This window comes from Morus notabilis, unplaced genomic scaffold (genome assembly GCF_000414095.1).
Source record: "Morus notabilis unplaced genomic scaffold, ASM41409v2 Scaffold436, whole genome shotgun sequence".
Taxonomy (NCBI): domain Eukaryota; kingdom Viridiplantae; phylum Streptophyta; class Magnoliopsida; order Rosales; family Moraceae; genus Morus; species Morus notabilis.
Window position 1 is genome coordinate 463,465 of NW_010362623.1, and position 68,612 is coordinate 532,076.

The 68,612-nt window shown below is 39.0% G+C and overlaps 1 protein-coding gene across 2 annotated transcripts; it reads right to left on the reverse strand.

The window, feature by feature from the left end:
• Positions 1-16,214: 16,214 nt before the first annotated feature.
• Positions 16,215-58,589, reverse strand: LOC21406440 (beta-glucosidase 11). Of its 2 annotated transcripts, none has more exons than XM_024168502.1 (13): positions 58,371-58,589; positions 58,157-58,220; positions 57,434-57,486; positions 56,709-56,784; positions 56,537-56,608; positions 56,351-56,438; positions 56,007-56,259; positions 55,641-55,756; positions 55,239-55,459; positions 45,559-45,587; positions 45,389-45,476; positions 39,792-39,882; positions 16,215-16,616 (listed from the first exon to the last, which is right to left on the reverse strand). In XM_024168502.1, the coding sequence occupies exons 1-13, from the start codon at positions 58,500-58,502 to the stop codon at positions 16,394-16,396; spliced, it is 1,506 nt and encodes a 501-aa protein (XP_024024270.1). In that variant the 5' UTR covers positions 58,503-58,589; the 3' UTR covers positions 16,215-16,393. The 2 variants fall into 2 exon arrangements, with proteins under 2 accessions (XP_024024270.1, XP_024024269.1); XM_024168501.1 differs by having other exon boundaries at positions 55,641-55,777.
• Positions 58,590-68,612: the final 10,023 nt, after the last annotated feature.

Sequence of the window (68,612 nt, forward strand, 5' to 3'; positions counted from 1 at the left end):
ACATCTCCACCCAGGTAAGTTGAGGTCGTGGTGGACTGGTCCATTTTTGGTGAAACAAGTTTTTCCCAACGGTGCTGTCGAGGTCGAGGACCCGAGCGATGGGAGAGTATTCCGAGTCAATGGCTAGAGACTGAAGCATTATATTGAGCGTGTGAGCCAAGCTGAAGAGATCATTTTCGAGGCTCCAGTTTACCAACCTTGAGGAGTTTGTTTCCAACACTTTTGTATCATATTTTTGTTTCTTTGTTTCGTTTGGTGTGTTTTGTGTGCTTTTATTTTCAGTTTGTTTTTGTGTGATTTTATATTTGTTTATGTGTTTTGGAGAATCAGTTCAGGAGGCTCGGCTTAGTTCCAATGTTCATCATCCAGGTGTTCTCTTTCCATGTCTTCTTCATATTACATATCTTTTTAGTCCCTGTCTTCTTCATATTGCATATATTTTTAGACATTAAGGACACTGTTTGATTTTGGGTTGGGGGTGATGAGCATATTCATGCGTGAGATTAATTTGTCTTGTTGTTATTTTGGGTCAAAATTTTTGCAAGATTATCTGAGTATGATTTCAAAATGTTCGGTTTGAGTCAGTTTTTGCTAGCCAAACCTTGTGGTAAGATGGTTGTTAACACATTTAGTTGAGAAAGATTCCTGAGTTTAAGTTTTTCATTTTTGGTGAGTTATGAGAGTTGAGAAAACAGCTTTTTAAACTTTCATTGGTCTTTTGAGTTGGTTGATTCATTAACGAAGCACCATTGCTTGACCTGCAACATTTGCTTGAGGGATGATTTCTGGGTAGGAATAATTTTTAGAATTGAGCCATGTGTTGTAAATATTTATCATTTTTCTTTTAATTTTCTTCCAAAAAATAAAAAAAAGAAAAAAAAGAAAAGAGCAAGAGCATCATTTTATCATTAATGTTTACGTAGTTTGGTTGCACTCACGTCTTGTGTTGCATAGCTGTTAGTCAAAAGAATGCCTTACTACATCAGCTTCGTCAAATATATGTTGTCTATTGCCTAAAAAAAACAAAAAAAAAAGAAAGAAAAGGAAAAAAAAAATTTGTGTATATTTGTTTGTATTTTTTCGGCTCTTTGTTTGTTTATGAGATCTTCCTCTTGACCAGAATGAAATCCTGAAAGCTTGTTTATGGTTTGAGTGGTGGATTGCTCCAAATATTTGATTTTCCTATCATTTGATCAATGTTTGTTTATTAGCTTGTCCTCAAATTGCCTTTTCTCACTTGAGCGTTGATTGATTGACTTCCAACTCCAAGAGTGAAAACCCTTTGCATTAAAATATTTCCGACACCCGTGAGGTAAATGGAGTTGAGACTTTTTCTTGGTGAATTTTTTGATGCTATTTGTGTTATGGACTGTGGTAAGAGGGATACAGTTTGGTGCACACACACACGACTCTAGAGTTATGACTGAAGTAGTTTTGATAGCATTTTCTGATGACTTACTAATGTTTTGTTTGATTGCTTAGGTGATTTTGCTAGTTTTTATTTGAATTTTCGGCTTGACATGACTTTTCTTTCGCTTGAATTGCTAGAGACTAGCAATAAGCTGGTTGGGGGTTGTGATAAGTGCATGAAAATGCACTTAAATTGTTTATAATTGTTAAATAAATTAGGTTTTAATTAAATATTTTTATGGAATTAATTTTATGTGAAAGTATTTAATTTTAATTTAATTTAATTTGTTTTTGTAGGGAAACAAGATGTTGGGGCCGAATCTAAAAAGAAAAGGAAAAAAAAGAAAGAAAGCCCACTAAGAAGCCCACCAGAAAGCCCATCAGTCCATAAGCCATTCAGCCCGCAAAGCCAAGCTGATTGGAGCCGAGCCACACGAGCCTCACCAGCGCGCACCACGTGTCGAAGTCTGGCGTGCTGCAGACGTATGGGGCCCAGCACTTCTCTCGCGCACACGCGCTTAGCACGCATGATTTCTTCCCTAGGTGAGTTAATTCCACGCGCGCGTCTGCAATTTCCTATCAACTTCTGCGTGGGTCCCGTAGTCTAAAAGCTCACCAACCAGCATACGCCACGTGTCCGGTGGGATCTAGCTGTCGGCCAAATTACTTCTCTCCATGAATCTCCATGCGCCACATGTCCTAGCCTTTTGCTCTTCCTTTTTGTTGCCGTTTGTGTCCGTTGTTTTGACTGAGGAGTGCAATGCCTGAGTTTCTTCTTCAGCCGCAAACCGTTTCTGATGGTTTCCTTCCTTATTAAGTTCTAGTTTTTATCATCCTAATTAATCATTTGTAAATTTCAATTAATTTTAGAATGTTTGTCTGTTTTCTAGTTGCTGATTGTAACCTTTGGCATGGCCCAGAAACTTTATAAATAGGGCCATGCCAAGGTGTTTAGGTTGTTGATTTTTAGCTTAAGTTTAGACACATTTTCTCTTATTTTCTTGCTCTTTTTCTCATACTTTCTTTTCTGAATTTTATGGGAATTATGTGCAAGTTAGGCTAGAGTTCTTTGGTGAGGTTAGAGAGAAACCTATATGTGAAGTGATCTTGAGTGGATTTTGATTCTCCATTTGTTCTTCAAAGTTTATATATTTGAGTGCTTAATCTTCTTCTATCTTCTTCTAATTTCTCATATTGATATATTTTATTGTCAACTTTTATATAAATCTAGTCAAGCTCTTTTTATGTGATTGTTGCATGATATTATATATTCGTAAGTATTGTTTTGTGAGTAGTCTTTTACTGCAATATTGCCAACGGTATATTGTCGCTTTTAGATTTCTCATAAGATAACTTTTCCTAATACTAAACGTAAGAATTTTACTCACTCGAATACATTTTAATTCACATGTTCTTCAAATATATATTTTCCGATTGTTAGTTTGGGATGTAAAACTTTCAATTGAGTAATCTCAAAGATCAAAATCCATTCGGGTGAACGAAGCATATAGGGGAATCTCGACGCCTTACCGGTTTTAACTATACTTTCTCATACATTTTTCTTACACTTGAACTTCTCAACTATACTTTCATTCTCTTTTATTTTTACTTTATTATTTATCTCCTAAAGCTTTTTATTTGCTAATCGTTTCTTATTTATTTATCGTCTTCTCGTGGGATCGACCGTCCTAATTGTGCTACAATTGACCGCTTATTTTGTACACGTTTAGGCGTAACCAGGTCTCAACAAGAAACATGTGGGGAACATAGAACCACTTAAATTAAGTGCTAAACTTAAGTAGAATTAGTAAAATTAAATTATGGGAATTAAAGTAATTTTCCTTAATTTATAAAGTAATGTTAGATTTATTAGAAATATTATTATAATATTCATATTAGTCTAAAAAGGGGCCTACGTGGGATATTGAAGCCAAAGGTGGTTTATTTGCCTAAGTGTGGCCAACCAAAAAGAAAGAGAGAAAATCAAGGAAAAATCAAGAAATCAACCCTTTTCGCTGAAATTTCTTCCGTTCAGTCCGGTAGAAACATAACCCGAGGCATTCTAGCGGAGAATCTCAACTTTTCAAGGTAAGATTTCAAATTTTTCATGAGAAACTGCATGATTTTTCATTTTGATGAATAGTAACTCATCCCGGAAAAAATCCATAAAACTGAAAAACGAAACTAAGGTTTTGTCGGGGACTATGATAGGAGTTCAACGTATAAGTATTGAAACGATTGAACAAATTTTTTTCGATTTGCACTAAAAATCCAAAAAACCCTAGAAATGGAGGAAATGTGTTTTTGTTCAATTTATGTTGGAATCTGTGTTCAGGAATGTGAATCTTGACTCTAGGTACCGAAATCAGAAATAGAACGAGTTATTGAAAACTCGGGAAACGAGAAAAATAAGGCGAAATTTTGTCAAAATTTCCTAAAATCTAGTTAGTAAGCCATGAGTTAGTAATCCGATTCTAGAGAATGGATAACGGTTTTAAAGCTCGGAAATGAATAGATTAAGATTCAGAAACTGAGATACACAAATATGTGTAAATTGCCTCTTGAGCTAGAATTCGACCTTAAGGGCAAAAACTTCATAAACGAGTTTGAAATTAGATTTAAGAATCTATGTATGAGGAATTGTGATTTGGAATAGGGAATTGATACCTATTTCCATGAAACAGGTTTTGGCTCGAGAGCCGAAGCAACGAGAAAGAACTTCAAGCAAGCGGGAATCCTAGCAGATTATTTGTAAGTATAGACATATATGTTTGTCTGGACTCGAGTAAGCGGTAGTTAGACTTAGAACTATGAATTTACTTATGTTCCTAAGTCTATGTGATTATATGTGATTATACATGTTTGTAAGGCTCAGTGCTCTAGATTGCAGAAGGGCGACATATGGTTACCCCTATGCACAGTTAAAGTATGCAAGAAGTATTATGCATTTTATGTTAGCATGTGCACGTAGAGAAACGTTGCATATCATTTAGTTAAGTTTACGACACTTTGAAATGAAAAACCCAAAGTTCATAAATGTAAAAGGACTGACGGGTCGTCGGCCTCCCAAGGGAGGAAAATCTCAAAGACTAGAGATTCTGACTAGACCAGACAATAAGCAGGGACTCAGGCCCACAGAAGTAAGAACAGAAAGAAAGAAAGCAGTTTAAAGCATGTTTCACACGAGCATATTTGCATCATAACTCTTAATGTAATTTTAACTAGCTTATTATGTATGCATGTTTATACTTGCTGAGCGTTAGCTCATCAGTTTACTCGTGTGCAGGTAACAAAGGTAAGCAACCAGCCATATAGTGGTTTTGCTTGATGGACCGGCGAAGGCAAGGTGGCGGAAATGTCATGGGTACACGGGAGTGGTCTCCACTATGCTCGCTTAGAAAATAAATTTAGTTGCAGATTAATGTAACATAGAACACTAGTATGTATGTTCAGTTTTAAGAAAAAAAGATATTGCAACCATTGTCTTAGTAAAGAACAACGGACTGTAATAAGTTAAGACAAGTTTTTGGGGAATAGTTGATATCCGAATCCTTAAAGTAATAGCAAAATATGTTATTAGCATAATGGCATAACATGTTAAGAATCTGAGGGTTAAAGTAAAGAAAAAAAAGTTACCCGAATATGAACGTAATTTTAAAGAGACTGTAGTCTAGAAATGCATAATGGACTAGACCATAACTTAGCCTATTAGTAGTAGTCTAAGGTTGACGACCGTGCCGCGAAGGCGTGAGTCGCCACAAAAGCAGATAGGGAGTCGACTAAACAAGTTTCAGCAAGTTGTTGGAAAAGTGGCTGAGGCCGTAAATGTCGATGCCAAGATATACACGTCCCACGACCACCCATTCATAGAGAACATCATTCAGGTCCCGTTGCCCGATAAGTAAAAGCCACCCCTATTCTGCTATACGATGGAAGGGTGATCCGGACGACCACCTAGAAGTCTACACGGGGCACATGGTCCTTCATGGGTACCCTGAAAGGGTCATGTTTCAGGCAGTTAGAACCATCTTTCTGACTCCGTAAGAAAGTGGTTCAGATCCTTGAAACCAAATTCCATTACCAGTTGGGATGACTTGAAGAACTCCTTTCTGACTCAATTCATAGGTGTCAAAAAGTACATCCCACCCAAACAAAACCTTTCGAGGGTTTACCAAGGACCAAATGAGTCCCTAAAAGATTGGATAGCCCGATCCAGAGAGTAGGTGGCTACCACCGAGGGCATCCCCAATGAGGTGGCTTTGATGGGGGCCCTGTCGAGCATGAAGAAAGACATCCCATACAGTAGAGACCTCGACCGGAGGCCGCCATAAACCTATTAAGAGTTCCTGACAAGAGCACAGGGGTTCATTAATGCAGAGAAGGCCAAAAAGCCTTGAAAAGTAAGGTGGTGGTCCCCGTAAAAGAGGAAGCCGGGGCAGCCGAGTAGCCAGAACAACGACAAGAAGCACCGAGGTAATCTTCAGGTGCAAGCCGAGCAAGGGTATAATCCAGTACTGAAAAACAACAGGAACAACAACGCCTCGATAGGCCAGGGGGATACAAAGCGGTTTAAGCCGCAGAAATATGACGCCTAGACCCCGTTAACCATAGGGATTGAGGATGTTTATCATGAGATAAGTCACCTTCAGGTACTGTGTCAGCCACCACCGCTCAAATCTAACCTGACGAGAAGAAATTAGGGCAAGTATTATAGATTTCACAGTGAGAGTGGACATACGACCGCCGAATGCTTTGATATGAAAGACGAGGTCAAAAGATTGATCCGTGAGGGAAGGCTCAACGAATACAGGGCCGACCGACAGAGCAATAACAATCAGCAAAACAACGACTGACGGTAAGATCAGAGGCAGGACAATCCGCCTGAACCTGTCAGCGGGATAAGAACAATCTTTAGAGGGCCCATATATCGGCGGTACTTCTCACCGCGCCCAAAAGGAGTACGCCAGAAAAGTGAAGGAAAAGTTTAATTGGAGAGTCGTGAGTGTGTCCAATCGAGAGGCGAAGGCCACGAGCTATGAAAAGGCCGAAATAATGTTTTCAGAGGCAGATGCTAACGGCGTGCATTTCCCCTAGAACAATGCTCTTGTTGTTGAAGCCCTAATCAGTAATCACATGGTTTGCCGCATCTTGGTTGACAACGATAGTTCGGTAGACATTCTGTACACTGATTGCCTCGACAAGATGGGGATCTTCCGAATGAGGCTGCAGAGCAATACACAACCCTTGTACAGCTTCATTGGGGATTGTGTCATCCTCGATTGCATTCGGAGGACCTCACGTCAATAATTTCTCCCTAGCCTTTTGCCAAACAGGGAATTGATATAATTGGCCATTACATAGAACCCCTAGGGGGTATAAATTCACCATTATAGCAGTTGACTACTTTACGAAGTGGGTTGAGGGAGAGCCACTAATGATTATATCAGAGGAAAATTGTACAAACTTCATATGGAACAACATAGTCTGCCGATTTGGTGTACCACATTCTCTCGTGTCAGATAACGGGAGACAGTTCAATAATGACAACATCAATCAGTTCTGTGAATTGTTGGGAATTCATAAGAACTTTTTCTCTATCATATACCCTCAGTCCAACGGATAGGTCCAGGCATTCAATAAGATTATAAAGGTTACGCTGAAGCGACGACTCAACAGTTAAAAAGGAAAATGGGCCGATGAGTTGCCAAAGGTCTTATGGGCGTATAGGACGACCAATAGAACTACCACATAGGAAACTCATTTCTCAATGGCCTACGGGATTGAAGCGGTCCTTCCGGTTGAGATATCTGTTCCTACCAGCCGAGTGACACGGTATGAAGAGGATAAGAACACCGAGTGAATGGGCTTAGAGCTCAACCTATTGAAAGAAAGGCACACAGACACACAGTTAAGACTCGTCGCGTATTACACCAGGACGGCTAGATATTATAACCAGAAGGTCAAGCAAAAGCGATTCAGAGTGGGAGACCTTATCCTGTAGTAGTAACCCTAAACACTAAGCCCAAGAATTCTGGCGCCCTAGGACCAACTTAGGAAGGTCCTTACAGAATAAAGGAGGTCGTAGCCAATGGGTCCTATCGACTCACAGAACTAAATGGTTGAGACATCAAGCACACATGGAATGCAGACCAACTGAAGACCTACTACTAATGAAGGGGAAAAAGGTTGACCATAGAGTTAGTTTTAACATTTTTCTTTTCTGTTTTGCTTTTTGCTTTTTTGCAGGCTGAAAAGTCGACTTGTAAATTCTACATAAATATAAGTCCGATTCAATTCTCTACTCATTTGATTTTTGTAAAATAATACACAACCAATTACTACATCGCATTCGACTTGATTCTACATATTTAAGATCTACGATTCTGTTCACATGATTATCTACGTCAATCAATAAAACATCGACCAATGTTACGTCAAAGACAAGTTAAAAGCTTTATCTTTCATGAGGGGGCAACAAGGCTATGGCCACCCCAAAGTCTACAAAGGTGGTAAGCCCTAGCTTAACCGTACTTTAACCATACTTAGCAAAAAAAATATATACATCACGTATCTACGACATTCATGTGCAAAATAAGGCATATATATATGAGGAAAAAATATGTTTCCGCCTTATGGCCATTACAAACTGGTAACTTCAAATGTCTCGGCCTTACGACCTTACATCACAAAAAAAGAGAGAAATGCTCCCAAAGCATCGCCCCATCTCCCAGTGCTTGCTCGGTGCCCCCAGCTCCTAGCAGTGGCTCGACCTCCCCGGATGGACCAGCCTCTGTCTCATCTACCTCATCTTTGTCGGACTCGTCGAGGAAAGATAAGTCAACCTCAAGACGTTTCCTTCAAATATGGTCGAGAATCTGGTCCCCAGCAGACCTCATCAGGGACAATTGAAGGTCCTCAAACTCAACAGAGGCTTTGGAAGCCTTAAGTCTCTGAGAGAGAAGGCCCTCAAAAGCAGTTGAGGATTTGAACGACTCCACCTGTTTGCCGACTAAGTTCTTAAACTCCAGGGAGGACTTAAAAGTCTCCAAGTGAGCATCGATCGCTCAGCGAAACTCCTCAGAAGCCAAAAATTCCTCGACTGCTTCCCTCTTCTTCTGCTACAAGTTGGTAGAGGAAATATATGCCTCGACCACCTTTGAGCTCCCTTCACTGACGCCCTTTTGGAAGCTCTCATTTTTCACCTCGACGATCCTCTCCTCAAGGGATTGGACCTTGGCCTTCTCGACCTGTAGATCCACGAAGAGTTCAGTCCGAGCGGCACGGAGAGCTGTAACCTCCTCCTTAGAAGCCTTAGATGAGGCATCTTGCTTCAGCAGAGTCTCGAGCTCTATATAATTTTAGAGTGTAACCTCGAAAGCCTGGACAACATAAAAAAAAGGGGCATGTTAATGCATGAAGTCCAAATATTTAAAGATAGAGGTCGAAGGGTGAATAGGCAAAACATACCAAGATTTGGCGCATCACAGCTATGTGCTGGCACTCCAGAAGGCCTATCCCAGTAAACTTGTTCTAGGAGTCCTGATGGAAGTGCGTGTAGATGGCCTGGATGGGAAGGCTGAAGCTCAGGAGGGAGTCAGAGAGCCTCGTTGAGGTAGTGGTTGATCACATCACACACCTAAAACTGGGGATCGTTAATCTTCAACCCCGGCATCACAAGGGGCTCCTCAGGTGAAGGAGGAACCTCCAGGTTAGCGGCTACCTCCAGGTTAGTGGCTACCTCCAGGTTAACGGCTACCTCGGCGCCTTTCCCCTTGTCCAGGCGTCGAGAGCTCCGTGATGATGCTTCAATTGCTAGAGGGTCTTGGTGCTTGTCCACCCTCTGTCTCTTAGAGGGTGGAGTTATGACAATCCTCAACCGGTAGAGGACTTCAGGGACATCACGGGCAGGGGTAGTTTGGGTTATCGGCTAACCCGATGACTTGGAGGAGGCCTCTCCCTTATTCTTCTTCGACTTGCTTGGAAGAATGTACCTCATGGTGGATGGCATGACTGTGAAATAAGAAAGGAATCAGATCCTAAATAGGTCAACTATAGCAAGTCAAATTGCACTTCCAGGTTACCTTGGAAAAGATCTACATAGGGGACGACTAGTTGGCGCGAAGGGTCAAGAGTGACAATCAGGCCGTACAACCGACCGTTCTCTGGTGTATTAAGAATAGTAGAGCTGCGACTGGAGTCCAAGAGAGACAGGACTTACTCGACCCTGGCTAGAGCAGTCGAAGAAAGCTTTAGTCGAGAAGGAACTTCACCTGTATTCAAGAGCAAAATGTGAAAGGTACCTCGACGAACGGAAAAGATTCTATGAAGATCGAACAAAGTGAAGACCTACAGTATTTGCTGAATACTGTCTGAGACCCTAAGGGACGCTCACCGTCGAGCGGGTGGGAGTTGAAGTTCCCACCAAGGAAAAAGAATTGGGCCTTCCACCCATGGGAACTGGAAGTCTTCTCGATAACGATGGCAAGACTGGAGGTTTAGGTTTAGAGTAGGAGCATAAATAAAATAATCCCCTATGGCCCAGGGATCCCCTAAGGACATTACCATATAAAAACTCATCAACGGTTATATCGAGGTTCAAAACTTTTCTCCACAAAATAATCATGGAGTTTATTATCACCCAACAATTGGGTGAAAACTGTGCAGGAGAGATCCTTTGAAGGCTACAGAGGGCCTTCATGAATGGGTGAAAAGGAACAGATTGTTCGAAGGAAAGGGATCTAGTATATACAGTCATATGGTTGGCAGGGAGGTTATGGGCTCTATCGTTAAAGGTAGGTATAATTAAGTAAAAGTTGTTAGTGTCGATCCCCGCATCATAAAACGCTCTCATGGCAACCCGGGGCTTTATTTTTGATGGGTTAACGTCAGTCACCATGCCTGAAATACCACTCATCGATGCTACCCCATAGCCACAACCTTCAGGGGTGCCGACTCGTAAACTGTCGTCCTCATCGTCGAGGAGAATGAGCTTGTATGGCCGAAAGGTTAAGAGCGACCCCTCGGCGTATTCCTCCACTTGGCAGAGCAGAGAATACCCACTGTTGATCGATGCCGTGCTCGACGTCGTAGCTTCCTCAGAGTCGTCTCTAACCCTGGATGTGGAGACCTCTCGACCTCTAACCTATTTTGGTAGCATGTTCTGGAAATAAACAAAAAGGGGTCAAGTTAGGGCCTAATGGTCGAGAGGTCAGAAAAAGAGTTTGAGAAGAGACAGAAGTATGTTTGGATCAAAATGACCCAAGAGCCTGGGACTGACACTACCAGATCCACATAAACCCAGAAATGAAGAGAAACTCGAATAAGGGTCTCCAAAACCCAGAAATGAGTATGAGAACCCCCAACGAGGGTGACTAAACCCAAGTGGGTACTAACACAAAGGGATTCAGCCAGATTCATGAGCAACAACATTGTTCGGACAAGTTCATTTTTATAATTATATTATTCTCTTCATAATGTCATTTTTTGCAGGAATTAGTTTCGGAATCACATACGAGGTGTAAACGGCCAAAACAACTTACTACTCTTGAGATGGTATGAAAGCTTCTAGATGGAGGAGAACAATGTACGGAGAACGTACACGAAAGTCGAAGTCAGATAAGGGAAGGTTCTAAAGGGAATCCGGCAGAGTAACAGCGTTATTTACAAATAAACGACCATGAACTATTCGAGGGGTATATATACTCGAGGAATGGAAACCTAGAAGTCTCAGGGAAATCCAAAGGACTTCAGATCTCGACCATTGAATCTGAACTGACCCCATCCAACGGTGAATCTGAAGAGACGCGATCTAACGGCTGAGAAAAGAGTGGGAGAGATGAATCTAATCTAACGGTTACAGCTTTCCCCTCGACTACCACGTGTCATTAGGGTACGGGAGACGCGACTGTTGACATGATCGACAAGACTGCTCCACTTCCTGAAAAACTCACTGTAATGATGGTACTATACTAACAAGCAGTCGCCATAACCTGCAGGGGAAGAAATTGCCACGTAATACTCTCGATGCTTTATAGCCTGAAACATCGCAACGCGATATTCCAGGCTGGGGGTAATTGTTGCACCACGGTCGAGCAATCAACCGCTCCTTTGACTGCCATGGGCCGAGACGTTCTCAGTCGAGAGTTGGTCGCTGACGTCGAGGAAATGGATGTACGTAGAATGCCCTCAAGACGATGAGAGTTCATGCAGGAGGAGGATATGGGTCGAGAACTCCGCCTAAGCCGTGAAGTTTACGATGCTGAGAGAGTAGCCCGGTCAAATTTAAATTAAATCCCGCCATCTCAGGAAGAGATAAGCTGCAATAACTGTCAAGATTCGAATAGGGAAATCAGATAACCGATAAGGGTGATTGCCCCGATTCGGTCGCTCAAACGTGGAAATACAACTGTCAGGTCCCGAGATATTAGGGATAAGGGGATGATCCCCTCGCAAAGTGGAGATGAGGTCTCTGATCTGTAAAAGGCCTATAAATAGAGCCTGCAACCTCCATTCAGTTTTTTACGCACTGTTCTACTACTCAAAGAGATTGTAATCTTGATTATACTAGTGCATCCACAAGTGGACATAGGCAAAGAATTTCTGTCGAACCACTATAAACTTATGTGTTCTTTATCTTTCAGCAACTATTTTTCTTGATTAATTCCTGAGAGACATCTGCGAGTGTTCCTGGAGTTAATTTTGAGTTGACTAAATTTCACTGTCAACATTGATGAATAAAAATGTTCATTTACGTTTGTAAGATTTATGTGTCTTACTAAGCCCTTACTTATATAAGTTATTTCATGTTGCAAACGAACTAAAAGGTAAGTTATAGTCATGGAGAGTCTTGGAGCGGATACGACCTATGCGTGGCAGGAAAACGGGAGAAACGATCATGGAATAAAAGTGCTTAATTTTAAATAAAGTTTTCAATTTTTTTTATTGTTTTGGAACTTTAGTTTATGGTGGTTTTGATTTGAAGAATACTTTAGATATTGCTTTAAGTTTATTTCACGGTATGAATTTTTATAATTAAGTTGAACCTAAAAGTTATTTTTCTTTGAGGAAGTTTAAAATTTTTAAAGTTATAATATTAAAAAAAAAATCTAGGTTTTCTTTAAGTCATTCAAAGTAAAGTGGTTCAAGCTTAACTATTTTTCGCATTCTTTAAGAGGTAAATGTTTAAAAGTTAACATAACTGTGACACAGTCCGTGAGGGATCGTTAAAGAAATGGTATCAGAGCGGTTTCTTATTTCCTATCTTGTATTGCCACACATTTAGTCTAAAATTCTCCAAGTAAGTAGTTATTTAATTTCTTTAGATGAAATGTATGTTTTTATGAGGTGAAGTTTTTAAACCATAGAAGTGTGAATCCTTATTCGATGTCCTGAAATAGGGAGTTTCCTTATTAGTTAAAATTTAATTACTAGCAGACGATTACGATAAGATGGCAAGTGGATGAGGACACGGAGCTCGTGGACAGAGAGTTTCCTCATTCAATGTAAAGTGTTTTTAGCTTAACTATTTTCTACATTCCTTAAGAGGTAAATGCTTAAAAGTTAAGATAATTGTGACGGCCCATCAGAGGTCGTTACATTTCGGACACAAGCCTTCGTTTATACATATAAAACATTCTTCAGTTTTTCGTAATTTTAAAAAATCATTTGAATGTAAAACTGTCGCTCGCAGGAATTGCATAAACAGTTTTTAGTGAAAAACTTTGAGCCAAATTAATGAGATATTTTTTGCTAGGTACTTAAACATCAAATACAAGACTAAAGTTGTAAAAATAAACCTGTGTGAGCAAGTCTTGTACATTATTTCTTCGAGCTCTAAATTCAATCTTCAAGCTTCATTTTTCTAATTCCAAGCTTTGAATTTGAGAGCACTTTTTAACATATTTCAATCTTTCTTGTGTAATCTACTTACTTGAACAATTCAAGCATAAAGCAAACTCAAGAAAAATGTTAGTAGATAATCAATCAATTTATTTGTTATCATCAAAATCATTATTAATTAATTTAATGAAACCTTGGAGGCAATGATTGGTATCATGGGTTTCGAGCCGGCTGATAGCATTTTCTGGGGTGGGTGTGCTGCCCCTCATGTCTGCCCACCGCTTAGTGTGGGGCTTTGCGTTGCCATGAGGTTTAAGTAAATAAAGTTGTGCCTTGGCTAAAAGCTATAGCTTTTGGTCTAGTGGTAAGCGCTTGAATAAATCTTTAGTTTACCCGTCAAATTATAATTCTCTAAAGTTGAGGGATGAATTTGTGATTTTCTAAAAATTGAGGGGTAAATGCCCATTTATTAAAATTTTTTTAGAGAGATTTTTTAGTACGTATGGCGTGCTGATAGATTAGATTTTTTTAATTATCAAATCTACATAATTTTTGACTTTTACGTGATTTTATGCAGATTTGATGAATAAAAAACTTAACCGACCGATATATTGGTGTACCAAAGAAAGTCCCATTATATTATTTACTTCTTATCTTTAAACTTTATGCTATTTGTTTTTATTGAAACTCATATTATGCTATTTGCTTCCTTTTATTTTTTGCATGTCAATCATTGTCTTCACTACAAAGATTGCAAGGGATGACATTTTGAATTCATGGACTTCATTTTTGAACTTTAGATGGCCAAAAGCTGTAGCTGCACATGATCCTTTGCAAACATCACCTTGACAAAAATTAAATAGAAGAAAATAATAATAATAATAATTTATAACAAGATATAGAAAGCGCAATATGCGCCTCCCCCTTCAACCAAAATATCGTCCTTTTAGTAAAAAAATTTCAACCAAAACAGTTGTTTTGGAGCCCACTATTCTCTTCTTCTTTTTTTTTTTTTTTTTTTTTTTTTTTTTTTTTTTCTTTTTTGCTGTCCTATTATTTTTTAGTTCTTCACTGCCTTTCATTTTTATCTTTGAGTCCCTTTTTTTCCTCTTTAGTTTTTGCCCTTCCTTTTTTTTCCCTTTTTACAGTTTAGTTCTCCCTCTTTTTTTTTCTTATTCTTTTGTTGCCTTTGCCTTAGAACTTATTATTTTTTTTATTTTAATATTTTCTTTTACTTTTTGTCTTAAAACTTTTTTTTTTCTTTTACTGTAAGAGATTGTATTTTTCATTTTAATCCTTTTTTGACCCTTCTTCTTTTTTTTGGCTTTCCTTAAAACTTTCTTTATTAATTTATTTTGCATTTCGGTTTCTTTTGGAAAAATTTTATATTCAAACTTCTTTATTTTGGAAAACTTATTAGTGATGCGCATTTTTTTTCTTCTACACCTTATTTAATTGCAACTATTATTTATTTGGAGTAAATTGCAGAATTTACTCTTAAGACTGAATGAATCTGGAATTTTATCTTTCATTCTTGATTAATACTCTTTTGTTAGTATAGTTATTTGACTAATTAAGTTATTAATCAAGAATAGCGAGTAAAAATTATTAACCATGCACTTTAAGAGGTATTTGTCATCATGACCCATACATTTTTAAGAGAAATATATCTCCTTCTCCTATTTTTTAGTACATGCATTCTCTCTAATTTGATTTGTTGGGTGATTTAAAAATGCTATTTTTCTCTTACGTTGCTCCTATTAATAAATTTATTTCATGTGCCCTTGCTTAGTTTTTTTTTTTTTTTCCGTTTTGCTAAAAAGTTCTTTACAATGTAATCCTTTTTTAATGTACTTCTTTCAAATAATTTTTCCACCGTGTTCTCATTAAAATATTTTTTTTTTCATGTGTCTGTATGTAACTTTTTCTTTTATAATCTTTTCTATTTTTATGATGATATTTATAAAGATATTTATGTCAATTGTGTATTAATTAATTATTATCTTTATCATTAAATTAATTAAAAAATAATAATACGGCAACCAAAACTTAACATTCGGATTATTCCCCACGTGGATGTATGTACAATTCAACTAGTACTAATAAAAATAATAATAGCAACATTAAGTTGATAGAAGGCGAATTGACATCATTTTTTCTTCCATTGGTCTAGTTGAACAATTTTGAAAGTGCGTTTCACAAGACAAATTAGAGTTCATCATATTTGAAGAAAAGACGTAGCTGCTCTAATTTTTATTGTCAATTAGCAATTCCTTAAAATTTAGAGGATATTAGTACCTATTTGTTCTTAATATCCTACAAATGCATCAAACAAGAGCATAATAAAATCTGATTTATATTATAAAGAAGGATTAATTACAAAAATATCCCCTAAATTATACCCCTTATATCACTTTACTCATGATATTTAAAACGTAACATTTATTCTCCATCAATAATAATATGTTAACAAAATTAAAGCCCCCTCTATTATTTTTTTAACATAAATTGACATTTAATTTATTATTTTAAGGGTATTTTTATAGCTCTATAATTAAAATTTATTTTGAATTTAAACTAATTTAAATTTAAACTTTTAAGTATGATACATCAATTAATAATTGAAAGTAGGTTAAAAATTCTACAAAGTAAAATAAAAAATTTATTAAGTTTTTTTTAATGTTTAAATTAGTTTAAATTCAAATTAAATTTTAAACCATAAAATTACTAAAATACCTTTAAATAGTAAATTAAATGTCAATTTCTGTTAAAAAAACTAACATTAGAGGCTTTTTGTTAATAATTTATTGTTCTGGAAGAACAGTTATTACGTTTTAAAAATTAAGAAATAAAGTATTACAATGAATATAATTTAGAGGGAGTTTTTATAATTAATCCTAAATATAAACAACAGTCACTTCCTATGGTTTCTTTCACTTGCAAGTGGAGAAAATACAAACCATAAATAAAGTACGAACCATAAGTAGAGGAACGTGAAGAACACACAAGTTACATACGTTTTAAAATGGAATTATCTAAAGTAATACCCAATATTATGTTTTCTGGGATTATTTCTAATAAAAAGCATGTATATTCGTTATAGAATACCTAAGACGGTGTCCACATATCATTGATTTACAATGATTTATATATAATCACGGGATGGAGATAGAACAATGCTATCTAAAGTGATATTGTTTCTCTTCAAGAAATGGGAATACCAATGGGCAGAGAGCTTAGGGAGTCTCTTCAATTCTGAATCGTCAAAATCAACGTAGTACAAGCCAAAGCGGGATTCATAGCCGTCCATCAACTCAAAAGAATCCATGAAGGACCACACGAAATACCCTTTCACGTTCGTCCCGTCCCTTGGTTTTAAGGAAAAAATAAATGTTAAACACAACTTATAAAACTTAAAAGATACATACATACATAGTATTCATATAACAAAGAAACTTAAACAAGTACCCCAATTAGAAACTTTAGGTTTTATTTATTTTTTTGGTTACTAATAGAAACTCTAGTCTACTACATTGGTTTAGTGCAGTGAATGAGTATAGATGGACAAGTACTAACTGTATAAGTCTATTACAATTCTAATTTTCATGTTAACTAAATTAAATAAGATGAATTTCAAACTGTTGAGAAAAGTAAGATGTCAATTCTCTTTTTGGCTGTTCTAGTTACCTATGGTACATCTCCATATCATATCCCCTAATTTTTGGAGTCCGTTAAGCCCTGTACTAATTAGTCCCTAGCCGACAAATTGAGGATTATTTTTTAATGGAGATAATAACATGCCCATTACATGATAAATAAAAATTTATATAGACAATCATATTAGAAGTGCACCTCCTTAAAACCTTACTACGTTCCGTAGAACAGATAGATGGAGGGATGGAGAGGGGTTGAGGGAGTGGACGAGGGAGAGAGTGAATCCTTGGTTGGAGGGAGTAAGACTCTTTGGTCCCACAAATTTGGATCATTCTATTGAGGAAAAATGAGACACCCTTTAAAATGTGTGAATCTAAATTTTTCACAACAACAACAATAATAACAAGTCTTAATCCCAACTTAATTGGGATCGGCTATATGGATTTCACTTTTTCACACAGTTCTGTTCGAAATTATACTTTCCTAAAGGCCTAGATCTAAAATATCTTTCTTAACGACTTCGGTCCACGTAATTCTTGGTCTACCCCTCCCTCTCCTAGTATTAGGTATAAGAATGTCCTCCCAAGCACGAACTAGTGCTTCTAGCGGTCTACGTTGGACATGTCCGAACCACCTCAAGCGGCCTTTGCGTACCTTATCTTCTATTGGTGCTACACCTACTTTACTACAAATAACTCCATTCCTTATGCGATCCATTCTCATATGGCCACTCATCCATCACATGCGCATTTATGCCACACTCATCTTAGATAGTTAGGCGGATTACAGTCCTATAGAACTTTCCTTTCAACTTTATAGGCATCTTGCCATCACATAAAACTCCCGTAGCATTCTTCCACTTAACCCACCATGCCTTAATCCTATTTGAATATCCTCTTTTATCTCTCTTTCATACTGTACTATAGACCCAAGGTACCTAAACTTCCTAGAAGCCTCAATCTCCACACCATCTAAAGAAATTTCATCACTCTGATTACTTGAATTACTAAACCTACAATGCATGTATTCAGTTTTCGCCCTACTTAACTTAAATCTCTTCATTTCGAGAGTATGTCTCCACAGTTCTAACTTACGGTTAACTCCTTCCTTATGTTCATCAACTAAAACTATATCATCCGCAAAAAACATACACCAAGGAACTCAATCTTGAATCTCACTTGTCAGCTCATCCATCACGATGGTGAAAAGATAAGGTCTAAGAGCAGATCCTTGATGAAGGCCGATTCGAATGTGAAACTCTATCGTGTAGCCTCCAGCAGTTCTCACACTCGTGACCACCCCATCATACATGTCCTTAATTACCTTAATATACCTCATATGCACTCCTCTCTTTTCTAGCACCCACCATAAAACTTCACTCGGCACCCTATCATATGTTTTTTTCTAAATCTATAAAGACCATATGTAAGTCCGTCTTGACTTCTCTGTACCTTTTCATCAGCATCCTAAGAAGAAAAATGGCTTCCGTGGTTTGATCTGCCTTGCATGAAGCCAAATTGGTTATGTGAGATGGTAGTTGTGGCCCTTAATCTCCTTTCGATAACTCTCTCCCAAAGTTTTATAGTGTGGCTTATTAACTTTATGCCCCTATAATTGTTACAATTCATCACATCTCCTTTATTCTTGAAGATGGGGACAAGAATACTTTTTCTCCATGCATCAGGCATATGCTTCTTCTTTAGTATCTCATTAAAAAGTTTAGTGAGCCACACAATTCTAACATCTCCTAATGCCATCCAAACCTCTATTGGAATATCATATGACCCACATGCCTTTCCCTTTTTCATCTTCTGTAGTGTAATTTTAACTTCCGAGACTCTGATTCCTCTTGTATACATCACATTAGGTTCTCCTTGTGACCTAAGGTTGTCAAACTCTATCGCATGATCATCATTATAAAGCTTCTCAAAGTAACTCCTCTACCTTTCCCTAATGTCTTTATCTCTAGTCAGAACTTGATCCGTATCATCCTTAACATACCTCACTTGATTTAAGTCCTGACACTTCCTTTCTCTTATCTTAGCTAGTTTATATATATCCTTTTCTCCTTCTCTAGTCCCAAGTTTCCTATATACTGAAACAAGGGAAACAGAGAGAAGAATAATTCTTGCTACATTATTCTCATTAACCTTGTCAGAAATATATACACTTAGTAAGCCATTGGTCACGGCAATTAAGAGAGAAAGTTAAGGAAAAAATCCCTAAATTATGCTAGACAATCCTACAATATCTTCCTAATTTATACTTTCCTATTTTGACTAAATCATACAATAAACAGAAAGAATAAATATTTACACATAATTGACAAAATCTCCAACACTCCCCCTCAAGCTTAGGAATAGATATTTCTCATTCCAAGCTTGCAGAGAAAACTTTCCTGACTAGGCTTCGGTAGACTCTTGGTTAGGATATCTGCTTCTTGTGCATGGGTTGAGATGTAGGACAACTCAATACCTCCTTCTTCGATTTCGTTCTTGATGAAGCTTTGATCAGTCCTGACATGTTTCATCCGATCATGTTGAATCGGATTGTTCACAATGCTAATTGCAGATTTGCTATCACTATATACCTTGGTGGGAGAGCAAACTGTGATTTGCAAGTCTTGCATTAATCTTTCCAGCCATATAACCTCACAAATTCCCTGTGCGATTGCCCGAAATTCTGCCTCAGCACTACTCCTTGCCACAACCGTCTGTTTCTTACTTCTCCATGTAACCAAATTACCCCATAGCTTGGTGCAATATCCCGAAGTTGACTTACAATCTTCACTTCCAGCCCAGTCCGCATCAACATACCCTTCGATATTTCTGTTCTCATTTTTCAGAAACATCAATCCTCTTCCTGGAGTACCCTTGAGATATCTCAAGATATGATTCACAGCCTCTAGGTGTCTCTGAGTAGGTGAGTGCATGTACTGGCTTACTACACTTACAGCGTGAGCAATGTCAGGCCGTGTGAGAGACAAATAGATCAACCTACCAACCAGCCGTTGATATCTTCCTATATCCACAGAAGGCACATCATCTTTAATCTTGCTCTTCCAATTTTTTTCAAGTGGAGTTCCCTCCGGTTTGCACCCCAGTTTCCCGGTTTCTTCTAGTAGGTCAAGAGTGTATTTCCTTTGAGAAATGAAGATACCCTCTTTACTTCTAGCAACTTCCATACCGAGAAAGTACTTCAGGGGTCCCAAGTCTTTAACTTCAAACTCTTCCTTCAATTGGTTCTTGAGGTTGTGAATCTCAACAGTATCATCACCTGTGAGTATGATATCATCAACATACACAATAAGAATGGCCCTTTTTTCACCTTCTCCTCTTTTAATGAAGATAGTGTGATCAGCCTTCCCTTGAGTATATCCCAGTCGAGTGAGAGAAGAACTGAACCTGGTAAACCATGCACGTGGAGATTGTTTCAAACCATACAATGACTTCTTCAGTTTGCAAACTTTTCCTTGTTCCTCTTCTGACTCGAATCCAGGTGGGATCTTCATATACACTTCTTCATCAAGATTGCCATTCAAAAAAGCGTTCTTCACATCAAGTTGGTGTAGTTCCCAGTCCAGATTGGCTGCAAGAGACAAAAGAACCCGGATAGAGTTGAGTTTGGCCACAGGAGCAAACGTTTCTTCATAATCAATCCCATATGTTTGTGTGAAGCCTTGAGCTACTAATCGAGCCTTATACCTCTCTACTTCTCCATTTGCTTTATATTTCACTGTGAAGACCCATTTGCTTCCAACTACTTTCTTATCCTTTGGTAAGTCAACTACTTCCCAAGTCTCATTATCGTGCAATGCTCTCATTTCCTCCTGCACGGCTTTCTCCCACTTTGGATCTTTAATGGCTTCATGGATATTTTTGGGAATTCTCTCATTATCGATCTTCGCTGTAAAAGCCTTAAATCCAGAAGACAACTTTGTGCAGGTTAGAAAATTGTAGATAGGGTGCTTTGTGCATGTTCTTACCCCTTTCCGTATTGCAATTGGCACGTTCAAGTCACTGCTTTCACCAGGATCCGATTCTTGGTTCAATGATTGGACTTGTTGAGAAGCTTTTGGCCTTCTAGAATAAACCTGAAATGGTCTCTCAGAGATGGGTTGCTGCACCATCTCTTGATCATGACTCGAACTAGGATTAGGGACAGGAATTGGACTCGAGTTTTCTGGTGGTGAACTAGAGGCTGAACTAGAGGCCTCTTGTGACACATCTTGTAATATTGGAAGAGATACAGTGGGATCCCAATGCTCGTTTTCATTGGCATTCTCCCCCTGGAAACGAGTGGTGGGATAGAATGGTTGATCCTCAAAGAAAGTTACATCACACGAGACAAAAAATTTCTTGAGAAAGGGAGAATAACATTTGTAGCCTTTTTGGGTTGGAGAATATCCGACAAAGACACATTTAAAAGCCCTGGGATCAAGCTTACTCCTATTTGGTTGTTTGTTATGGACAAATACAGTGCATCCGAACACTCTTGGGGACAAAGAATTGAAAAGATTCACATTTGGAAAATGATCAAGAAGGACACTTAGAGGAGTTCGGAATTGAAGTGTTTTTGAAGGTAGTCGATTAATCAAATATGTGGAAGTGAGGATTGCCTCCCCCCAGTAGGAATTCGGGACTAAACTAGTAAACATGATCGATCGAGCAACCTCCAACAAGTGACGATTCTTTCTTTCCGCAACCCCATTTTGTTTAGGTGTATCAACACATGAACTCTGATGATATATCCCATTATCCCCCAAATATTGGCCAAACTCATTTGAAAAATACTCCCCCCCATTATCTGTTCGAAGAACTTGGATATTGGATTGGAAAACATTTTGGACAAACTTTTGGAACTGTTTAAACCAGTAAAATGCCTCAGATTTATCTTTCATCAAGTATATCCAACAAACCCTAGTATGATCATCTATGAAAGTGATAAACCACTGGGTTTTAGTTAAATTAACTGTCCTAGACGGACCCCAGATATCACTATGAATCAACTGAAATGGTCTAGAGGGTTTGTATGTATGAGGTGAATATTTTACTCTGGTTGTTTGGCAAGGACACACTGTTCACAATGAAACAAAACTTTCTCTTTATTGATAAAAAGATTTGGATACAAGACTTTCATATAAGAAAAACTTGGATGTCCTAAGCGTTGATGCCATAACATAATATCAGAATTAGACATAACTGACATGGACATTTTATTTTGTGACTCGGCTCTACTGGAATTCCTGGCTCCTAAGAGGTAGTATAGGCCATCTTTCTTCTCAGCAATGCCAATCATCTTCCCCGAAGAACGGTCCTGAAATTCACAGTGAGAGGAGAAAAAAGTCACAACACAATTAAGATCGTTTGTTAATTTACTAACTGACAAAAGATTATATGTCAATTTGGGCACATGTAAAACCGATTTCAATGTCATATTCGGTAAACAAACCAAGCCCCTTCCAACCGCAGGTGACATTTTTCCATCAGCAACCCAGACATTAATTAGGTTATTGCACCTGTCATATTGCTCAAAAAACTCCATTGACCCGGTCATATGGTCAGAAGCCCCTGTATCCACAATCCAACAGTCTGCTTGCAGGGATTTTGACAGGAATGCTTGACTCATTATACCTGTTTGTGCCATAGCTGCAGTGGGAGGTTTTGAAGTCTGATTTGCGGATCCTGTTGAAACCTGAGTTTGGTTGAGAAGCTGCCGTAGCATCTCCACTTGCTCTATTGAGAGATTAAAACCAGCAGCCCTGTCCAATTCTATCTCCTCCCTGCGGGTTGATTTCGACTCCACTATGTGGGCTGAACTTGATTGCCCACGTTGCTTCCTTGGTTTCCAATATGGTGGCTTGCCATGTAAATCCCAGCAAGTTTCACGAGTGTGATAAGGCTTGTTACAATAATCACACCAGACCTTGTCCTTTGATTGAGAGCCACGGCTGCCATCTTGTTTGTATTGAAACCCACGACTGCCATCTTGTTTGTTTGCCACAAGTGCAGACCCTCGTGTTTCCAAGGAAGGCATGTCACGACTAGAGGGATTCATCATCACTCGTTTCCTGCTTTCTTCTCTCCTGACTTCAGCAAACGATTCTCGGAGAGTTGGAAATGGTTTCATCCCAAGTAGCCGTCCACGTACTTCATCTAAATCTGGATTCAAGCCCTGCAAAAAATCAAAGGTACGCTCTTTCTCAAGCATTTTTTTGTATTTTTCTGCGTCAGTAGCACACAGCCATCCAATCTCATAAAAGAGATCCATTTCTTGCCATAATTCTAAGAGAGAATTATAATACTCAGTGACAGTAAGACTCCCCTGTATGGTGTTGCGGATTTTTGACCTAATCTCGAAACATTGAGACGTGTTTTCAAGATCGGAATAGATTTCTTGGACTGCCTCCCAAATCTCCTTCGCTGTCTTGTAAAACAGATAAGTTCTTCCAATCTTTGGCTCCATAGAATTAATAAGCCATGCCATGACGATCGAATTTTCTGCCTCCCAAGTGCGGTAGTTTGGTGCTGTGTCCGGTGGTGCTGTGATTGCTCCTGTCAAGTATCCAACCTTCCCTCTTCCTCTGACAACAAGAATGACGGACTGAAACCATTCTCGGAAATTCAGCCCATTAAGCTTGTGCTGTGTGATTTGCAGCGAGTGGCTGTCCAGCGAGTGTGTAGATGAGGCTCCGGATATAGATCCTAGAGATGCTTGATCAATTGTTGTTGAAGACTCCTAAAATCTCCAACATATACCTCATCTAAGTAAGTAGAACGAGCCTTATCAACTGCTCGCTTAGCTTCTTCCTTCGTTTCTTTGTACTTATTAAAAGTTTCAACATTCTTACGCTTTAGTAAATCTCTATATAAATCTCTTTTGGTCCTAATAGCCTTTTGAACTTCCTCACTCCACCACCAAGTTTCTTTCCCAGGGGAGCCTTTACCTCTAGATTCCCCTAGTACCTCATTTGCCACTTTTCTAATGAAGCCGGCCATGGTATCCCACATAGTATTTACATCACCTACATATGACCAAGTAACCTCATCTAACAACTTCTCTTTAAAAGTTAATTGCTTTATTCCCTTCAAATGCCACCAATGAGTTCGTGGGAGGTGGTTTATCTTAATCCTTTTATAGCAAAGCTTAATGCTCACATCTAAGATCACTAACCTATATTGGGTGGCTAGTTCTTCTCCAGGAATTACTTTACAATTCTTACATAAACAACAATCTCTATACCTTGTGAGAAAATAATCTATTTGGCTTAAGTTCCTTCTATTCTTAAAAGTTATCAAATGAGAATCTCTTTTCTTGAAAAATGTGTTTGTTATGATAAAATCATGTCCCAACGCAAATTCCAAAATAGATTTCCATTCTTCGTTTCGAGCTCCAAAACCAAAACCACCATGGATCCTTTCGAAGTTTTCCCTATTCTTACCAACATGGCCATTGAAATCTCTTCCAATGAAACACACTAAGTCATCCATGTCTTCCCAGAACTTGACTTTAGTTTCCGCATCCAATCCTATTTGTGGAACGTAAGCACTAATTACATAGATGGACTTATTTCCTAATACCAATTTGAGCATAATAGTTCTATCCCCTATTCGCTTAATCTCAACTACATCATTCTTCACAGTTTTGTCCACTAGAATACCAACTCCGTTGCGATTCCTTTCCCAACCTGTATACCATATCTTGTGTCCTAAATTTCCAATCTCCTTTACTTTCTCTCCAATCCACTTCGTTTCCTTTGCTTTCTCTCCTGTCTAAATTTTAACCCTTTACTTTTGATTAATTCCTTTTTAGTCAAATAGCTATATTAGCCAAAAGAGAGTTAATTAAGAGTACTCTAAGAGTAAGTTTAACAATTTTGTTTTCCATTTATAAAAGGATCCAACTAATCCACCCAAATTTAATCAAAAAGACTTTTTATCCTTCAAAAGAAATTACGACAAATTATAGGTCGCCCCCTGAACTATAAGCTTTGTCACAAAATACCCCATGAACTTTAATTTTAACTTTTTTGTCCCCTGAACTTCAGTAACTCTTGCAAAAGTTCCCCCCTTTTGAATATTTTACTTCCGTTATTGTTGTTGGACGCCATTTATAAACCCCCAAAGGTTTCTAGGTCAAGCAAACTAAGGAAAAAGTTAAGAATCGTAAAAAAAAATGATAACTCTTGCTGCGTAATTGCAATTTCATGTGTCGGCATCTGCATTAGCAGGAGCTAACAAAGTAATTGTTTACCAAATTATTTAAACGACACTTATTATTTGTGTAATACGTATTATTTATGTTAAAAAATATTAACACAAGGAGTTCTTTTGTTAATTTTCGCACTTGACATGACATTTTCCATCAAGAATTTAATAGCGGGGAAAAATTTGTAAGAACTACTGAAGTTCGGGGGGAAAGCTAAAAACATTCAAGGGGCATTTTGTGACAAGGCTTATAATTTAGGAGACAACCGTGTAATTTGTCCAAGAAATTATTAAAAAATAGTAAAAATGGACGATATAATAATTAAACAAATAACTATTCATCCTTTCAACTCTCTCTCACTCCTATCGAACAACATAAAGTATAATTATAATTCTCTCCATCCCTCATATTTCCCATCCGCCCGACCTTCTCCATCCTTCCTTTTTTCTATTTCTCCTACCAAAGGGAGTGTGAAACCTTTAGAAATTTGAACATTTCAAACCTCCTTTTGTAAACTTTCAAGTTATATTATGACGGGCGCAAGACTACATCCCCAAATTTCAAAGTCTCACAGACGCAGTTGAATGAAAATTATTCTGAAATAATTCTAAAATTGAGTATTAATCACTTTTCTAATGAAGCCGGCCATGGTATCCCACATAGTATTTACATCACCTACATATGACCAAGTAACCTCATCTAACAACTTCTCTTTAAAAGTTAATTGCTTTATTCCCTTCAAATGCCACCAATGAGTTCGTGGGAGGTGGTTTATCTTAATCCTTTTATAGCAAAGCTTAATGCTCACATCTAAGATCACTAACCTATATTGGGTGGCTAGTTCTTCTCCAGGAATTACTTTACAATTCTTACATAAACAACAATCTCTATACCTTGTGAGAAAATAATCTATTTGGCTTAAGTTCCTTCTATTCTTAAAAGTTATCAAATGAGAATCTCTTTTCTTGAAAAATGTGTTTGTTATGATAAAATCATGTCCCAACGCAAATTCCAAAATAGATTTCCATTCTTCGTTTCGAGCTCCAAAACCAAAACCACCATGGATCCTTTCGAAGTTTTCCCTATTCTTACCAACATGGCCATTGAAATCTCTTCCAATGAAACACACTAAGTCATCCATGTCTTCCCAGAACTTGACTTTAGTTTCCGCATCCAATCCTATTTGTGGAACGTAAGCACTAATTACATAGATGGACTTATTTCCTAATACCAATTTGAGCATAATAGTTCTATCCCCTATTCGCTTAATCTCAACTACATCATTCTTCACAGTTTTGTCCACTAGAATACCAACTCCGTTGCGATTCCTTTCCCAACCTGTATACCATATCTTGTGTCCTAAATTTCCAATCTCCTTTACTTTCTCTCCAATCCACTTCGTTTCCTTTGCTTTCTCTCCTGTCTAAATTTTAACCCTTTACTTTTGATTAATTCCTTTTTAGTCAAATAGCTATATTAGCCAAAAGAGAGTTAATTAAGAGTACTCTAAGAGTAAGTTTAACAATTTTGTTTTCCATTTATAAAAGGATCCAACTAATCCACCCAAATTTAATCAAAAAGACTTTTTATCCTTCAAAAGAAATTACGACAAATTATAGGTCGCCCCCTGAACTATAAGCTTTGTCACAAAATACCCCATGAACTTTAATTTTAACTTTTTTGTCCCCTGAACTTCAGTAACTCTTGCAAAAGTTCCCCCCTTTTGAATATTTTACTTCCGTTATTGTTGTTGGACGCCATTTATAAACCCCCAAAGGTTTCTAGGTCAAGCAAACTAAGGAAAAAGTTAAGAATCGTAAAAAAAAATGATAACTCTTGCTGCGTAATTGCAATTTCATGTGTCGGCATCTGCATTAGCAGGAGCTAACAAAGTAATTGTTTACCAAATTATTTAAACGACACTTATTATTTGTGTAATACGTATTATTTATGTTAAAAAATATTAACACAAGGAGTTCTTTTGTTAATTTTCGCACTTGACATGACATTTTCCATCAAGAATTTAATAGCGGGGAAAAATTTGTAAGAACTACTGAAGTTCGGGGGGAAAGCTAAAAACATTCAAGGGGCATTTTGTGACAAGGCTTATAATTTAGGAGACAACCGTGTAATTTGTCCAAGAAATTATTAAAAAATAGTAAAAATGGACGATATAATAATTAAACAAATAACTATTCATCCTTTCAACTCTCTCTCACTCCTATCGAACAACATAAAGTATAATTATAATTCTCTCCATCCCTCATATTTCCCATCCGCCCGACCTTCTCCATCCTTCCTTTTTTCTATTTCTCCTACCAAAGGGAGTGTGAAACCTTTAGAAATTTGAACATTTCAAACCTCCTTTTGTAAACTTTCAAGTTATATTATGACGGGCGCAAGACTACATCCCCAAATTTCAAAGTCTCACAGACGCAGTTGAATGAAAATTATTCTGAAATAATTCTAAAATTGAGTATTAATAATGAAAAAATCTACTGAATTAACAAAATAGAGCCTTAATTTTTAGGCCGATAAATCCTAGACTTGTAACAAATCCTAATTCAAATAAAATTCTGATTCAATAAGCATATTAATACCAAATAATACAAAATTAAAGAATGCCAATCAAACTTAAACAAAGTATAGATAATAATAAAATAAATTAGAAATTCCAATAAGACTCAAATTTTCTAATTTTCTATCCTACAGGCTTCATTACTGTCATTAATTTTAGAACTAGGGACCAAGGCTGCAGGGGAAAAAAAAAATTCAAATTTCAAAGGTTGCAAAAAATCCACTGAATTAAGAAAATAGAGCCTTATATTTTTAGGCCGATAAATCCTAGACCTGTAACAAATCCTAATTCAAATAAAATTCTGAATCAATAAGCATCTTAATACCAAATAATACATAATTAAGGAATGCCAATCAAACTCAAACAAAGTATAGATAATAATAAAATAAATTAGAAATTCCAATAAGACTCAAATTTTCTAATTTTCTATCCTACAGGCTTCATTACTGTCATTAATTTTAGAACTAGGAACCAAGGCTGTAGGGGAAAAAAAAAAATTCAAATTTCGAAGGTTGCAAAAAAATCCACTGAATTAAGAAAATAGAGCCTTATATTGTTAGGCCGATAAATCCTAGACTTGTAACAAATCCTAATTCACATAAAATTCAGAATCAATAAGCATCTTAATACCAAATAATACATAATTAAGGAATGCCAATCAAACTCAAACAAAGTATAGATAATAATAAAATAAATTAGAAATTCCAATAAGACTCAAATTTTCTAATTTTCTATCCTACAGGCTTCATTACTATCATTAATTTTAGAACTAGAGACCAAGGCTGTAGGGGAAAAAAATTCAAATTTCGAAGGTTGCAAGTCGGTTAGAATATTATCTTTCCATCCTCTGTTTGTTTTTTTTTTTTTTTTTTTTTTTTTTTTTTGGTAATGGTGCTTTCTTAAAATTCGGCAATCCTCATTCTGCAGGAATGACAATTCCTTACTTGAGTCTTGAAGGACCAACCAAACAATGGCACAGAGGACGGTTATTCCCTTCCCCTCCATTAACCCCCAACCAAACACCACCTTAGAGTGTGAAAGTTGCAAGTAGGTTGGAATATTATCTTCCTCCATGAATTTTTCCTCCACTGTTATATTTGGAACTTCTTTTGTTTTCTCCATTGGATTTGAGTATTCATTATCAGCCAATTATAGCTTTTGATATATCCTCGCTCTTGAAGTTTCCCTCATACAGTTTAGTTACTTGTTCATCAAACTTTGGCTAAAACGTAAAGGCTTCCTCCAAGGCTTCACTATTTTAAAAATCACTAATTTCCTCGTCTTAAGAATTCGTCAAGGAAAATGAAACAATCTGTTCAAAACCAACCTTTTGCTCCTTAAGCACCTTTTCTTGAACAAGATTTTTATTAGGATGACGCGAACCAGGAGCTGCTGGTCTATAGAAGGAAGAAACGTTAGTGATTAGTTGCTGACGTGGATATGGTTTGTTGAAGAATCTTGTTGAGGAAGCATCTTTAGGATAACTGAATTGGGTTAGTTGTTAGTAAGGAAGCCTATAAATAAGAGAGGAAGGCTGAGAAGTTAGTTAGAGAATTCTGTAGAAATTGAGTGTAGGAGAGTGGGTGATCTCTCGAATATCACATGTGTAAAGTGTTCATTGTTGTTTGAATAAACTTCATTCATTCATCCTGTTCTTTACTAATTCGCTGAGGTTTCCGTCAAATTGGTATCAAAGCAGTTTCGTCCGGGAATGGTAGCTACAAGAGTTGAGAGGAAAATGGATGGAAGAATCGAATTTGTTGAGAAAGATGTCGAAGAACTCAAATCGGACTTTGGAGAACTCAAAGGAGTTGTCAGACAACTTTCGGAGGACATTGAAGCTATAAAGGAGTATATGAAGGAGCTTACCGGTTGGATGACAGGAAACAACACAAATCCTCCGGCAGATCAAGCTAGGGCATCAGCTTCAAACGGCAGGAAAGGCGGTGGTGCGACGGCAGCGGCAAATTGCTCCGGTTACGGTCCGATGCCGAGTGGTGGGGAGTCAAGGTTTCGTCGGATGGAAATTCCTCTTTTCAACGGCAAAAATCCACATGGCTGGTTATTCCGGCTTGAACGATACTTCCAGGTTCAAGGTGTTGATGAAGCGAAACAAATGGCGGCGGCCGTGATTGGACTTGAAGGAAAAGCGTTGAACTGGTTCCAGTGGATGGAATCCAGATTTGGTAATATGGATTGGCCGACTTTCAAAGAATCTGTGCTGTAGAGGTTTCAATCCTCTCAAACAGGAAATCATTACGAAGCTTTGATCGCCCTACGATAGGAATCGTCAGTGGCGGAATTCCGAGAACGGTTCGACCTGCTCTCGACCCCTTTGAGAGAAGCGGACGAAGAGCTCCTAATCCGAGCTTTCTCGAATGGTCTAACGGAAGAAATCAAGGCTGAAGTTCAAATGGTGAAGCCTGCATCCCTTGTCCAATTGATGGATTTGGTCCAAAAAGTTGAGGAGATGAATTGGGCCCTTGAGCGGGCTCAGGTGGGAAGGTTTTCAAGGCCCAAGTTGGGGCTGGAATTTTCAGAGACTCCTATGGACCAAAGAGATCGGTGGTTGGCGGAACTTCTGTGAGTGGTACCAGTTGGATATCACCGAAAATGACAAAAGGCAATAGAGGACCACCAGAGATGACACGTAGCAACTCTCTTCAATCCAACATGTCAGTCAACAAGGAACATGTGAACGTTCCATCTCAGTTTACAAGGAAAAGTGAAAGTTTTAGGAAGAAGATTTCAGATGCCGAAATGCAAAGTGGCTTATGCTTCCGATGTGAAGAGAAGTGGCGAGTGGGCCATGTTTGCAAAAATCCCCAACTCAAGGTTCTCATTGCTGCGGTGGAAGAAGAGGAAAGGGCTGAAACTGAAGAGGAAACCGGGAAAACGAAGGAACGGGAAGAAGGATCCATGGAACTCTCCATGAATTCCATAGTCGGAATTCCATCAGTTAATACGATGAAGGTGAAAGGTACAATTTTGAACAGAGATGCGGTTATTTTGATTGATTACGGTGCTTCTCATAATTTTCTTTCTCGGGAATTATTGAGGAATTGAAAATTCCGATAGATGATACGCCCAATTTTGGAATAATGGTTGGGAATGGCTACAAAGTGGCTGGGCAAGGGGTGTGCCAGCAAGTGGAGGTCCGTTTACAAGGATTACAAATATTTCAAGACTTCTTTCCTATTGAGCTTGGAAGTGCTGATGTTATTTTAGGAATAAGCTGGCTTGGCATGTTAGGTGAAGTAAGTGACAATTGGAAGAATTTGACTATGCAGTTTGAGTGGCAAGATGAACGAGTTTTACTTCAAAGAGATCCTTCCTTGTCCAAAACTCTAGTATCCCTCAACGCAATGATTAAAGCAATCCAAGAAGGGCAGGGGTTCTTGGTCGAGTTTGGGCAGGTGTTGACGTTGGTTTGGAACGGTTGCTTTTCGGAATTTAATTCGGTTTTTGAACCGCTGGTAGGTCTTCCACCTTCCCGATTTCATGATCACGCGATTTCATTGAAGGAGGGTATTGATCCGCCAAATTTGAGGCCATACCGATTTCCTCATTCTCAAAAAAATGAGATTGAGCGAATTGTTAAGGAAATGTTAGCAGGGATCATTAAACATAGCAACATCCCATTTTCTAGTCTGGTGTTGTTAGTCAAGAAGAAATCTGGTGCGTGGCAGTTCTGCATAGATTATCGCCCACTAAACAATATTATGGTTCCTAATCGGTTTGCAATTCCTGTAATAGACGAGCTTTTAGATGAGTTAGGAGGTACTGTTTTCTTTTCCAAATTGGATCTGAAGTCCGCTTATCATCAGATTAGGGCGCGGGAGGAGGATACACCGAAAACGGTAAGATTAATGTTTGGTTGGACAACAAAACACTGTACTTTTTTTGTAGGCCCTGTGGACGAATCTAGACAAATCAGGAACTATTTATGGTAACTTTTTAGGTTAAGGGAATATGCTAGGTTTATACCTATTGTATTAGGAAAGGATTATTCTCTTTTATTTTTTTCCTTTTTTATGCTCTGTTTCTGTGCCTTTATATGACCGGCTGTACCTCATTCTATGAATAAGAAAGAATAAGAAATAAAGCAGTGCTTTTCTCTGTTCTCTGTTTTCTTCCCGTGTGTGTTCACATGGTATCAGAGCCATCGGTTGAAGAAAACAATGTATAGAACAGCCTTGACTAGAGCAAGCGGAGGTGATGTTTCTGAGGTTGCCACGAGCAGCCCTAATACAACCTCCACAATTGCTCCCACTGCTGTCCCCGAGAGCCTCAATCATGCCTCCCTGCAGATCACAACACCGCAACTAAATGGGAAGAATTTTCTCAAGTGGTCACGTTCAGTCCTAATGGTGATTTGAGGAAAGGGAAGGCTCGGTTATTTAGATGGCTCAATTCCAACACCAGATCTGAAGGAATCTTCTTATGCAAATTGGGAGGTGCAAAATTCAATGGTGATGGCTTGGTTAATCCATTCTATGGAGGATAACATTGCTGATACTTACATTTTCTTTCCCACGGCCAAAAAGATTTGGGATGCAGTCACAATGGCCTATTCGGATCTGGAGAACACATCACAAATGTTTGAGCTGAGGAACAAGATCCGAACCCTAAAACAGGGGGAGAGTGATGTAACGGGATATTATCATGAAGCCACAAAATTGTGGCAGGAATTGGATCTGTTTTCTTCCTCGTCTTGGAAGGATCCTGAAGACTCGGTCTTTTATAGGAAATTGGTGGAACGAGAGCATGTGTATGACTTCTTGGCCGGACTGAATAAGGATTTGGATGAAGTCCGTGGTCGCCTACTTGGAATGAGACCACTTCCTCAAATATAGGAGATTTTTGCTGATGTCCGGAGAGAAGAATCAAGGAGGAGAGTCATGTTAGGAACCACTACGTTGAACGTGGAAAATTCTGCCTTAGTGGTCCGTGGACAGGAGAGTCAAGGTCAGGGAGAAGGGAAACCAAACAGGAAATTGTGTGATCATTGCAAAAAGCCCTATCACACCAGGGAAAATTGATGGAAGATACATGAAAAACCAGCAAATTGGACCTCTAATCAAGCTCATGGGCGTGAAGGAAAAGGATTTCAGACCTCAATGGAGAAACAAGAGAACACTGAATCAGCCATGGGAGCTACGGCATTACCAAGGAGCAGATGGAACAATTGAAACAAATGATAGCACAATCCTCTTCGATGTTCCTTATGTCTCAGAAAGGTAAAACTGTCACTGTTTTTTGTGGGCTGGCCGAGAAAGGAGAACCTTGGATTATTGATTCTAGAGTAACGGATCATATGACTGGGTGTGAAAAATTATTCACATCATATGTTCCTAGTCCGGGGAATCACAAGGTGCAGATCGCAAATGGTACTTCTTCAGTTGTGGCCGGTATTGGGGTTGTAAAAATTGGAGATAATGTTAAAGAAGTCTTTCATGTGCCTAATTTTAGTTTCAATCTTTTGTGAATAAGCAAATTAACAAAAGATATGGATTGTGAAGTGATTTTTTCTCCATCTACTTGTATTTTTCAAGACCGATCATCGGGGAAGAGGATTGGCAATGCTAAGAAACGGAATGGCCTATACTACTTTGAGGTTGATTCAAGTGTTCATGGGCAAGCTCAAGTAGTTGCAAGCACCTCTCTTTCAAGAATTCAAAAAATTATGTTATTACACTATAGGTTAGGACATCCTAGTTTTCCTTATATGAAATTCTTGTTTACATCCTTGTTCAAGAATAATGATAAGTTTCAATGTGAGATTTGCCATTAGCTAAACATACTCGTGTCTTCTTTCCTCTATTATCATATCGTGCATCTAAACCATTTGTTCTTATTCATAGTGATATTTGGGGACCTTCCCGCATCTCAAGTACTACAAATAAAAAATGGTTCATTACCTTTACTAATGATCATACACGTGTTTGTTGGGTTCACCTTTTAAAAGAAAAATCTGAGGTTAGGGATATTTTCAGACAATTCCATGGTTAAAACACAATTTCATGAAAATATCAAATTCCTAAGACCAGATAATGGGACTGAATTTTTTAACACCCTAGGAGAATTTGTTACTTCTAGTGGGATAATCCATCAAAGTTCTTGTGTTAGCACACCTCGACAAAATGGGGTTTCTAAGCGGAAAAATCGTCACATCTTAAAAGTAGCCCATTCCTTGTTTACAGCCAACTTACCAAAATTTTTTTGGGGAGATGCAGTTCTGACTGCTACCTATGTAATTAATAGAGTACCTTCTCGTGTCCGAAAATTCCAAACTCCAATAGATTGTCTATACAAGTCATACCCTCAATCTCGGGTTCCCTCTTCATTAGAGCTAAAAGTATTTGGTTGTGTTGCCTTTGTTCACAACCTTGATCCACATCGGGGAAAATTCGATCCTCGAGCTCATAAGTGCTTTTTTTTGGGATATTCGGCAACTCAAAAAGGGTATAAATGTTATTCAGTCGAGAAAAGAAAATATTTTGTGCCTAGGGATGTTACATTCTTTGAAAACCAATTCTTTTTTACCAAAAATTCCCTTTAGGGAGAGTGTTGGAAGACAATTTTTGGGAAAACTCAAAACCAACTTCTATCTCAACCTCAGATGATGCAAATGGTGTGTGGGAATTATTTTGGGATTTTGCTCCTTCCGAAAACCAGAGTCTTATCCCTTCCAATCCACCTGAAAATGTTCAAAAATCAGGAAATCAAGAGGAAAATCCAGCCAATATTCCTGAAATCAACCCACAAGATAGACCCGAAATTGATCTTGAAGAGATATCCAAGAAGCTACGAAGCATGAATGGAGGCAAGCTGTTTTAGAAGAAATGAGAGCTCTCGAAAAGAACCATACTTGGGATGTGGTGAGAAGACCAAGAGAGAAGGCTCCGGTTGGATGTAAGTGGGTCTTCATAGTCAAATATAAGGCTGATGGGTCTATAGAAAAATACAAAGCTCGTTTGGTGGCTAAGGGCTATACTCAGACATATAGAATAGATTATCAAGAAACCTTTGCTCCAGTTGCCAAGATCAACACAGTTCGAGTTCTGTTATCCATCACTGCTAATTTAGATTGGCCGCTGCAACAACTTAACGTAAAAAATGCTTTCCTCAATGGGGACTTGGAGGAAGAAGTCTATATGGAGATGCCACCAGGATTTGAGGACAAGGGTAATCGAGTCTGCAAGCTAAGAAAATCCCTGTATGGACTAAAACAATCACCACAAGCTTGGTTTGATCGGTTCACTAAGGTGGTTAGGGAACAGGGATATAAGCAAGCCAGAGGAGATCACACATTGTTCTATCAGCACAGGGATGCTAAGACTACTATTCTCATTGTTTATGTTGATGATATTATATTGACTGGAGATGAACTTGAAGAAGGGGAGAGACTAAAGAGGAAACTGGTGAAAGAATTTGAAATCAAAGATTTGAGAAGTCTCAGATACTTCCTTGGAATGGAGATTGCCAGAAATAAATGTGGGATATCTCTCTCACAAAGTTAGTATGTGTTGGATCTTCTAAAAGAAACAGGAATGATGGGTTGCAAACCTGCAGAAACTCCTGTGGAGCCAAATTGCAAGAAGGGAACAGGAGACAGTGATCCTGTAGACAAGGGTAGATTTCAGCGACTGGTTGGGAGACTAATTTATCTGTCGCATACAAGACCTGACATAGCTTTCGCTGTTAGTAGAGTTAGCCAATATATGCATGCCCCCACCGAAGGACATTTGGAAGCAGTATTTCGCATCCTAAGATACTTGAAAGGAACACCTGGACGAGGTTTGTTCTTTAAAAAGGGGGATGAGAGAGGAGTCGAGGTATACACAGATGCCGATTGAGCAGGAGCCACTGATGATAGGAGATCTACTTCAGGGTATTGTACCCTTGTTTGGGGAAATCTTGTTACATGGAGAAGTAAGAAGCAATCAGTTGTCTCAAGGAGCAGTGCAGAAGCTGAACTGAGATCTATGGCTAAGAATGTTGTTGGATGAACTCAAGATTAGAGTTACACTTCCATTGCGTGTTTATTGTGATAACAAGGCAGCCATAAATATTTCACATAATCCTGTACATCATGACAGGACTAAACACGTGGAAGTGGATCGACATTTTATCAAGGAAAAGATTGAAGAAGGAACAGTTGTTATGTCATATGTTCCCACAACCGAGCAAGCTGCCGATATTTTGACCAAGGGATTGTCTAGACCCTTGTTTGAAAAACTAGTAGACAAGTTGGGCATGTACAACTTATACAGCCCAACTTGAGGGGGAGTGTGGACGAATATAGACAAATCAGGAACTATTTATGGTAACTTCTTAGGTTAAGGGAATATGCTAGGTTTATACCTATTGTATTAGGAAATGATTATTCTCTTTTATTTCTTTCCTTTTTTATGCTCTGTTTCTGTGCCTTTATATGGCCGGCTGTACCTCATTCTATGAATAAGAAAGAATAAGAAATAAAGCAGTGCTTTTCCTTGTTCTCTGTTTTCTTCCCGTGTGTGTTCACAGGCCCTTTATTCCATTCCTTCAAAATTGCGGGCGGAAAACGCTTTACTTTTTTAAGGTAGGCCTTTTATTCCATTCATTCGGAATGGCGGGCCGAAAGCGCTTTACTTTTTTGTAGGCCATTTATTCCATTCTTTCGGAATGCCGGACCGTTAGTAGAGGGAAGGTCGTCCCTTTATTTCATTCTTTCGGAATGGCAGGACGAGGATGGTAAGGTCGTCCCTTTACTTCATTCCTTCAGAATGACGGGACGAAGGGAAACGTTTTTTCGCACTCACGAGGGTCATTATGAATTTCTGGTTATGCCCTTCGGTCTGACAAACGCACCTGCTACCTTCCAATCATTAATGAACGAGGTGTTTAGACCACACTTGCGCAAATTCATCTTAGTTTTCTTCGACGATATTCTGGTCTACAGTAAGGATTAGGATTCCCATTTACAACACCTGCGCAGTGTTTTTGGTTTACTACAACAACACTAGCTGGTTGCCAACAAGAAGAAGTGTGTTTTTGGGCAGCGACGGGTGGAGTATTTGGGCCATATCATCACCGACACTGGCGTACAAGCTGATCTTGCAAAAATCGCTGCCATGGTTGATTGGCCTATTCCAAAGATCGTTCGAGATTTACGCGGTTTCTTAGGGCTTACAGGTTACTATAGACTTTTTGTGCAGGAATATGGTAAAGTGGCCGAACCCTTAACATGCTTACTTAAGATAGTTTTTTGTGGACTACTGAGGCACTAGGGGCCTTTGAAGAGCTCAAACGTAAGATGGTGACCATACCGGTCCTAGCCTTGCCGGATTTTACCAAAACCTTTGTCATTGAGACTGATGCTTCAGGTCGCTGCCTTGGCGCTATTTTGGTGCAGGATAACAGACCTATAGCGTTCCTCAGCCAATCACTTTTTGAGAGAGGTCGTTCGAAGTCTGTCCATGAACGCGAGCTTATGACAATTGTATTGGCTACAAAGAAATGGCGGCATTATATTCTAGGAAGGCATTTCGTTGTGCGGACAAATCACCGGAGCTTGCGATTTCTTTTGGACTAGCAAGTCATGAATGAAGACCAACAGCGATGGATTTGTAAGCTCATTGGATTGGATTTTGAGATCCAATATAAGCCGGGTCATGAAAATAGAGTCACCGATGCTTTGTCCAGGAAAGCCGAGGAGCCTTTCTTGCAGGCTTTTTCAGTCATGCACACGCAGGAGTTGGAGAATATTGAGGAAGAGGTGAACAAGGATGATAACTTGAGGATGATAGTTCAGGGTCTTTTGTTGGATTCGCAGTTCAAAGCCGGTTACCAACTTAAAGGTGGTCGGCTCTATTACAAAAACAGATTGGTTTTGCCTCCGCATTCGGTGTTAATTCCGAAGTTTTTCAGAGAGTTTCATTCTTCAGCCATGGGAGTCATTCTGGGTTTTTTAGGACTTATAAGCGGTTGGCGGCTGTCTTGTTTTGGGAAGGGATGAAGCGTGATATTCAGTGTTTGGTTGCTGAGTGCGAGGTTTGCCAGCGTGTGAAATATGATGCTTTTAAGCCCGCTGGTTTACTACAGTCCTTGTCAATTCCTGAGCAGGTTTGGGACGATATTTCTATGGATTTTATTGGGGGTTTGCTTAGAGCGTTGGGGCGTGACACGATTTTGGTCGTGTGGACCACCTAACCAAGTACGTTCATTTTTTTCCGTTGTCACATCCTTTTACTGCCCGGGAAGTGGCAGAGGTCTTTGTGAAGGAGGTCGTCCGTTTGCATGGCTTTCCTCGCTCGATAGTTTCTGATAGAGACAGGGTGTTTATCAGTAACTTTTGGAAGGAGTTGTTTCAGTTGGCTGGTACTAAGCTACACATGAGTTCCGCTTACCATCCTCAAACGGATGGCCAGACCGAAGTTGTTAACCGTAGCTTAGAGGATTACTTGAAATGCTTTTGTGGCAACAAGCCGCGGCAGTGGCCTAATTGGTTGGGGTCAGTTGAGTATCGGTTCAAGGCTTTGTATCGTCGCGAGGCTCCTATAGTGCTACGTTGGGAGGACATTGGTTCAGTGGTGGAGGCTGTTAACCAGTAGCTTCGTAATTGGAATGATATTCTCCGAGAGCTTAAGGAGCGTTTAATTGCTGCCGAGCACAAGATGAAGTTGTATGCCGATAAGAAGCACCGAGAGGTCCATTTTCAGCCTGGTGATTGGGTTTATTTGAAATTACAACCTTATCATCTGAGGTCGTTGGCTCGTCGCCATAATGAGAAGCTTAGTCCTCATTTTTATGGGCCTTTTCCGATCATGGAGCGGATAGGGGAAGTTGCTTATCGTCTTCAGCTTCCGTCATTTGCGCGGATTCATGACGTTTTTCATGTGTCTCAGCTTCGGAAAGTTTTACTTCCTTCTACCTCGGTACAACAACTGCCAGCGGCTTTAACAGAGGATATGGAGCTCGCAGTCGACCCTGTTGAGTTGCTACGGTCTCGAAAACTTTTGGATGGCTCGGTAGAGGTTCTTGTAAAGTGAAAGGACCTTGCTGATTGTGATAGCACTTAGGGGAATCCTGGGAGTTGTTAGCTTCTCAGTTTCCTCACTTAAACCTTGAGGACAAGGTTTTACTGAATGGGGGGTGGGTGGTGATACGAACTAGGAGCTGCTGGTCTATAGTAGAATAAAGAAACGTCAGTGATTAGTTGCTGACGTGGATATGGTTTGTTGAAGAATCTTGTTGAGGAAGCATCTTTAGGATAACTGAAGTGGGTTAGTTGTTAGTAAGGGAGCCTATAAATAAGAGAGGAATCTTTAGGATAACTGAATTGGGTTAGTTGTTAGTAAGGGAGCCTATAAATAAGAGAGGAAGGCTGAGAAGTTAGTTAGAGAATTCTGTAGAAATTGAGTGTAGGAGAGTTGGTGGTCTCTCGAATATCACCTGTGTAAAGTGTTCGTTGTTGTTTGAATAAACTTCATTCTTTCATCCTCTTCTTTACTAATATGCTGAGGTTTCCATCATAGGATAATTTTAATTTCATCCTCTTCTTTACTAATTTGCTGAGGTTTCCATCATAGGATAATATTAATTTGGAAAACAAACATACTGCAGTTGTGACTCATAACTCAAATGGTAAGAAATAAGCTTTTTGTTTGCTATCATCTTAAGCCCAACTCTAAATTTTTTTGTTTTACTTGACAATTTCTTTGGTTTTGAACAGATTCCTACCAATAAACCACAATTTTCTATGCGTCCCTTACTTCTGTTGCCAACGGCATCCATTGAAGCTTAGCCGGGGCTTTGATACGACTTGACGTAGTGGGCTAAAAAAATACTCTAACAATTCTGAAATAGATATTGATAATGAAAAACTCCACTAAATCAGCAAAATAGAACCTTTCAGAGAATGTCTCTAAGGTTCAGGGGGCGCAGGTGATAATAATCTTTAATTTTAGAACTAGGGACCAAAACTGTAGGGGAGAAAAATCAAATTTCAAAGACGAATCAGCTAAAAAAATTAAGCCCCAACCAATATATGCATGAAGTATTCATTTCTCAGCTAGTTACCACTCATGTTATGGCAGTGTAGAGCTAAAACATATACCTTATAGTATCCATAACACCCCCAATATATGCCTGCAAGTATTCAATCCTCGCCCAGTCTACCAATGTCAAATTACGCCTAGTTCTTTGACCTGTTGAGCAAATTGCAACAATTAGAACATATAACCCTTCACATGCTTCAGACCCATCTAACGAAGACAACAACACTTGGATTAGATTTTTCAACTAAATATAATACGACATACATTTGTAGTAATCCAAAACCAAGGGTTTATTGTTATATAAGATACTAATAAGAGCTTAACAGATTTGGGAACAAAACAAAGAAAATATCGAAAGAAAGAAGAAGAAATCAACTCGAGAACTTTATCAATGACAACACATGTACACCAATACGCGGATCTTCGAAGGTCCGCTTCCTCCCCGTACTTGGAATGATTCCAAGATTTGTACAGCAAACTGATTATCCCAACCATCCTTTTCTGTTTCTCTCCCCCTTTTATACATTCCCTTATTCATTAACTACTAGCAACCTTCCTTAGTAAGCTACTAATACTAACAAACTTTCACAGTAAGCTACAGACAGCCTCCCCAAACCAAGACCCCCTTCCTAAGCCCGTTTATTCTTCCTAATATACACTTGCCTGAGTAAGTGCTTATCAATTCCACTCCCCTCAAAAAAGTCACCTTGTCCTCAAGGTGGAAAGCCGGATATTGGCGCTGAATAACCTCAAACAGCTCCCACGAATACTCAAAGTCAGGAAGATGGCGTCATTTGATCAAAACCTCCAAAGAACCATTGACGGGGGAGAAACGTGTATCCAGGACCTGGTCCGGTTCAACCTGCAATGTCAAATCCTCAGACAAGATGGGAGGTAAAGATTGAGGAATATCCACAGAACCAAGAGCCTTCTTCAAATGGGAAACATGAAAAACAAGGTGAACCCGAGCAAGGGAAGGAAGTTGTAGCCAGTACACTACTGGGCCGACGCGAGCAAGGATCTGAAACAGCCCGTAATAGCGAGGCGCAAGCTTTTCATTCACAACACACGCCAGCACTCGATATCGATACGGCTGGAGTTTCAGATAAACCATGTCTCCCACCTCGAATGTCATAGAGCGGCACTTCTTGTTGGCATGGTCCCGCATAGACTGTTGAGCGCGGCCCAAATGGTCTTTCAATTTAGCCAAAAGTGCATCTCGATCGCATAGCTGCCGCTCCAATTCCAATGTAGCCGTGGAACCGGCCTCATAAGGAACCAACCGCGGAGGATCTCGACCATAGAGAGCTTTCAAAGGCGTCATGGCAGCCGAAACATGAAAGCTCAAATTGTACCAATATTCCGCCCACGAAAGGTGTGTAAACCACTGCCGAGGTTGACCGGAAACAAAACAACGCAAGTAGGCCTCCAAACAGCGGTTGACGACCTCCGTTTGCCCATTCGTTTGTGGGCGATATGCCATACTCCTACACAAAGTGGTGCCCTGTAATCGGAAAAGTTCCTTCCAAAAGTGCCTCATAAAAACCTTGTCTCGATCGGAAATTATACTCCGTAGAAAACCATTAAGGTGCACTATGTCTCAGACAAAAGAAGCACCCACTATGTTGGCTGAAAACGGGTGTTTGAGGCCAATGAAGTGACCATACTTGATGAGACAGTCAACGACAACCAAGATTGAGTTATAGCTGGCGGATTTAGGTAAGCCCTCAATGAAATCCATGGAAATGTCGTTCCATACTCGATGAGGTATGGGTAGAGGCTGCAACAAACCCGCAGGTGACAAAGTTGACGACTTATGTTGCTGGCAGATGACACAAGCAGCCACAAAAAACTCGACATCCTTCCGCATACCTTTCCAATAAAACTCCATTACCAACCGCTTGTAAGTCTTGAAGACCCCCGAATGGCCGCCAATCTTACTACTATGGAACTCACGCAACAAGATTGGAATAAGTGGGGTTTGTAGAGGAACGGCCAACCGGCCTTTGTATAGTAAGTGCCCCCTTTGAAGAGAGAACCCCTTCAAAGAAGGTGTTCCGCCCAGTACCCCACCCACGATTTTGTTGACCCCCAGACCCGCCTTGCCCTGCCGCTGCAACTCCTCAATATCGAGCACCATTGGAGTGGTCATGACCATTAAAGCAAGACCCATTTGCTGCCTCGAAAGGGCATCTGCCACCTTATTTTCCGTACCCGGCTTGTATTGAATCTCAAAATCATAGCCAAGCAATTTGCATACCCATCTCTGATGCTCCACGCTCACCAAGCGTTGTTCCAATAGAAACTTCAAACTTTTCTGATCGGTGCGCACCACAAAACGTCTTCCCAACAAATAAGGTCGCCACTTCTGAATGGCTAACACAATGGCCATTAATTCCCACTCATAGACCGATTTGGCTCGAGCGCGCGCCGAAAGAACTTGGCTAAAATAAGCGATGGGGCACTGCTGTTGCATCAAAACCGCTCCTATACCAAACCCCGAAGTGTTAGATTCTCCGCTCTTATGCCAAACCTCGAAGCGTCAGATTCTACCACAAAAGGTTGAGAAAAATCTGCCAAGGCCAGCACGGGAATCTCAATCATAGCCCTTTTTAAGTGCTGAAAAGCATCCTCAGCCTCAGAATTCCATTGAAAGGCGTCCTTCTTAAGTTGTTGCGTCAATGGCCATAAAATGCATCCATACCCTTCAACAAAACGGCGGTAATAACCTGTGAGGCCCAGGAATCCCCGTAATTCCTTGATGGACTGCAGAATAGGCCAATCCAACATAGCCTATACCTTGCTGGAATCCGCTGAGACACCATCCTTAGAGATAATATGCCCCAAGTACTCCAATTCGTGCGAAGAGACATTTTTTTTATTGACATACAATTGGTTGGCTTCCAAGACCGAAAGAACTCTGTCCATATGCTCCAAATGGTCCTCCCAAGAACGGCTGTAAATCAAAATGTCATCAAAGAATACTAGCACAAAGTGACGTAAGAACGGCTTTAATACCTGATTCATCAAAGACTGAAATGTAGCCGGTGCATTTGTCAATCCAAAAGGCATAACGAGGAACTCATAGTGACCCTCGGGTGATTGAAAAGCAGTCATAGGGACGTCCTCGTCACACATGCGGATTTGATGATACCCTGATTTCAAATCTAGTGTGGTGAAAATGGTGGCCCCGCACAACTCATCTAACAACTCCTCAATCACCGGAATTGGAAATATATCCGGAACTGTGGCTTTGTTTATCGCTCGATAATCCACACAGAATCTCCAACTACCATCCTTCTTCTTGACAAGCAAAACTGGACTGGAGAAAGGACTCGTACTCGGTTGTATAATTCTGGCCGCCAACATTTCTCTTACTAACTTTTCTATTTCATTTTTTTTGAAAGTGAGGGTATCGGTAAGGCCGGACACTAATCGGACTGGTGCCATCCTCAAGAATAATGCGGTGGTCTTTCACTCTGTGAGGCGGTAAACCGGCTGGCATGTCAAGAACAGTGGCATGTTTCTGCAACAATAATCGGAGCTGCTCATTGCATTGCTCTACCTTGCCGTGGCCCTGCTCTACCCTCAAATGACTCAGCTCCAAGTAAATGCCCCGAACCCTCATGACGAATTGTGCGCATCATGGCCTTGAGGGAAACCAATGATCTCATAAGACTAGCATCCCCCTTCAACGTGATTCGCTGTGAATCCCGCTGCTTGAGGTCGCCAACCCCGAGACCCTCCCATCTCCCTCCGTAACAACATATTTTTCTCTTCAATTCGCTGCACGATATCCATGATTTCGGAGAGTCCCTCTGGCTTAAGAAAGCGCAATTCAGCCCGGATATCAGCCATCAATCCGTTCACAAAAATGCCTTCAAGGATATCCTCCGGCACTTCTCGTAAAGGGGCAGCCGATACCTCAAAATTCCGGCGGTATTCAGCCACTGTACTTGTTTGCCTAAGCGCCAAAAACCGCTCACACAAATTCCCCTCTTGAGAAGAACGAAAACGTTGTAGGAGAATCACCTTGAAGTCAATCCAAGTAACGAAAGGTCGCCGCTGATTCTGCCATTGAAACCACGATAGCTCATCTCTTTCTAGGGCAATACCGGCGGTAATTAATTTTTCCCTCTCCAAGAACCTAATGATGGAGAAAAATTGGTCCATTCTAAATAACCAGCCATCAGGATCAATCCCACTGAACAGCGGGTAATCCAATTGCTTCCGCCGAACTGGTGACAACTCCTCACCTCCCCATAGCTCTCCATAGTTACCGACGAAGTCCAAGGGTTCCTCTACCTCATTTTCTTCCCAACGACGTCTTCCCTCATAACGGCCATTAACCCTCGGCCTAGGTCCTCCATTAACCGTACGATCCTCCATTAACCGTACGAGGTCCTCTTCCTCCTCCACCATTTCGGCCATCACGCAAGTCCCGACCGTCCTCGAAAGTCCCACCCACTCGGGAATCGCCGCGCCGTCCTTCGCGAAGGCCCCTTTCCCCATCGCCGGCCTCGCCGCCCCTAGGTCGGCCATTCCGGCCATCGCGGTTGCAATCGGAACAATTTCCGTTCGCGATTCGTACCCTAGTGCGTACGATTTCTTCCCCGGCCAGACTTTCCCGGCCATCCACACCCCGGCATTTTCCCCGCTCCCCTTCTCCGGAAACCCTAGGTTCGGCCAACTCTCCCAGATCGCGGCCGTCCTCCTCCACCAGACTCGCGACATCGCGAGTTAAACCTTGGCCCAACCCTGCCTCTTCTTCCCAAACCCTCGCGGTGCCTGAACGAGAACCTTCCGCCGGCCGATTCACCGCAGCCAGCAGTCGCATCTGCTCCTCCAACAGCCGGCGCAGATCTGACACATTCTGGTTCATTTCAGCCATGCTACGGCTCATTTCAGCCCTGCTATGGTTCATTTCAGCCCTTACCTCACCAATTTCTTTTTCCACCGAAGCCTTGACTTGTTGAATCTCCTTCTCCACCGCCTCAAATTTCTCCTCAGTTTTCCTAGCTGCCATAATCACCCAGAAATGATGCTTTGATACCAAAATGATAAGAGCTGAAATTTGGGAACAAAACCAAGAAAAGATCGAAAGAAAGAAGAAATCAACTCGAGAACTTTATTAATGACAGCACATGTACACCGATACACGGATCTTCGAGGGTCCGCCTCCTCCCTGTACTTAGAATGATTCCAAGATTTGAACAACAAATTGATTATCCCAACCGTCCTTTTTTGTTTCTCTCCCCCTTTTATACATTCCCTTATTCATTAACTACTAGCAATCTTCCTTAAGCTACTAATACTAACAAACTTTCACAGTAAGCTATAGACAGCCTCCCCAAACCAGAACCCCCTTCCTAAGCCCGTTTATTCTTCCTAATATACACTTGCCTAAGTAAGGGCTTATCATATACTTATTATGTTATGCACTACCATAAATTAGTGATCTTCGATTGACTGATTTTAATAACCGTGATCTGTAGTCTGACTTTAGAACTAACGGACTATTACACAAGGATCCACACAATTTGAGATCAATTTCTAAATAGCTTTCTGTTCAAGATTTCTTGTGGTGTTCGTCCATTGATTTTTTGAAAGATAATCTGAAAGTAATTTCGTAATGAGAGAGAACTAGAGAGACTACCATTTTCATGGATATAAATAGGAGGATTGTTATAATGTTGCTTTATATCCTGCAGAACACCAGCCAATCCCCAAGGTGCACTTGGATACTGCATCAAACTAGATAATCAACGGCACATTAAAGAAATCTGATACATATACCAACAAAAAAATTTATATTCGAACTTTTACCTCATATGTTGATGTGTCATTTAGTACATCTGCAAGAAAAAAAAAATACTCCAATAAGTCGATTAAATTGAAAACCCTGTTGAAATTAAACTTTATTTGAATCACAACTGACTGATTCACTAAGATGGAGAGTATTGATTGACTGAAATCCTAAGGGCAACTATTAGATGCAATTATAGCTGTGTGAAGAGAACAACACTGACTTGTAAGCTCAATGTAGGCAAGATCTGTTTATAAAGCCCATCTGATGCTGAAAAAAGAGACGCTTAAGAAGTGCAACTAGTTTACCGTTAAATGTTTATATAATATCTGTTGCAAATTGTTCTGGGGTCCAAGCAGAACATTAATATATGTGTGTGTGTGTATATATATATATATGCTGAAATTTTATTGATTTTTTATGAGCGAAGTACAAGAGTTTCCAATGGATTGTGGGTGAAAGGATTTAAGTGGGAAACCCAATCCCCAAAGAAAGATCAATTTATTTGTTACAAATTTTATTGTTCCATGTTTCTCTCCAACACTTTAGGTGATTAGATTCGAACTACATCCACAGCAGCCAAGAACATTCCTCCTCTCTTCAAGGTGAGTCAATAACATAAATCGTTAAGTTATTTATTTATTATAACTTTTTTAATCACTTATATCATTGTTCTGTGTTTATTTGTTGGATGCCTGGTATTTTTCTTTTTTCCTCTTTTTGTGGTTACTAGTAATAACTAATGGTAAGAGAAGGTGTGAACACACACGGGAAGAAAACAGAGAATAGGGAAAAGCACTGCTTTATTTCATATTCTTTCTTATTCATAGAATGAGGTACAGCCGGCCATATAAAGGCACAAAAACAGAGCATAAAAAAGGAAAGAAATAAAAGAGAATAATCCTTTCCTAATACAATAGGTATAAACCTAGCATATTCCCTTAACCTAAGAAGTTACCATAAATAGTTCTTAATTTGTCTGGATTCGTCCACACTCCCCCTCAAGTTGGGCTGTATAAGTTGTAAATGCCCAACTTGTCTACTAGTTTTTCAAACAAGGGTCTAGACAATCCCTTGGTCAAAATATCGGCAGCTTGCTCGGTTGTAGGCACATATGACATAACAACTGTTCCTTCTTCAATCTTCTCCTTGATAAAATGTCGATCCACTTCCACGTGTTTAGTCTTGTCATGATGTACAGGATTATGTGAAATATTTATGGCTGCCTTGTTATCACAATAAACACACAATGGAAGTGTACCTCTAATCTTGAGTTCATCCAACAACATTCTTAGCCATAGAACCTCACAAATTCCATGAGCCACAGATCTCAGTTCAGCTTCTGTACTGCTCCTTGAGACAACTGATTGCTTCTTACTTCTCCATGTAACAAGATTTACCCAAACAAGGGTACAATACCCTGAAGTAGATCTCCTATCATCAGTGGCTCCTGCCCAATCGGCATCTGTGTATACCTCGACTCCACTCTCATCCCCCTTTTTAAAGAACAAACCTCGTACAGGTGTTCCTTTCAAGTATCTTAGGATGCGAAATACTGCTTCCAAATGTCCTTCGGTGGGGGCATGCATATATTGGCAAACTCTACTAACAGTGAAAGCTATGTCAGGTCTTGTATGCGGCAGATAAATTAGTCTCCCAACCAGTCGCTGAAATCTACCCTTGTCTACAGGATCACTGTCTCCTGTTCCCTTCTTGCAATTTGGCTCCACATGAGTTTCTGCAGGTTTGCAACCCATCATTAATGTTTCTTTTAGAAGATCCAACACATACTTCCTTTGTGAGACAGATATTCTACATTTATTTCTGGCAATCTCCATTCCAAGGAAGTACCTGAGACTTCCCAAATCTTTGATTTCAAATTCTTTTACCAGTTTCCTCTTTAGTCTCTCCCCTTCTTCAAGATCATCTTCAGTCAATATAATATCATCAACATAAACAATGAGAATAGTAGTCTTACCATCCCTGTGCTAATAGAACAAAGTGTGATCTCCTCTGGCTTGCTTATATCCCTGTTCCCTAACCACCTTAGTGAACCGGTCAAACCAAGCTCGTGGTGATTGTTTTAGTCCATACAGGGATTTTCTTAGCTTGCAGACTCGATTACCCTTGTCCTCAAATCCTGGTGGCATCTCCATATAGACTTCTTCCTCCAAGTCCCCATTGAAGAAAGCATTTTTTACGTCAACTTGTTGCAGCGGCCAATCTAAATTAGCAGCGATGGATAACAGAACTCGAACTGTGTTGATCTTGGCAACTGGAGCAAAGGTTTCTTGATAATCTATCCCATATGTCTGAGTATAGCCCTTAGCCACCAAACGAGCTTTGTATTTTTCTATAGACCCATCAGCCTTATATTTGACTGTGAAGACCCCCTTACATCCAACCGGAGCCTACTCTCTTGGTCTTCTCACCACATCCCAAGTATGGTTCTTTTCGAGAGCTCTCATTTCTTCTAAAACAACTTGCCTCCACTCATGCTTCTTCATAGCTTCTTGGATATCTTTTGGAATCTCCACATTGGCCAAGTTAGCTATAAAAGTCTTCATAGAGTTGTCAGATGATCATAACCAACATAGTGGGCCATTGGATGTTTAGTACAGGATCTTACTCCTTTCCTCAATGCAACTGGGATCCCTAAGTCATCAATCTCCACTTCAAGACCAGTCATTGGTTCCGATTCTTGGTGGTGAGGAACTTCCTGGCTTTCTACACTTTTTGGATTCTTCTTGCGTACATTATTTAGATCAAAAAATTGCAAGCCACTCTCTTTATGTTTATTATGTTCCAGCACTATAGATACCAGATTTTTTGGTTCATGAGGAGACTGATTTGAAGGAATGGATTGGGTAAGGGTTGGTGGAGCTGATTCGGGATCAGTTTCAGGGCTATCTTGGGAACACTTTTCAAGATCAATTTCGGGTCTATCTTGTGGGTTGATTTCAGGAATATTGGCTGGAGTTTCCTCTTGATTTCCTGATTTTTGAACATTTTCAGGCGGATTGGAAGGGATAAGACTCTGGTTTTCGGAAGGAGCAAAATCCCAAAAGAATTCCCACACACCATTTGCATCATCTGAGGTTGAGATGGAAGTTGGTTTTGATTTTTCCCAAAAATTGTCTTCCCACACTCTCTCCCCCTAAAGGGAATTTTTGGTAAAAAAGAATTAGTTTTCAAAGAATGTCACATCCCTAGACACAAAATATTTTCTTTTCTTCACTGAATAACATCTATACCCTTTTTGAGTTGCCGAATATCCCAAAAAAATGCACTTATGAGCTCTAGGATCGAATTTGTCCCAATGTGGATCAAGGTTGTGAACAAAGGCAACACAACCAAACACTTTTAGCTCTAACGAACAGGGAACCCGAGACTAAGGGTATGACTTGTATAGACAATCTATTGGAGTTTGGAATTTTAGGACACAAGAAGGTACTCTATTAATCACATAGGTAGCAGTCAGAACTGCATCTCCCCAAAAAATTTTTGGTAAGTTGGCTGTAAACAACAAGGAACGGGCTACTTCTAAGATGTGACGATTTTTCCACTCAGAGACCCCATTTTGTTGAGGTGTGCTAACACAAGAACTTTGATGGATTATCCCACTATAAGTGACAAATTCCCCCAGGGTGTTGTTAAAAAATTCAGTCCCATTATCTGTTCTTAGGAATTTGATATTTTCATCAAATTGTATTTTAACCATGGTATAGAATTGTCTGAAAATATCCCTGACCTCATATTTTTCTTTTAAAAGGTAAACCCAACAAACACGTGTATGATCATCAGTAACGGTAATGAACCATTTTTTATTTGTAGTACTTGAGATGCGGGAAGGTCCCCAAATATCACTATGAATAAGAACAAATGATTTAGATGCACGATATGATAATGGAGGAAAGAAGACACGGGTATGTTTAGCTAATTGGCAAATCTCACATTGAAACTTATCAGTATTCTTGAACAAGGATGGAAACAAGAATTTCAAATAAGGAAAACTAGGATGTCCTAACCTATAGTGCAATAACATAATTTTTTGAATTCTTGAAAGAGAGGTGCTTGCAACTACTTGAGCTTGCCCATGAACACTTGAATCAACCTCAAAGTAGTATAGGCCATTCCGTTTCTTAGCATTGCCAATCCTCTTCCCCGATGATCGGTCTTGAAAAATACAAGTAGATGGAGAAAAAATCACTTCACAATCCATACCTTTTGTTAATTTGCTTATTCACAAAAGATTAAAACTAAAATTAGGCACATGAAAGACTTCTTTTAGAACAACATTATCTCCAATTTTTACAACCCCAATACCGGCCACAACTGAAGAAGTACCATCTGTGATCTGCACCTTGTGATTCCCCGGACTAGGAACATATGATGTGAATAATTTTCCACACCCAGTCATATGATCCGTTACTCCAGAATCAATAATCCAAGGTTCTCCTTTCTCGGCCAGCCCACAAAAAACAGTGACAGTTTTACCTTTCTGAGACATAAGGGACATCGAAGAGGATTGTACTATCATTTATTTCAATTGTTCCATCTGCTCCTTGGTAAATGCCGCAGCTCCCATGGCTGATTCAGTGTTCTCTTGTTTCTCCATTGAGGCCTGAAATCCTTTTCCTTCACGCCCATGAGCTCGATTAGAGGTCCAATTTGCTGGTTTTCCATGTATCTTCCAGCAATTTTCCCTGGTGTGATAGGGCTTTTTGCAATGATCACACCATTTCCTGTTTGGTTTCCCTTCTCCCTGACCTTGACTCTCCAGTCCACGGACCACTAAGGCAGAATTTTCCACGTTCAACGTAGTGGTTCCTAACATGACTCTCCTCCTTGATTCTTCTCTCCGGACATCAGCAAAAATCTCCTATATTTGAGGAAGTGGTCTCATTCCAAGTAGGCGACCACAGACTTCATCCAAATCCTTATTCAGTCTGGCCAAGAAGTCATACACATGATCTCGTTCCACCAATTTCCTATAAAAGACCGAGTCTTCAAGATCCTCCCAAGACGAGGAAGAAAACAGATCCAATTCCTGCCACAATTTTGTGACGTCATGATAATATCCCGTTACATCACTCTCCCCCTGTTTTAGGGTTCGGATCTTGTTCCTCAACTCAAACATTTGTGATGTGTTCTCCAGATCCGAATAGGCCATTGTGACTGCATCCCAAATCTTTTTGGCCGTGGGAAAGAAAATGTAAGTATCAGCAATGTTATCCTCCATAGAATGGATTAACCAAGCCATCACCATTGAATTTTGCGCCTCCCAATTTGCATAAGAAGATTCCTTCGGATCTGGTGTTGGAATTGAGCCATCTAAATAACCGAGCCTTCCCTTTCCTCGAATCACCATTAGGACTGAACGTGACCACTTGAGAAAATTCTTCCCATTCAGTTTCGGTGTTGTGATCTGCAGGGAGGCATGATTGAGGCTCTCGGGGACAGCAGTGGGAGCAATTGTGGAGGTTGTATTAGGGCTGCTCGTGGCAACCTCAGAAACATCACCTCCGCTTGCTCTAGTCAAGGCTGTTCTATACATTGTTTTCTTCAACCGATGGCTCTGATACCATGTGAACACACACGGGAAGAAAACAGAGAACAGAGAAAAGCACTGCTTTATTTCTTATTCTTTCTTATTCATAGAATGAGGTACAGCCGGCCATATAAAGGCACAGAAACAGAGCATAAAAAAGGAAAGAAATAAAAGATAATAATCCTTTCCTAATACAATAGGTATAAACCTAGCATATTCCCTTAACCTAAAAAGTTACCATAAATATTAAAGCCGTTCTTACGTCACTTTGTGCTGGTATTCTTTGATGACATTTTGATTTACAGCCGTTCTTGGGAGGACCATTTGGAGCATATGGACAGAGTTCTTTCGGCCTTGGAAGCCAACCAATTGTATGTCAATCAAAAAAAGTCTCTTCCCACCAATTGGAGTACTTGGGGCATATTGTCTCTAAGGATGGTGTCTCAGCGGATTCCAGCAAGGTACAGGCTATGTTGGATTGGCCTACTCTGCAGTCCATCAAGGAATTACGAGGACTCCTAGGCCTCACAAGTTATTACCGCCGTTTTGTTGAAGGGTATGGACACATTTCATGGCCATTGACGCAACAACTTAAGAAGGACGCCTTTCAATGGAATTCTGAGGCCGAGGATGCTTTTCAGCACTTAAAAAGGGCTATGACTGAGATTCCCGTGCTGGCCTTGCCAGATTTTTCTCAACCTTTTGTGGTAGAATCTGACGCTTCGAGGTTTGGCATAGGAGCGGTTTTGATGCAACAACAGCGCCCCATCGCTTATTTTACCCAAGTTCTTTCGGCGCGCGCTCGAGCCAAATCGGTCTATGAGCGGGAATTAATGGCCATTGTGTTAGCCATTCAGAAGTGGCGACCTTATTTGTTGGGAAGACGTTTTGTGGTGCACACCGATCAGAAAAGTTTGAAAGTTTCTATTGGAACAACGCTTGGTGAGTGTGGAGCATCAGAGATGGTTATGCAAATTGCTTGGCTATGATTTTGAGATTCAATACAAGCCGGGTACGGAAAATAAGGTGGTAAATGCCCTTTCGAGGCAGCAAATGGGTCTTGCTTTAATGGTCATGACCACTCCAATGGTGCTTGATATTGAGGAGTTGCAGCGGCAGGTTAAGGCGGATCTGGGGTTCAACAAAATCGTGGATGAGTTACTGGTCGGAACACCTTCTTTGAAGGGGTTCTCTCTTCAAAGGGGGCACTTACTATACAAAGGCCGGTTGGCCGTTCCCCCCCAATCCCCACTTATTCCAATCTTGTTGCGTGAGTTCCATAGTAGTAAGATTGGCGGCCATTCGGGGGTCTTCAAGACTTACAAGCGGTTGGCATTGGAGTTTTATTGGAAAGGTATGCGCAAGGATGTCAAATTTTTTGTGGCTGCTTGTGTCATCTGCCAGCAACATAAGTCGTCAACTTTGTCACCTGCAGGTTTGTTGCAACCTCTACCCATACCTCATCGAGTATGGAACGACATTTCCATGGATTTTCATTGAGGGCTTACCTAAATCCGCCAGCTATAACTCAATCTTGGTTGTCGTTGACCGTCTCAACAAGTATGGTCACTTCATTGGCCTCAAACACCCGTTTTCAGCCAACACAGTGGGTGCTTCTTTTGTCTGAGACATAGTGCGCCTTCATGGTTTTCTGCGGAGTATAATTTCCGATCGAGACAAGGTTTTTATGAGGCACTTTTGGAAGGAACTCTTCCGATTACAGGGCACCACTTTGTGTAGGCGTATGGCATACCGCCCACAAACGGATGGGCAAACGGAGGTCGTCAATCGCTGTTTGGAGGCCTCCTAGCGTTGTTTTGTTTCCAATCAACCTCAGCAGTGGTTTACACACCTTCTGTGGGCAGAATATTAGTACAATTCGAGTTTTCATGTTTCGGCTGCCATGATGCCTTTCAAAGCTCTCTATGGTCGAGATCCTCCGCAGTTGGTTCCTTATGTGGTCGGTTCCACGGCTACATCGGAATTGGAGCGGCAGCTATGCGATCGAGATGCACTTTTGGTTGAATTGAAAGACCATTTGGGCCGCGCTCAACAATCTATGCGGGACCATGCCAACAAGAAGCGCCGCTCTCTGACATTCGAGATGGGAGACATGGTTTATCTAAAACTCCAGCCGTATCGACATCGAGCGCTAGCGCGTGTAGTGAATGAAAAGCTTACGCCTCGCTATTACGGGCCATTTCATATCCTTGCTCGCGTCGGCCCAGTGGCGTACCGGCTGCAACTTCCTTCCCATGCTCGGATTCACCCTGTTGTTCATGGTTCCCGTTTGAAGAAAGCTCTTGGTTCTGTGGATATTCCTCAATCTTTACCTCCCATCTTGTCTGAGGATTTGACGTTGCAAGTTGAATCGGACCAGGTGCTGGATACACGTTTCTCCCCCACCAATGGTTCTTTGGAGGTTTTGATCAAATGGCACCATCTTCCTGACTTTGAGTCTTTGAGTGAGCTGGTTGCGGTTATTCAGCGCCAATTTCGGGCTTTCCACCTTGAGGACAAGGTGACTTTTTTGAGGTGGGGTGTAATTGCTAAGCCCTTACTCAGGCAAGTGTATATTAGGGAGAATATACGGGCTTAGGAAGGGGGTCTTGGTTTGGGGAGGCTGTCTGTAGCTTACTGTGAAAGTTTGTTAGTATTAGTAGCTTACTAAGGAAGGTTGCTAGTAGTTAATGAATAAGGGAATGTATAAAAGGGAGAGAGAAACAGAAAGAATGCATCGTTGGGATAATCAGTTTGTTGTACAAATCTTGGAATCATTCCAAGTACGGGGAGGAAGCGGACCCTTGAAGATCCGCGTATCGGTGTACATGTGCTGTCTAGTTGATTTCTTCTTCTTTCTTTCGATCCTTTCTTAGTTTTGTTCCCAAATCTGTTCAGCTCTTATCATAATAATTATTTTGACACCGAAAGGATTTACTTCCCATCATGCTCTCTACGCAGTCCTTAAACTCTTGCATCCAGTAAAAACCTTTGCCGGACTATTATGTCGTCTAACACTCTGATTTTGCATAACGTCTGCTACAAGGAACGTAAGAATGAACAGTGAATTTCTTTCTAAAGCCTCTCAGATTTCCACAGCTAAGTAACTTGTTGAGAATATCAAACAACCAAGAAGTAGCACCGAATCAAAATTCATAGACAGTTTTCTTTAACACTCTAATGAACCTCCTATCTTACTAAACTACAAAGAAGACTTAAAAGCTACTCTTAAATGATTGTTATTATTGGCCATGAATGTGGCAACTAACTATAATCATCAAAGATGATTTTTTTCCAAAAGATTCCTAGAAGTCTAGATTAGAATCAGTTTTCACAACGTGCAATAACAACATATACAACATCTTTGACTCTTTTTTTATCAAACTATCTCCTATGGAAATGCTAATTCAATCGCATATTTGGCATCAAAAAGCATGAAAATGACATTTAATATATGTTATTTTCATTTATGTTCCAATGCATAGTGTTAGTTCAAGTGCTAAATCTACTTTTTACCATAATCATTAAGTTGGAAGTTGTAAAATTTAACTTTTAATTTTAAATAGATAATGATTAAATTAAAAAAATAAACATATCAACCAATAGCAATAATGACATTGAATTGGAAAGCGATTTTCCTACTTAAATACTAAACTTTAACATTGACGTACTAATTTAGTATTGCATTTGAGATGCTCTAATTATCATGGGGTGAGTGGATTAAAACTCGTGAAAAGAAAAAGGACTGATAAATGTGATCGATGGTTTTTTTCTCTACAGTTATGTCATGTTATTCAAGTTATAAATCTTAATTATTTTGACTTCTGATGCATGCAAAGCTGTTCAAGTGAAAAAAGTACACAGTGTAGTTGTATTCCCAAGTCTGCAATAACGTCCCGTATTTTCCAACTGAAGGGTGTTGGGTCTGTTCTTACTCTTTTTCTATTAGTATTTTGGGGTGAGGGGATTATAACGTAAGAAAAGAAAAATAATGTCTTTGAAAGATATTTTGTGATTGAGCCTCGAGGTTTTTTTTTTTTTTTCCTAAGGTTATATTTTTCTATAGCTATGTCATGTTGTAGAAGTTACAAATCATATATTCTTTTGACTTTTGACACATGTAAAGCTGTTCAAGTGAAAGAGGCATACTTTCTAGTTGTATTCTCACATCTGCAACAGCATCTCTGTTTTCCCACGTAAGGGTGTTGGGTACGTTATTGACGTGCATTCCACGGTAATAATTCAGTCCTAAAAAGTCAAATGAACTCCTAACGCTTTTGGATTCTTGGACAGTGAATGCCGGAATCCGTGAGCCTGCATTCTTCTTCATTAAATCCGGGTAATCACCAAATACCAAGGGATTCAAAAACCTATAACACAAAGTGAACTCAATGAGTACTCAAAGGGAACACAAAGTGACAATCTCCATTTCCCACTACAAGAGGGGAAGAAAGGATTATGTTAATTCCAAGTAGACAAAGACCACTTCAGTAATTTTTTTTTTTTTTTTTTAAGAAAAAAGGGCCTCAGAGGGTGTAATTCCTAACTTACCATCCGATAAAAAAGTCAATTGCTCTTTTAGTAGCAATTTCATCTTCATTGCTCTGCGTTTGAGGGACAAACGAAAAAGAAAGGATATTGAATCCTATAAATCCGTGTTGCTTGTCCTGCATTGCCCAAAAATCTCTCTGAAGAGATCAACATTTATGGTATATGCTTTTCCTTAGTTGAAATTTTCTATATTCTCACAACCAGATCAAACATCATGCTTAACGAAAATTGGGCAAGTAAACCTAAGAATTTCTTGTCAAGCTTAGAGGATCAAGCAGGGAGTTAACTTTTCACATGTATAGTTGACATAATGGTTATGATATGTTGACCAAACTATTTCCATGATCCAAAATCCGTAAAGATTACCTTGTAGTTTTTCTCATATAATCTATAGGCTGATGCGTGTGCCAACAATATATGATGAGCTGCAATGTATGGCTCAGTTGAAGAGTTGCCTTTGGAGCAGTCACCAAATGGTTGTGAACATCGTTGAGGTGGTAGCTGTCCCCAGTCATAACCGGCAATTACAAACATATTGGCCTCATTTATAGTAGTCCAATGTTTAACTCTATCACCGAACTCTCTAAAGCACACATCTGCATATCTCGTGAAGTCTTTTCTGCATCCTCAAAAACATCAATCAAGCATGTGAATCGCCCGGTTTTATACTAGCGATGTGAAATTTACCAGCAAGATATAAGGAGACATACACAATCTTTCGACTGACCCATCCTCCATATTGATCTTCAAGCACTTGTGGGTGATCAAAATGGTGTAATGTAACATGTGGTTGGATTCCTGGTTGATGAGGAACATGCAAAGCCTAAGCACTATGTTTCCTTATAAAAAGGGAGGAAGTAAATGAAAAGAAACTCATATCATATGTTGGTAGTGACCATGGCTGACTAATTCATTGATAAAGTTGTTGTAATATTGTAAACCCTTTGGATTTATAGGTCCTCTTCCATCTGGAAAACATAGAATGATCAGTGTGTTAGAAGGAGAAACAGGAACATACTCGGTATTTTTTCGCTTTCTGAATAAAAGTAATAGTTTGTGCGATCATACTTGGGATAAGTCTTGACCATGATATAGAAAATCTATATGCCTCTAAACCTGTCTCGACCATGAGTTGGATGTCTTCCTGCAAGCAAGATTCTATGGACCCTTAGTTATGCATTGACCACAATCAAACTAAAACCCAAAATATATTTCAAAATTCAAACCAAATCAGTCTAGATTTTGATTAGGCCTTGGATCATGATCACATTGGGGTAACAAGAAGTTGATAAGACCAAGCCTTTGGTCAGACAGGTTTTTGTTAGAAAGGGGAAACGGGTGTAAATAGGATTGTTTGTAACAGATTAGAGGAAGTTAGAAGGGAAAGGTTAGGCGGGGGGAGAGTTAGTTACAGCAAAGTAGGAGGGAATAGGAGGAATAAATAGAGAAAGAAAGGAGGGTAGGGGGGTATCGAAGGAGAGAATTGGTGAGGAGCTTGGCGATTAAGCCAGCTGGGAGGTTGCAGTCTCTCGAAGAACTGCGGTTGTGTACTTTTGTCTATAATTCAATAAGAGTTCTTGATTCTTGATTCATTTCTGTTCTTTTCCTTTCTTGTTCTGTGAAAGAAACCCTAGAACCTATCAGAAGTCAAATATCAAAGCCACAGTACTTCAAAAAAAATATAAATTAATCAACCTTAATCTGTAACTTGGGAACGAAAAAGGAAACTAATAGTGATAATAATAACTGTTATAATGATTAAAAAACGAGTCGAGCATTTTGCAGAAGTACACCTTGTATTTGTGATATCCATCACATGCTACGTTTCCAGCGCCTTCAGTGTACTCTGGAAATTTAAGAAAATTCATTTAGAAACCTGTGCCGTGAACTGATTCTACTTAAACGTCATAGAGATATACCTTTCCTTATCCCTTATTGTTATTAATAATCGAAAGAAGAGTACCCAAAGATTTCCTCTCTTACAATAACATCCCTTATTAATTTGTTTTTAAAGGAACAAAGAGTATTCCAATAGAAATACAAATCTGTAACCAAAAAAATTTAAGAAAAAGAAATTGAAAGGTGAGTGACAATCCATTCAAAAAGAAAGAAAGAAGAGGAAAAAAAAAAAAAAAAAAAAAAAAAAAAACACACCAACAAGAAGGGCTTGACGCTTGCAATTAGCCCTATGGGATTTGCCTATAAAGACCCAGAAGTTCGGCCATTTGCCTCTAAAAAGTTCTGCGATTTATTTTAAATGGGTGACCAAAATCAGTCATCCGCCTAATTTTGCAGTTTTATTCACCCTACAAAATTATTTTATTTTAAAAAAAAAAACTGCACGCTAAAAAACATAATATAGACCTTTTTTTTTTTTTTTTTGAAATGATGATATACACAGCCCAACACATCACATATATCGATTAATATGAAACAAAACTAAAGGATAACTAATTCATATCAACCAACCAGCATGGGATAATAGAAGGGAAAAAAAAAAAAAAAAGGAACCCAACTAGCATGAGCAAATGTGTCAAATATGCTTGGAGTCCTTCCATCTAGGTTTGCTGCACCCTCTGTCTGCTCAGCACAAACAAAACAAAACAAAACAAAACGCAAAACACTTTTTCAAAATCCCAAATCTCAATGAATAATGAATAATAATCTTTTTTTTATTTGAATTTTCTACTAAGATTAGAAAAGCGAAAGTCATATATTGATCAAACGGGCCTGATAAGCTGAGCCGCCAGCACCAAATACAAACCCAGTTGGGAAATCATCTCTGCTAACATTTCCACAAACAATTACTCCTAGTAATCCCAAGCTCATTAGAGCAAAGAGTGAGAAACAAATTCCCCACATCTTCACTCTTTACTCCACTCCGTCAAAACTAGTTTCAGAAACTCACTCACTCCTACTAAAGCCTTACTTGTTTCCCCACTCGTGATAACGTGGGTTCCATTAAATTATTTCTTTAAAACCTTTTGAAAACTTTCATTTTGTTTTTTTCTTCGGAAAATATCTCTTGAATAGATGGGACACGTGCGACGTGCGTTCTGACCACATGTTTCTTTCCATTTCTTTCTATTTTAAATTTAAAAAACAGATGCACCGACATTCCTTTATTGTACCTAAGACACTCTCCTGGCCACATGTTTCCATTGCGCCCCCAAATCCTATCTTATTCATTCCCTCCAAGTTAGATTAAGGATATGTTCATTTACTCAAATCGTATTATTATATGTGTATTTAATATCATTTTTAAAAATAATTTTCGCATATTTTAAGAAGTAAAAAATAAAAATAAAAACAGAATAATATTTGTTTTATAAATATTTAAAAAATAAAAATGAAAACAGTCATAATGATTTTTTTTTGAAGGAATTAAAAAATAGTTAAAAAATTTTTTTACTTTTTTATTTTTATTTTTTAGTACTTATTAACAATATTATAATATATTAATTAATAAATATGATTTCACTTTTTTATTATAATCAAAACAATATCTTAAAAAACTAATTAAACTTAATATCAAAATCAGTCTCAGAATGATTCTCAAAATAATTTCATTTTTACTTTTTTATTGAAAACAAAATTATTTTAAAACTAATTTCAAACGCACCGCACCCTATAGTGTTTTCTCTCATCAAAATTCAAATTTAACTTTTTTGCTATAATGATTTTCTCTCACATACATAACTCAAGTCACAACTCAAGTTATGTAAAAAAAAAAAAAGCCCTAATTATAATATAATTAACTTTTTTTGAAATAAAAAAATTAACAAAATTCGACAAAAACATAGGAGTTTAAAATATTATCATATATAATCTACAAGAATAGTTTAATTGAATCAACGTAATGAAATTTGATGGGTTGGAACTGAGTCCTACCGGTATATGAATACTTCTCTTAATTTACTAGCTCGAGGGAGGTACCTTAGGCATATCCTGTTATTAACATTTGTTTTTCACTTCGGGATTGGTGCTTAAATTTTGGACGGGCCGCCCGTGACCATCGAAAATTTTAAATTTTTACCCGATGACCGAACCCGCCCGAGTCCGAATTTTTGGGCTGCCCGACCCAACCCGAGCAAGCCTTTGGACGGGCTTCGGGCAAGTTTTGGCTGCCCGAGCCCGATCGAGCAGCCCAAGGCCGCCCGACCAAAATTGCCATTAACGCAACGCAACCACTAGTAGAGTATAAAATGTTGATTAATGGTTCCTCTTTTGTTTATATAACTTTAATGCATCTTTCCTAAGAGTAGTTCTTGAAAAAATTTGTACATTAGGATTATGTATAATTTTAATATAACGTTACCAATTTTTTTGTTCGGTAAAACTAAGTGGCTTATCTAATGTGGCTACAATCGTGTCATTTCCATATGATCGACTTGCGGATCGTATTTTCAAGTGCTTAGACCACCGGTTTGCTAGTCAAATGATAATTGTGTTTGGCAGAGATCGGGTCCGCCTCCTTTCTTTTGAAGACACTTTTTGGAGTGTCTTCTCAAGTGTGTTGTGCCGTGAATAGTGTTACATGCTAATTTATCACCACAATATTTGCATTGAGCCATGTATTTAATGTTACCGTCATTGTCGACCTCCTCGAATGCGTTGAAGTGCTCCCAAACTGTTGAGGTGCACTTGCATTTCTTCTTGGAACTTGCAACACTTGCACTAGCACTTGCGCTTGCCTCTCCTCCACGCCTACCATCATTACGACCACGAGGTCCACGACCTCTAGTACGTCCACCACGGCTCGGATTTGTAATTTCCTCAGTAACTCTTTCTGGTGTTTGTGATTCCTGTGTTTGAAAAATATTAGGAGGAAATTGCCCTTCTTCAATGTTGAATTGGGCATCAACAGGAATATCACCACCATAACCGGAAGAATCCATTATGAAAAGTAAGAGAGATCGAGAGCGCTTTGAGAGAGATTAAGAGAGATCGAGAGAGATTTGAGAGAGATCGAGAGAGATTTGAGAGAGATTAAGAGAGATTTAAGATAGATTAAGAGAAATTAAGAGAGGATGAAAGTTTTTTGGTAAGGAAAATGGTTAGGGGAGGGGGTATTTGTAAGGAATTTTTTTGCTTGAAATAAAAAAATTTTCCCTAAAAAATTTAGCTCCAACGGTAACTTCAAATTTTCCCTCAAAAATATTCGGATTGGGATCGGGTTCGGGTCGGGCATAAAATTTTAAAAACTAGCCGGTTTTTGAGTAATCGGGCAAAAATTTAGGCTTCGGGTACGGTGGAAAAATTCAAAAAAAAAAAAGCGGCGGCCGGCGGTCACGGCCCCCCCACCGGCGGCGGCTGGTGGTCACAGCCCCCCACCGGCTGCGGGGAATGTTTTTTTCTCGGGCTGCCCGAGCCTGAGGTCAGAAAATTTACGTAGACTGGCGGCAACAGGTGCCTGCCCGCCGAGCCCAAAAATTTTTAGGCTTCGGGCACGCCCGCCGCCCGAACTTTCACCACTATTCGCGATTTACATTTTTTTTTAAAATTTATTTAAAATTACTAAGTATGATTATGTTTCAATACAAACATGTTTTTTCAATTGTTTCTTTAAAAAGAAATAAATAAATACTGTAATAATTTGAATGATTCTTTTTTTAAGTTAAATTAGACACGAGATGCTAATTATGTTTTTTAAGTTATGCCAATAATGTTTTAATAATGATAAATATAATAAATATAGCCAACTTATATTTATTTTTCGAAATAAAAAATGCTATTCATAAAAATTTTTCCAATAACAGTGTAAAATTATTAGAAAGGTTTAAATTTTAACCTAAATAAAATTATGATTGTATGAAAATTAACAATTTCATATTATGCTTTGTGATGGTTGAGAAAAAAAAAAAAAAAAAAAAGTTGATCAATATCATCGTTGCAGTCTTTAAAATTCCCAACAAACATTCATGTCGTGATAGATTTTCAGCATGGCCTGTTACAACAAAACATTGTTATGGGAAAGTAATGAATGAGGTCCTGGATATATTATAAATACACTAAAGGAGAAACAGCGAAAACACCGTCTTTGTCTTTTTTGTCCCTCTCATCTCATTCATCTCATGTCAGGGGCATTTTGATCTTTTGTTAAATATTTTTTTTATTTTTTTCCCATAAACTTTATTTCTTTATTTTGGTCCATTTTTTACCCTTTTTTAAAAATTTTACCCTGAAATTTTATTTTTTCATTTTAGTCACTTTTTTCATAAAACTCATTATTTGTTTATTTTAGTTCTTTTTTGGCCCCTTTTTTATCTTCTAAATCTTCTTTTTTTCATTTTTTTTCCTTTTTAAGAGAAGAATAAGGTGGATTCACTGTGCATTGAACAGTGAACCACCCTCTTTGCCTCCCCCCTCTCATTCATCTCCTGTTGGGGGATTTTTGGTCTTTTGTTAAGTTCTAAACGGAGTTAATAACCGTTTGTCTTTTATATCATTTCTTATGTTTTTAACCAAAGAGACCCCTTTTCACAAACAAACAAAAAAAAAAAAAATCAAAGAGACCCATGTCCATGGCAAAAGGAAAAACGAAAAATAAATCAACCCATATGCACTCCAGAGAGATCTTAAGAAAGCCGAATCTGCTTTCATATTCACGCCATTTTCGACCAAAACGTCACCGTCTTGGTCGAAAGGTGAACAGTAATGAATACTACAATTTTTTTTCCCTCCATGGCTTTTTCTCTCCCCTTTTTGACGGTATCTTAAAATTTCCGTCTTAGCCCTTTGTTTCTTCTAAAATTTTTTTTTTCATTTTTTCCCTTTTTGAGATTTTATATTCAAATTTTATATGCTTAAAAACACGGTAATTAAAACTTATAGCATGCGTTTTTTTTACCAAAACGCCGTCATTTTAGTTGAAACATGAACAATGATGATTCATTTTAGTTGAAACATGAACAATGATGATTCCCTTTCCCTCTTTTAGCTCATCTTTCTCCTTTTCCTTTTTTTCTTCAAAAAAAATTATATTTTCCTACTTATATATAGCTCCGGTAGTCTTTTTTTTTACATTTTTTTATTTTCCCCTAAAACTTTATTTTTTTCATTTTTTTCTCTAAAAACTTTATTTCTTCTCCGTTTTGGTCCTATATTTCTTTATTTTGGTCATTTTTGACCCTTTTTTAAAATTTGTCTTGAAACTAGTTTATTTCATCAATTTAGTTATTTTTTACCCCCTTTTTCTTCAGAAACTTTAATTTTTTTCTTCATTTTTCTTTTTTGAGAATTTATATCTAAATTTTATATGCTTAATAACATCGTAATTAAAACTTGACATCTGAATTATTTTCCACGTGCGAATTACACTAGTATTAATCTAGAGAAAGGACCCGCAAAGATGTGAAAGTGTACGGTCTCCTAATATTGATATTGATATGAAATCTTACAAATTAATATGATACATTTTTCCTATATATGGAACTTTAAAAAAAAAAATTCCCATAATAATAAGGATGACTAGGAAGGTTTTTTTAATCATTATAGTAACATTAATGCATCTGCCCCACCACTTCAAGAGGTTGCCCTCAATTAAAAAGTATGGCATGTATTAGTTACATAGTGGAGGAATAATTCTACTTATTTTTAAGGTTATATAACAAGATACTAAGGATCAATTAGTAGCCAATTTGTTTTCTTGTAAAAGAATTGCCTAATTTTATGTGGAATCTGTTATTTGTTGTTCATTAATGTTGAATTGGAGCCTGGATTACTCATTCCGTTAACGATTTTGACAATGAATACCATTATTCAGATACAACTTACAATAGAAATAGAAAAAATGGCATCAATTTATTTACTATTTTTTATTTCGACTTGATTTAGCAATTTCATATTTACAACGTATATGGATAGATGACTAGTGTGTGTTTGAAAACAAAAAAATTGTAATTATAAAATTGCGAAATGATGATCATTATGTTTGGAAAATATGGAATTCTTTTGACTGTTGTTGGCCTTAATTTTTATAGTTTATATTTTGTAGGTTATAATAGATGAGAAATGCTAACATTACTATTTCTATTACTCTATTTATTATTTTTTACATTTATTATTTGAGACGTTGACTCTACTGACATGATATATTATAATTTATACAGAAAATAAGATAGTGAAGTTCATGTATCAAACAATAAACGCAGAGAGTAACTTAAAAAGTGATTCTAACATTTCTCTTTAATATATTAAAACTTAATGATTTTATTTCCAATATAGCTATTCAATAATCATTAAATGCAAGTCAATTGAGTTAGTTGACATTTCTTCGTAAATTTGATTCAATCACCTGAGAGTATGAAGAAGAATCAAATTAGTTGAGATAGACAGTCAGATCCATGTTACAATTCTATTAATTACAATTACCTTTATAGGACTCTCCGGTCTCTCCCTCTACTCCAATAGAATAGTATGTATGAATGGAATACAAAAAAGGATACCCATAATATATATATATATTAAAAAAACATGTAGAATAGAAACCTTTAGAAAAAATAAATTAATTAATTATTAAATTAAAAAAAATGAAGAGAGAGACATAACAATGACAATGAAAGAGACAGGTACATATGTTTGTGGCAATGCATATAGCTGTTAGAAAGCAGATTCCAAGCAATTTGCTGTTTATGTTTCTTTTTAAATATATATGCATGAGCCTGAATAGCTTAGCTGTCTCCTGGGCATTGTTAGGTTGACCATCAATTGGACAACGTAAATGCTTCACTTCAATTGACAACTACTTCTCACTAGTGTTGCAACTTCAGGCGGCGGGCAGCCCGGTGCTTGAAAATTTTTGGGCACAGCGAGCATGTGTCATTCGCAGCCCGTCTATGGTATTTTTGGGCACGGGCTCGGGCAGCCCGAAAATATTCATTCTCCTGACTACCCACCGCCATGAAGAAGTCGTCCCCCCGCCGTCCGCCGGATTTTTTTTTAAATTTTCCGGCATTACCCGATTTGCCCGAATTTTTTTGACCGTTAGCCCGAAATCCGCCCAAATTTTGAACCCAACGGATCTTGTTGCCCGAACCCGACCCGCCGCCCGATTTTTGCCCGAAAATTCAAACCCAACGACTATATTTTTTACTGTTGCCCGACTTGCCCGAATTCTGCCTGAACTACCCGAAAATGTTAGTAGCCGTTGGACCCGAATTTTTGGGGGAAAATTTTTTTTTTTCAAGCCAAAAATTTTCCTATAAATACTCTCTATCCCCCAACCATTTTCCTTACCCAAAAACTCTCATTCTCTCTCAATTTCTCTTAATGTCTCTCAATCTCTCTCAAATCTCTCTAAATCTATCTCAAATCTCTCTTAATCTTACTTAAATCTCTCTCGATCTCTCTTAATCTCTCTCAAAGCGCTCTCAATCTCTCTTATTTTTCATAATGGCTTCTTCTGGTTATGGTAGTGATATTCCTATTGATGCCCAATTCAACATCGAAGAAGGGCAATTTTCTAATGTTTTTCAAACGCAGGAATCGCAAACTACGGAAAGAGTTGCTGAGAAAACTGCAAATCCGGCCTCTGGTGGACGTACTAGAGGCCGGGGACGTAATGGTGGTGGCACTGGTGGCCGTGGAGGAGAGGCAAGCGGTAGTGCTAGTGCAAGTGTTGCAAGTTCTAAGAAGAAATGCAAGCGCACCTCAGTAGTTTGGGAGCACTTCAACACATTTGAGGAGGTCGACACACCTCATGTTGAACAACCGCAAAAATGAGACGACAATCTGCATTCATTCTTGAATATTTTCGGGTTGTCTAAGAAGAAGAAGAAGACGACAACTCAAGGAGAAGAATCTGGGAGTGGATCTTCGTCAAGAGGTGGCAGCAACAGCGGCGGATTCAACGAGTTAATGGCGTACCTGAGTGAGGGCTTAGTTGTAGACAGTAGTGAAATGTTTGATTTGGTTCAGTGGTGGAGGGCACGAGCATTAACTTGGCCGATCCTAACACGACTAGCAATGGATATTTTTTCAATCCCGGTCTCCACTATTGCAGCCGAACAAGCATTCAGTACAACCGGGCGAATACGTAAAGAACGGAGAAACACATTGCAACAAGATATTATTGAAGCTTTGGTGTGCATTAAGGATTGTGATCGTTCCGACCAACGCTTAATGTCACGCCCCCAAACCGGGGTTAGTGACGTGGAGGCTTGTTTAGAAACTTAAACATGTTTAAAAGAATGACTAGCATATAATGTTGCAAACATTATAATATATATATATATATTTTAAATTCAAAACATCCAGGTATTTCCAAACAAGCCCCTGCATTCAAGAGAAATTTAATTTGGGCGCTGTGCGTGGGAGAGAGTTGGGCGCTGTGTGTGGGAGAGCCAGGGAAGAAAGAAGAAAAAAAAAAGAAAAAGAAGGAGAATGGGGGGCTGGGCACACGGGAAGGGAAATGGGGAAAAGAAAAAGAAAGAAAGGAAAAAAAAGAAAAAGAAGAAGAAAAGAAAAGGAAAAAGAAAAATGGAAAAAAGGGAAAATGTATTAAATTTAAGTGTGTTTTCCAAAAATCTTTGGGGTAAAATTATAAATACTGAAAATAACTTAAAGTCCCTTGATTAATTATGAAAATCAAATTAGGCACACTAATAAACCACAGTTTAGCATAATTAAACATGTTTAATTCTAGAGGGCGTTTCATTCTACTCCCTTTAAGAAATTTCGTCCCTGAAATTAAAATTTACCTCACGATATGAACAGATACGGATATCGTTCCTGCATCATCATTTCCAATTCTCACGTTGCTTCTTTAACGCCATGGTGTTGCCACAACACCTTCACTAACGGTATCTCACGTTGACGTAGGCTTTTCATCTTTCGGTCAAGAATCTGTATGGGTGCTTCCTCGTAAGTCGTGTCATACTGGATCGACACGTCATTCCATTGCACAATGGCTTCTGGATCAGGTTGACACTTTTGAAGCATTGAAACATGGAACACATTGTGCACATGAGACAATTCCGGAGGAAGATCAAGGCGGTAAGCAACGACACCTACTCATTGTGTGATCTGAAATGGCCCGATGTACCTCGGTGCGAGCTTCCCTTTCACACCAAAACGAGTAACTCCTTTGCGCGGTGAGACTCTTAACAAGACAAAATCGCCCTCTAAGAACTCTAAGGGTCTACGTCTCCTGTCATCATAACTTTTCTGACGACTCTGAGCCGTTAACAGTCGTTCCCGGATCACGGCTATCTTTTCATTATTCTCCTGGATAACATCCGGTCCAAGGGTCAGTCGATCTTCTGACTCAAGCCAACAAATTGGCGATCTACAAGGTCTGTCATACAACGCTTCGAATGGGGCCATCCCAATGCTACTCTGATAACTGTTGTTGTAGGCAAACTCAGCTAAATGAAGATACTTCTTCCAGTTTCCACCAAAATCAAGAATGCAAGTGCGAAGCACGTCCTTTGAAATCTGAATAACTTTCTCAGATTGTCCGTCGGTCTGAGGATGAAATGCGGTGCTGAAATTCAGTTCGGTTCCCATGGCTTCTTGGAAACTTCTCCAATATCTAGTGTTGAAATGAGTGTCACGATCCGATGTGATAGACAACGGAACTCCGTGAAGTCTGACAACGTGCTCCAGATACAACTCGGCTAGAACTTTCCTGAAAATAAGTCGCACGAAAGGGAATGAAGTGCGCAGACTTCGTTAACCTATCCACAACGACCCATATGGCATCATGCCGATGTTCAGTCCTCGGTAATCCCATTAGAAAATCCATCGTAATGTGTTCCCACTTCCATCCAGGAACAGGAAGAGGCTGCAGTTCTCCAGCAGGTTTTCGATGTTCAGCCTTGACTCGAAGACAAGTCACACATTCTGACACGTATTGGCGAACATCCTTCTTCATACCTCTCCACCAATACTGCCTTTTGAGGTCTTGATACATCTTGGTACTCCCAGGGTGAATAGCGAACCTCGATTTGTGAGCCTCGTGAAGGATTGTCTTCTTTATCTCATCCACTTGAGGAACGGCAAGGCGATTCCTGAAGTAGAGCGTTCCATCTTCCCGAATATTCTATTCGTCTAGTTTTTCTCCATTCTGAACTCGAGTCCAAACTCCTTGAAGATGTGAATCCTACCATTGGTTCTGCTTGACTTGCTGTATTAGAATTGGCGTTGAAACCAATTTGTACACCATAGCTTGGTTAGAATCCTCATAATACTGAAGATCATAATCACCTACAATTGCACTCTGTTTCCGATCTTCCAATGCCAAAGATGCTAGGATTCCTGGAGTCTTTCTATTGAGAGCGTCTGCTACCACGTTGGCTTTTCCAGGATGATACTGCAAGGTGAAGTCATAATCCTCCATGTATTCCATCCACCTTCTTTGTCTCAGATTTAAGTCCTTTTGAGTGAACAGATATTTCACACTCTTATGATCTGAGAAGATCTGGAATTTTACTCCATAGAGGTAGCATATCCATATCTTGAGAGCAAAAATCACTGCTGCTAACTCTAGATCATGCGTGGGGTAGATCTGTTCATGTGGCTTCAGTTGACGAGATGCATAGGCCACAACATGTCCATTTTGCATCAGAACACCCCCAAGTTCTCGTCTTGATGCACCAGAATACACCTCGTACGGCTCATCGCTATTAGGAATCGTCAGAATCGGCGCACTGGTTAGCCTAGTCCTCAGTTCTTGGAATGCATGTTCACAATCGGCATCCCATTCAAACCTGACTTCCTTTTTAGTCAACCGCGTCATTGGAGCAGCAATACTCGAAAAATCCTTTACAAATCGTCGATAATACCCCGTAAGTCCTAGGAAGCTTCAAATTTTGGCAACGTTCTTCAGTCGTTCCCATTGTAGCACCGTTTCAATCTTTGAGGGATCCACTGAAATTCTTTGTCCAGATATAACATGTCCAAGGAACTTGACTTCTGTCAACCAGAAATCACATTTCTCCTTCTTTACATAAAGTTGGTGTTCTCGAAGGG

Bases quoted from the DNA above. Each gene is read 5' to 3' on its own strand.
- LOC21406440 (XM_024168501.1), bottom strand. From the start codon at position 58,502: ATGTGGGGAATTTGTTTCTCACTCTTTGCTCTAATGAGCTTGGGATTA. The intron at 56,439-56,536 runs GTCACTACCAAC...CTCATCAACCAG, and splicing joins CAATGAATTAGTCAGCCATG to GAATCCAACCACATGTTACA. The intron at 55,460-55,640 runs GTAAGTTAGGAA...TTTGTGTTATAG, and splicing joins ATTGACTTTTTTATCGGATG to GTTTTTGAATCCCTTGGTAT.